General features: G+C 43.4%; 1 long non-coding RNA gene across 1 annotated transcript; it reads left to right on the top strand.

Annotated features, from left to right (window-relative positions):
* The first annotated feature begins 25,120 nt into the window (after positions 1-25,120).
* On the top strand, positions 25,121-34,755 carry LOC106884961. Its single transcript, XR_001411326.1, has 4 exons — positions 25,121-26,291; positions 27,569-27,735; positions 30,816-31,039; positions 33,385-34,755. It is a non-coding gene; the product is annotated as an uncharacterized LOC106884961 (long non-coding RNA).
* The last annotated feature ends 37,334 nt before the right edge of the window (positions 34,756-72,089 follow it).

Here is a 72,089-nt window from a genome sequence, read left to right on the forward strand (position 1 = left end):
ATCGTTTTTGGCCAAGTGGCAAAGTAACTGCCCTGAACTGGCAAACCAAAAGTTGTTTTGGTAATTTTGAGGTGATCTGCCTGTGACACAACCTGGCTGGGATAATCCCAGCAGTCAAACTAGGAGAGCATGACGTGGGATGCGAGTTGATGGATGGAGTCAGCATGGGTCCAAGTGTCTGGAGCCACTCATGCTTCCTGCCCTGGTCCCCACAGACTAGGGCATCCCTGAGGCACGATGAGCTCCTTGGAATCAGGGACAAGAGGATATAAGGCAGAAGTTCACCAGTGGAATACACATGGAGTCAGAGAATCATAGAATCATCAAGGTTGGAAGGGACCTTTCAGATCATCGAGTCCAACCATCAATCCAACACTGACAAAAGCCACCACTGACCCATGTCCCTCAGCACCACGTCTGCCCGGCTTTTAAATCCCTCCAGGGTTGGTGACTCCACCACTTCCCTGGGCAGCCTGTTCCTTAATAACCCAGCTTAATAACGCTGTCAGTGAAGAAATTTTTCCTAATATCCATCCTAAACCTCCCCTGGCGCAACTGGAGGCCATTTCCTCTTGTCCCATCACCTGTTCCTTGGGAGAAGAGACCGACCCCGCTGGCTACACCCTCCTTTCAGGGAGTTGCAGTGAGCGAGAAGGTCTCCCCTCAGCCTCCTTTTCTCCAGACTGAACATTCCCAGCTCCCTCAGCTGCTCCTCACAAGTCCTGTTCTCCAGACCCCCCACCAGTTCCGTTGCCCTTCTCTGGACAGCTTCAGGACCTCAATGTCTCACTCCTTTTTAACTCTTTGCGAACCATTTCCCAACTGACTTGTGTTTGGGGAAGGGACTTGTGCCTTTTGCCTCTGTCCAGAGATGTTCCTTGGTATATTAAGGTCTATGCACTAAGGAAAAGGCATTTTGGTCTACAGCAGCAGTAGGAGTTAAGAACTTTCTCCTCCTTCCTATCCATCTGCCATCTGGATGGGTTAGTTAGGATAACGGGGGTACTTTGCAAAACTCAAATGCAGTGTATGGATGTCAACCTGAATGGGCAGTGCACTGTCAGTCTCAGATGTAGCCAGGGTCACCGGTCAACCCATCAAGCCTGACAGGACTTTGTGGTTGCAGCTGACACATCACTTAACTGGCTTTTCATGAGAACCAGCTGTTATGAGCAGGAACTCTTATGAATCTGCAAAGAACAGGAGAGAAAACACCTTTTCTTGGCAGAAAGCGACCTCTAACTCTTGGAGATGACTTTCCACTGCTGGCTCCTGCCACGTTGGAAGCACCTACCCCTCTTCTGCCTTCATGTGGGTGCCCATGGGAGGGACTGGGCCCTGCTTACAGGTTTCCCTGGAATTGCACCAGTATTGATCCAGTGCTGGTAGAAATCAGAGAGTCTGAACATGGCCTGTGTGCGCTGCCTGCAGAGGTGCATGTGGAGAAAAAGGTCCAAATCCGTGCTTGGTGGGAGCCCTCATGCACAGACAAGGGTTCCACATGGTCATGTCAACCCTAACCGTGAAAAACTGTATGGAGTTATGGAGTAAGCCTAAAGCCTCACCTTCCCCATTGAAATTCCACATTTATTATTGCTTTGGAGTGATGGATTTAACAAGCCACATTTAGAAGCACATTCTTTTCTCACTGTCTCGGCTGCATCCTTCACTTGCTCTCATCTGGTACCTTAATGCTCTCCAAGAGACTCCTGGGGAGCTGGCAAACATTTCTTGTGACAGTGGAGTCAAACCTCCCTCCCTCGCTGGAGAAAGCTTTTAGGAAAGACACAGAGCAGCCTCCTGTACACACAATAAATATGAAATGTCACTTACAGTCCCAAAGGGACAGGAGCTTCACTCCCCTAAGGATTTAAAATGGTGCCCCACATAGGACAACCCAAGGTGAGACACGAGACGAAATCCCACCAGCCTCTCTCCTCTGAGCTATCTGAGCCCCTCTTCCGTCACGTTACAAATTCTCCTTGATTTTCTGCAGCGGGTTCTACAGAAATGTGTGGTTAATCAAATGAATCCGACTGGATTTCTTGCGTGGTTAGGGGAAATAAATATTTACGAAGGTAAAAAAAAAAAATCATAGCTGGCTTGAAGAAACCAGAGACTGCAAGTTGTATTTGCTGGAGGCTGATGGCAGTTTGTTTTCAAATAGCAAAACCTGCCTCAGGCTTGACCACAAAAAGCAATAAAAACTTCATTTTTGAGGGGAGGAAAAGAGAAATAGTATTTTTAAAAGTCTTTCACTGTTGTTTTTTTTCTTTTTCTGAATAATATTTCTTTAAACAGAACAGAAAATGTTGTTTGTTTTTCCCCTTCTCTGATTCAGAACTTATCTTCGAGTGCCTTGTAAACCAATCAGGTCTCCTTGCTAGGAGTAGGTTGGTTACAGGCAGTTGAGCCTGCTGTTAATGTGGGTGAATTAATTGCCAAAATACATAAATACCTCATCTGCTTAAAAAATAAGAGCTTGTAAATCGGGATTCACCACTTCTCTGCATCTCAACCATGTAACCCCCATGGCAGTGGGGTTGGAGCCCAGTGATCTTTGAGGTCCCTTCCAACCCAAACCATTCTATGATTCTGTGATTCTATGATCTCTTACTATTTCAAAACTGCCTCTTAGAGGAAGAAAACAGCCAGAGGTGCCATGTTTCTAGAAAAAAACCCTTGGTCGTGTGATCGTATCAGACACTGAAGGTACCCGGTTCTTGGAGAAGGGACTCTCAGGGGCAACTCTGGAAAAGCAACACAACCATTTGGCAGGAGAGTTGGACTAGATGATCTCCAGAGGTCCCTTCCAGCCCTATACAATTCTGTAATTCTGTGATTTCTCACCCCTTGCACCTGAATTTTTGATGTGGTGCCCAGAGCTGCCCCATTCCCACCATCCCACCATCAGAGGTGGATGAAGTTTGAAGAAGGGATCTGTCAGAAGGGATGAAGTTTATCCTTTCCAGCCCTTTTTGCAGCTGGTGAACAGGAGTCAAACTGTGATGAGAAGCACTTTTTTTTATTGCCAGGGAGAAGAGTCCATCTGTGTGGGCAGGACACTGAGCAGCAAATTAGAGTTATTCTGAAATTTCTTTCTGACTCATTTTATTTTGAAATGGAAGAAAAAAAAAAGCGGTTTCTGGAGGTTTTGCAAATCAGAAGAGTATGGGGGAACCTGGTATTCCCTCGGTAGGTGTCATTTCAGCGTTCAGCATTTAAAAATAGCAAAAGCTGGTACAAAACTAAGTGTGCATCAGGCTGAACGTGTGCCCACTCAGGGGCTGGAGTCTGGGTCACTTTGTCACTTTGTCTGGGTCTGGAAGGTCTCAGATCCATTCCAAAACAGCAAAATAAAGCTGAATGTGGTCTATGCTTGGAAAGTGTGCTGGTGTTTCATCAGCACATCAGAAAAACAGTTTGTAGAAGGACTATACCCCATCTTTAACAAGGAATAGGGTTTTATTATTGGTTAAAAAAAAGGGATTTTTTCGTGTGCAATGGGGGCTGGTGCGTGCCAAGGGGTCCAGTGGGGTGCTGGCAGAGGAAGAGTGAAAATCAAATGGTAGTCTTGCTGAAATAAAGGAGAACTTCATTCCTGGTTTCCTGTAGGGAAGAGGTTCATCCAGTCTGTTGAGGGACCTGCCTGCATCGGGGCCCAACCACGCATCGACCATTCCCACCTCCTCCGTTTGGCAGTAATGAAATATTCAGAGCTTTACAAGCAGGTCAATAAAATGATCCCAGGGAAGTTTCAGCCTCTGAGTCCATGCATGAGCGGTTCATTCACCAGTCGTCTGGTTTTGTTTTCCTTCCACCCTACGTCGAAGCAGGGATGGAATAATCAATTTATTATGAAGTTTGTGCTGTCCAATATTCTCGGTAATTTGGTTTGCCAGGTGGAAGCATCCAAGTCATTAATCATCTGTTTTGTACTTGGTACTCTTTTAATATTTAACAACAGAAGAATGCATTTGTTTGTTTTTCCAATGTCAGGGACAAACAAGCTGTGATATCAATTCAATCTAGACAAGAAAGATGAAAACATCTTTTAAAACAGTACTTTAAAAAGGAGTCTGTTTCTTAAGACGTGGAAGAGCCACAAGGTAGCTGGAATAAATCAAGTCAGGCTGAAGCTTCAGAAACGAGAAGAGCGAGCAAGAGAACAGCACTTTTCACTTTGCAGTGCTAATGTCCACAGCAGCTTTCTCTGTATTTCTTCAGAATTGCATCGAGATGCAATTGCCTACTTGGGTTGGAGCAGGAGCTTTGCACCAGCCCTGGCTGCACAAAATAGTGGCTCTGGGGAGAAGGTCCATGGTTGTCTAAGTAGCTAGTGGCTACATCCCTCCATGGGGTGTCCTGGGAGGTGAAACACCCAACAGCAACACTTCCTTCCACCCGGAGAAGAGGCATCAGGTGAGGAATTCAAATCTGTGCACTGCCCTACACCCACCACATGTCCTCCAGCAAGCTGCTAAGCCCCTTACAGCCCGCACAGAGTCCTCTTCCTTGGCAGAGAAAAAGGGCACAATCATCTCCTTGATTAGCCAGTGAAATCCCCCTCTTCACTTACAAGAAGCAGCCAGGATGCAGGAAGGTCTTGAGGAGCTGTTTTGATCTTCCTGCCCTTTCTTTATTCAAGGAAGAAACCTCAAAAATCTCAGTAAAGCATGCAAGATCAGACCAAATAATGTTGGCCCATCAAAAAATACTGCTGCATAAATAGCTGATGCTCTCAATGATCAGTCCTTCTGCCCTGCAGAGCTAGAATCTCCGTGGGCATATTTGTGGACACCGAGTTTGGTCCTTCAAGGCATGTGGTTGAGTGTTTTGTGTTGCATCTGGGCCTTCACTGTAGTTCATCTGAGGACAGCCGGTGCACAGATTTGAAATGAAACCACAGCTCATGTTTAATTAGCTCAGCTCCAGACTTCATTATGGATTTGAAATTCAAGCCAAGCCCATCAAGAAGTGTTTGAGGGAACATAGGCTGATGTATAGGCTAGCAGTAAAATTAGTAACACCTTCCAAATCCGATAGCAAACCTGGGGAGGCATGAAGGACACTGCCAGGTTTTACTGCTCATTAGTGCCTGCATGGAAATGGTCCTGTTGTCTCACAGTCCTTCAGATGCTGTCTGGGCACTGGGTGGAGGACGTGTGCCATCATGCAAGGAGCGGGTCCTGCAGGTGCCAAAATGCTGTCCCCTCAGCTGACACTGGGATAGACACACTGGATTGGTAACAGGGATGGGATGAAACCAAGCTTCTGCAATGCCCAACCCAGCAGCTGCTGCAAATCGTGCTGCCCAGAGAGGATGGGTGCATGTGCCAGGCTGGCCCAGACAATAAATCAAGTTATAACATATATTTGAGAGTTCAAGGCCAGGTTGAGTGGGGCTTTGAGCAACCTGGTCTGGTGGGATTGAGTGTTCAAGGCCAGGTTGAATGGGGCTTGGAGCAACCTGCTCTGGTGGGAGGTGTCCCTGCCCATGATAGGGGGTTGGAACTAGATGGTCTTTAAAGTCCCTTCCAACCCAAACCGTTCTATGATTCTATAATTCTATGATACTTGCCACTATACACATGTAGAAAGGTAGCACTGGCTGCTGACATTCTGGTTTTGTGGAAATAATTTTAATTGGTGATTATTTTTTTTCCCTTTGTGTCTTCTGTGGGGACACTGACCTGGGGGAGCCCAGCGGCCGGGTAAGGGCCATTCTGCCACAAGAGCTCTTCTGGGAAGAACGTGTCTCATGGGGGAGAGCAGCTCATCTCTCCAAAGGAGACATTTTTTCTGTCCCGGGGGAAGGGAGAGAAACGTAATAAAAATGTGAGAATACACTTAACGTGATAGGTTGTACTGCAGGGAGCACGTCCAGAAAACAAGTAGGCAGACTACCCCTGGTAGCGTTAAATGAGGCAAGAAACAGGGGCATTTAATGTTCTTCTCTTCAAATTAAAATCCCCAGGAAGAACAATGATAATTCCTTAATTCATCATTAAACTATACTAAATATTCCCAGTCCTTCTATTTTGTTCTATATCTAGCAGATTTTTTTGTCATATTAGCAGCTGCATGAGTTATTATATACTATTTGGAAGCCTTGATTTAAAAACCTCTGTGTAATTAGTCCCCGAAAATTCCATTTTTTCGCCATCATTTGTATAGATGGAGTAAATGACTCATCTTAGTTCCTGTAAAAATATTCACTGTGGGTTCTGTCCCCACATTTAGAAACCTTGGCCAGTACAAAAGGCAATAAAAGACAGGAGGAGCATGGAAAACATTTCAAAATAAAACCCACTTTGAGAAAAAACAGATTAAGTTGCCCATGGATATTACCCTCAATTCCTGTATTTTGAACAGTTGATTAAGATACAGACAAATGAATTGAACTTGTCGAGCTACTGTGTAAATCTCTCAGATTTATGTAGAAACATAGATTTGCCCATTCTCCCTGTTAGGAGAAAAGCTTCTTCTAATGAAATAGGCCACCTGCTGCCACAACACTAATCCTCTCCGTGGGTTTTGACCTGTAAAGATGGGGCAACTGCATCAAAAACTGCCACTGAAAATGGTATTTATACCTTTCCTTGCCCATCCATGCTGCTGGCTCTCCTCGGTGCAGGGAATGATGATGCTGTGGATGAAATACACGTGACAAAAAAAAGTTATTTCTATCCCAACGAAATGAAATATATGTTTTCTGATATATCCCCAGATGTGCTGGAGGCACCATGGGGGTGAGAGCGGAGTGGGAGAAGAACAAGGTTCGAGAGCCTCTGTCAGTCCCCTGGTCTTGGACAACTTGGCGAAAAACCCTAACATAGAATGGATATTAGGAAAAAATTTTTCACTGAAAGGGTTCTCAGCCATTGGAATGGGCTGCCCAGGGAGGGGGTTGAGGCACCATCCCTGGAGGTGTTCAAAAGACGGGTTGATGTAGTGCTGGGAGGTATGGTTTAGTGATGATGTTCCTTGTTTGTTGTGTGGGTGTCTATTTTTGTCAGTTAGGTTGATGGTTGGACAAGATGATCTTTAAGGTCCCTTCCAACCTAGAAGATTCTGTTCTGATTGTTTAGTCATAGAATTGCCTTGGTTGGAAGAGACCTTTCATATGATGAAGACCTAACACTGACAAAAACCACCACTAAACCATGTCCCTCATCAACATGTCTACTCATCTTTTAAATACCTCCAGCAATGGTTACTCCACCACTTCCCTGGGCAAGAGATTGCTCTCCATCCAGGACAGGGGACACCAGTTCCCCTCTACTCCAGGGTACCTGGGGTCAGAAGGGAGTTTCAGGGTGACAGGGGTCCTCGCAGCATCCAGCTGATGGGCACAGCTGCATGAGAGGTCCCTACCGAGAGAACCCTGGGGACCTGCTCATTTTAGTCATCTAGATCTGGGACAGATTTATTGTACCCAAGAGCACCAAAGCCCTTGGGACTATGGCTGAATGAGGGATGAGAAATTTCAGTTCATTTTGTTTGGAACTTCCTACAAGAGAGAGAAATATGGAAAAAGTTCAGAAATTTCCAAAACTCTGGAAATTGCAAAGCGCCACAGTTGGAAATGACCATCCAATACCATCAAATGCCATCTTCACCACCTTCCCCCTTGTTTCAATTATACCTCCCAGAGCTGGAGAACAGATTATGCTTCCCATATCACATACACTTCCTTCATTTCAGTGGGAAACGAACTACCAGTTACCCTGTCACTATCTGCACATCCCATTATGGTAACGAACAGAAGTCATCAAATTATAATACTCTTAATCACACTAAATAATGCCTCGCGCTACAAGTTGCCCCATTAAAATCAATGGCCTATTTGTAGAGCGGAGGATATCTCAGTGTGAGTAATGACATTAAAATCCCTCCCTGGCTGGGAATAAAATTTAAAACTCCCCGGTGTCTCCCAATCTACCTAACAAACAACAGGGGAAAGGTATTGACTGTTAATGTATCCATGTATATGATGTGTGTTTGTAAAATAGAGTGGTGACTCAAATTCAGCAGATGAGGAGTGTTTAATAAGAAGGGACTCTTGCCTGTGTCAGTCTTATTGATTGGGGGCACAACGGTGTCTACCGCTGACAAAGTAAATTATTTGCTGGGCCAGGGCAGTGAGAAGAAAGCTCATGCAGCCTGCCCAATTTCAACTGGTTTTTAAATTTTCCTTGAGGGGGGAGAGGGAAAATGCAACACTACTGGGCGGTCTCAGGGACGAGGAAACAGAGTAATGGTAGATCCCAGGGATAAGGCACTTACCTTCTGTACAAACAAAAAAAGAAATAACCAAGAGCTCAGCTTGAAACCCAGTGTTTTGGCAAAGCATGCCCGGGACACCTGTGTGGTTTGGGAAGGGCTGACTATGGTCAAGCCAAGCCCAGATGTTGTCCCCAGCCAAGAGAGAAAGATCAGGCTATTTCTTTCACAGAGTTACAGAATCTTCATGGTTGGAAGGGACCTTTGAGATCATCGAATCCAACCATAAAAAACCAAACCAAAACAAAACCAAAAAAACCCACCCAACACAAAACACTCCACACAACACACAAACCAAACACAAAACAAAACTCCCAACCCAACAATCTCAGGCACTAGAGCATGCCCTGAAGACCCAAGTCTACACGTTTCTTAAACACCGCCAGGGATGGTGACTCCACCACCTCCCTGGGCAGGCTGGTCCAGTGCCTGACCACTCTCTCAGGAAAGTAATTATTCCTAATATCTAATCTAAACCTCCCCTGCCCCAACTTCAGACCATTTCCTCTGCTCCTGTCATTATTCCCTTGGGAGAAGAGGCCAACACCCACCTCTCTACACCCTCCCTCCTTTCAGGGAGTTGTAGAGGGCAATGAGGTCTCCCCTCAGCCTTCTCTTCTCCAAACTAAACATGCCCAGTTCCCTCAGCCTCTCCTCATATGGCTTGTTCTCTAGACCCCTCACCCCTTCTTCATTAAGAACTGCCAGGAAAGCCGGCCTCGTTTGACACACACATATAGACACATGCACAGACCCATTTCCCACCCTGCTCAAGAACAAGAGAGACATGAGAGCAGCTCATGAGGACTAAAGAACTGCGAATGCCAAGTCCTAGGAAAACTTCAGGGGCAATCTTCCAAACTCCAGCGTTTTTTGTTTTGTGTTTTTGTTTGGTTTGTGGGGTTTTTTGACTTTTAAATTGGATTGGACCACAAATGGTGGCAAAGTTCAAGGAAATAACAACTTGAAGAGGAGGGATTTCCTCTTCATCCTGTGCAGGCAACACCTACCTCCATGCAGGTTCTCAGGGTCTCCAGTATCATGGGGGATGCTCAGCACCATCACAGGCCACCAGAAGGCTGCAAGGTGGTAGGAAAGAAATGGTGCCAAATGACAGTAATGCCTTTTCATTATCCTGAAAGCTTAGGAAACTAATTCAAAAACCAAAGAGGGTTAAACAGGATTAAGAAGCATTCTTCTCTTCCCAAAGCAGCTAAGAATAATCAAATTGTTATTCAAAACAGGGAGTGGATAGTGTTTAATACATCAAGCATGCTCTTCACAAGGGTTTCTTACCTCCCACATGCACTAATCTCTTGGCTATGAGGCTCACTGGCACTTCTCTTCGAGAGCATCCAGGGTGGGACATGGGAGACCTCGGTCCTCTGGGAGGAGTCCTGTCAGCAGCATGGCAAAGGAGGAAGGGAATATGGGAATGTAGCACCCATGGGGCAGCAGCAAATTTACTCCAGTGTGCAGGAATCATAGAATGGTTTGGGTTGGAAGGGACTTTAAAGATCCTCCAGTTCCAACCCCCTTCCCTGGGCAGGGACACCTCCCACCAGACCAGGTTGCTCAAAGCCCTGTCCAGCCTGGCCTTGAACCCCTCCAGGAAATAAGGATATTCACTGTGTTTTGCTGTCCTGAGGAACTTTTTGCCTGTTTAGTTCTATCTGTGTATGAGATGCACCTCACAGACCCATCTGCTCTGTCACGTTTTGGGGAAGCTTCGAGGAGAGGAAATAGCCGTTTCCAAACGTGCTCTCCCTTTCCAGAAAAAATCAGCTCTCAAGTCAGCCCATAAAACAAGCCACAAATCTCAGTCTCAGCTGCCACGCTCAGGATACCTCACCCCTGTCACTGCCTTGATTTTAAAGTAATACTGAAAAAATATGGAGGCAGATGCCTTTGCAGTGCATCAGGCCCCACACGACGGGCTGACAGTTAAAGAGGGAGTGGATAAAAGTCCCTCTGAAAAACAAGTTGGTGTTTCCTCCTCTTTCTTTCCTGTCTACATTTTTCACTGAAGGACTTGCTGTTGTGGCCTGAAGCATCTACAAGGTATTTGGACGAATAAACACCGAAAAACAGGTTGCAAGGTATATGTCTTCACGAAGTCTAATGCTAAATAAGTCCCCACAGGGTGCCTGCTCATCTCCTGAACACAGGTAGACAATGTTGCTGGTGGTGACTGGGACCTCGTTTTTCAAAATACCTTGGGTCCCACCAATAGTGTCTGCCCAAATATGTGCTTTAAAACATGTACCAACTTTTAGGGGTACAAAAGAAAATGAGTCTCCCCAGATCTGGGTCATATACCAAAGGCAGGAATGGGAAAAATGATCAAACATCAGCTCCCCAAATTCCTTCATTGTCATCTTCATCCATTAACCTCCCAGCAGCATGAACTCCAAGAAGCTCCATGAAACGAGCTTTACTGCACAACACTGTCCACTCATTTGGCACAGAGAGGTATAAACCTGGATCTTCAGGGCTGTCCAGCAACTCATGGGCCAGGTGAGTCTTTCCAAGGAATCCCACTCCCATTTGATGACTCAAACAAACATTTAGCCCTGACTATGCTGTTCCAGCAGCTGCAAGGCATCTTTAAGTTCAAAACAGAGGTTTGGGGGTTTATTGTAGGGAAGTGATTGAACATTACTATAGAAATAAGAAGACGAAGGTCATCATTGGACTTTATCCGATTTTTTTTTTTAAGGAGGAGTGAGTTTGGCCTGGCAGTATTGGTTCCTTTCCTATTGAAGCACAATCTCATCACGCCCTTTCACAGCTTTGCAGAAACAGGTAGCCACAGAAAACTTTAATTCTGAAGATGGTGATTTTCCCTAATAAATTGCTTATACTGCCATAAACTGACACACTGATCTCTGCAGGGCATTTTTCTGGGGAAAAAAAAAAGGAACCAAGACAACCAATGAGATACCAGGCAGAGTCTGATTGTGGATGCCAACTTCTTTGGCGCCAGGCACTGTTAAACTGGAAGTGACTGAAAAAATATCCCCCAAAATTTCTTGGCATTAGCTGTACAAGCATGTAAATGATGTTTCTTGTTAAAAATTCATAGTGAGAAAATATTTATGTTTGGGTTTGATCATTCACAGTGTGGAGCCCCTGAGTTCTTGCTTTCAGTCTCAAACCCTTTAACAGAGTCAAGTTCTCACTCAATAAAACATGAGTTTTATTAGTGAGATAATGAGCACAAATTGAAATATTCCAACCTGAAAGGCACACAGAGTTATTATCTCCCTCCTCCTCCTCCCCCATGCTCATCTCACTCTCCAGAACACCATTTATGGTGGGTGAGGACAGCTCTGATCAGTGACTCACATGTCTTGATGGTCCCCACCATGTTGCTCTGCTCCTTGGCCAAGGCAGACCCTTGGCTGTGGGGCAGGCCTGGGTCTCCCCAAGACCTCCACTTTGGGTCTCCAAAACCAGCTCATTTTCTAGACACATAAAGCCAGTAATGGTGCAGCCTCCTTGCTCTTCCAAAGGGGGAAAATGTAACTCATCATTCCCAACACAAGTCTTGTCTCCTGGGGTGCTGGGGGTTCACTAGCTCTGCAACACATGCTACCACAAAAGCTGTGTGGCCACGGAGCCTTTTGGCACATCCTTATGCTTTTTGTTGAAAACAGCAAATAATGAGACAGATTTTAGTCAATGGACATGCACTAATTGACATCATGTGTGTTGTAATTGGTAGAGGGGAAAGTATATGGTTATTAACATTCAAAGAAAAAAAAAAAGAGGCCTAGATTTTTCTGGCCTTTTCTAAACGATAAAGCTCTCCTCCTCTTTGAACCTGACAAAGATGAGCTGCAGGACTGGAGAAGCAGCACTTTGTGAGAGATAAAAAAAATCGCAGCCCTAAGTGCTAACCTGGTGATTTTTCATTTGAATCCATGCACTATCAGTGGAGCTCAACCCTCACGCAAGCGGGTTTGGATTATAAATAGGGCTCAACAGGAGTTTTCAAAAGCATCTTTTTCTCCGTGGAGAGTGTCTGCCAAAACCAGAGCCTTTTCCAGGAACATATGAGTTTTGACAAGTTCCAGGTGTGAAGCGAGGACAGGCGGTAGCCTGGCAGCTGACACACTCACCCGATAGATGGGAAACGCATTTTTCAAGTTTCTGCTTGACCTGATTCCAACTGAAAACTTGGACTTGACTTGCTCTTGTCACAGGGAGACCCAGCTGCCGCCTGCTCTGGTGCGAGTCCCACACCCTGTAAAAGGCTTTAACATCTCCACTGGTTGTTTCGCTGAAGAATAGGAAAGGTTTTGTGACATTGAACACCTCACAACCCTAAGACCCCCTTTCTTCCCCACTCCTTCCCCTCCAAAACACTGATGGTGACCATTTTCCTGCACCTCTCGCCAACAATATTACCTCTGGCTTCAGGAGACACATAGACTATTCCCTTTCCTCTCGCCAACAATATCACCTCTGGCTTCAGGAGACACATAGACTATTTGAAACCAAAACATCTAGGATAGTTTTCGTTTCAACCTCATTTCAAGGATACAAAAGTCAACATAATATCCACAGGCGCTTCTTCCCTAACTCATCCTAGGCTCCAAAGATAATCTTCTTATGAATTCAGGGTCAGGCAGAGGCTGGAAAACAGCTGGCCAAAAAAATAGTAATAAAATATTCTTAACTTTCTGCAGAAATTTTTAAAGAGCTGCATATGACTGATATTTCTGATGTGTCACTTAGGATAGCCCAAGTGACACAAAAAAGAGGGTTTTTAGGTGTTGGTTTTTTTTTTTTTTTTTTTTTTATAAAAAAGAGGGTTTTTAGGTGGTTTTGGGTTTTTTTTGTGATGTGCAGTTGTTTCTCACTCATGTAGGATGGATGTTATCAATGTCTGGAAGTGCCTTTATAATCCTTACCCTTAAGGAGAAGGCAAATTGGTGAATGAATTTGTTTCTTTCCTTGTTTTACAGGGAACGGCTTCAAAAGAAAACACACCCAGCACTTTCACATGGAATTTAGGTCAGGCAAGCAAAGGGACTCATCAGATGGTGGGTTTCTCTGTCTGACATCAGAGAAATTGCACAGGGTTTTGAACTTGATCATGTTAGACCTTTGCTATTTGGGGGAACAAAGGAAAAGCCTTATTATTTTCTGCTGCATGTACCTTCCCCTGTCCCCATTGGTGTCACTCATGTAAAATAGAAAAAATTGCATCTTTCTGCCACCAGATGTCAAGGAAGTCAGGGGTAGGAATGGGAATGTGACAAAGAGGTTGTGTTTCAAGATGCCACTTGTCCTTTTTAGGTCTTTTGTATTCATGTTGCTGTGGCACGAGAGTTGTGTGGGTGCTGCTCGCTCCCAGGGGGAGAGGATCCTTCTCAAGCTGTGGTGGTGGAGGGAGCATGGAGAAAAGCAGTGAACATCCCTCACACTTACATTCCTGGAGGATGTGTTGCAGCCTGGGTTTTTTTCAACTTCCAGCATCTTTAGCACCACTTTTTTTGGTAAAGATGCCCCCCACAGTCTTCCAGACAGAGAAGATCACAGCTCACCTCGCCTTGGGGTTTGCTCTCTGACACAGCTTAACAGTTCCCCCTTGAGGAGGAAATTCACTTTGCTCCTCAAAATGTTGCTCACCTGTTGACGAGCTTCCCTTGGGGAGAAACCTGGGAGTTTCTGTAATGTGAAGAGCAGCAGTTGTGGCCCCTCAGGGCTGGCTGGAGGGTGATTGCACGCTCAGAGCAACGTAAACACCTGCACATGCCCATCCAAACACTTCTGCAACGTGGACACGGATAGGGGTGCCTGCACAGGGATGCTGCACTGTCCCATGGCCCCTCACCCTGCTTAGCTGGGGACTTCTTTAGAAAATAAACCACCACTGCAATTCCATCTATTACCGCAAGAAACCATCAAAGTGTGAGCAAAATCTGATGATCAGAGGCATTAAATCAGTTGCCAGACCTAAAACAGCCACCAGGATGGCCGTGCCTCTCTGGGAAACAAGTACCATTTGGGATTGTCCATATAATCATTGGGATGAGACTTGAGATTGTCCTGATGGTCACCTCCAGCACTGAAACGTGGTGGGACAGAGCCTGTGCACGCTGAAGACTTCAGAGTGGAGATCCACCCTCTTGCAGCTCTTGCTGGTGGCACAGAGAGTTGGTGCTGAGAGCAGCACTGGTGGGTTATCACCACATTGAGTTCACCTGGATGAGAAGACAACTGTGGTATTAACACAAGCAACCCACTGTTTTCATGCAGCTGAGCTGTTTTAGAGGCAGAAGGAGATGGATTACACCTGGACAATGCTCTGCAGTGTATACAAGACACCCAGCCAACGTCCCTCTTCTTCCAGATCCTTCACCCTTGCAGTGAGTTTGGCAGAAACACCCCACGAGGTAGGTGCAAAGGGGGAAAACCCAGGAGTTTGTATTTTAGGGAAAAGTTGTTTTCCCTCGAGAGTTTTTGTAGCTAAACTGTATTGTTCAGTAAAGATCAAAATGTTTTATGGGAACATGTCAGTTCTGACACCATTTTCTAAAGAAAGGAATTGAAATGAATCATTTCAGCTCCCTCATTTTGATAAAGCTAAAATGTGTCAATAATAGTGAAATGTTTTGATAATCTCCAAAACACTTCTTGGGATAAAACTAAAAATGTTTTGACTCTCCTAGTGAGGATAAATGCAGATATTATTCTTGCGTGACTTTTGCCTATTTGTTTTTATCATCCTCCAACGTGCTTTTCTCTCTTTCTTATCCTCGCACCAGTGAATTCCAAAGATCACTCGAGAAACCCAAATGTATATCAAAATACCCTAAAAAAAACCAGAATGAGTTTTGCAGTAGTTACCTTATCCTCGCACCAGTGAATTCCACAGATCACTCGAGAAACCCAAATGTGTATCAAAATACCCTAAAAAAACCAGAATGAGTTTTGCAGTAGTTAACTGTGTACTGCCTTTTGCTGACTGTGAATCCTCCAGCATCCCAGAGTTCACACCGTGTAGAGAACATGAACCAAGGGTTTTGAGCAGTCAAAAAAATTTGGACTTTTCGGAGGCCAACCCTCAATATGGTCAATACAGAACATGTACATGGGTTAGCAGTGTTAATTCATTATGAACTAAAAGGAAATGAAACAGTGCTGTCCCTGTATATAACTGGCAAAAGAATTCTTTCCTTCCCTATTTCATTTTCTCCCTCCCTGTCCAACAGATGTGCATGGGGTCAGCCATTTCTTGTCTCCAAAATTTAATCTGCAAAAGGCTCAATAAAATATTAAAATGGATGTTTTTTTCCTTTCTTTACCTCCTGGCTGCTGTATCAGGGTCCCTGCCTATGTATCTATACAGACTCGGCAAAGCCAGTAGGATATTTTTCAGTAACTGAATCAAATCTAAGCTGCTGCTGTTCTAGAAATACATGTTTAATGAAATTCTATTCTTTTTCCTCCTTATATTCAGATTGTAGAAGCAATTTTCATTCACTGTTTTCTAGCAAATGTCCTGCTGTTTGCCATCTATCCAGGAAAGTGGTCTGGTTTTGAGCTGCAGTGGTCCCTAGGTGGTACCCAGCTTCTCTCTTCTCTTTGGCGAGGGAGCTGAAGGGTTGTCAGTGGTAACAAGGGCATAGAAAGATGATTGTCTTTAGGTTTAATTTAGAGAGCAATTTTAAAGAAAATCCCCTAATTTAAGCATAGTTTTGAATCAGTAAAGCCATTACTTTCAATACGTGCATAGCTTGAGTTTGGATGCTACCAAAATATACACATGTGTATGCACAGAAATCCCTGTTCATAAAAAAAGAACAAGCTGTGAAGCACTTAAATGTAAACCTGCTTTTAAAAAAGTGTTATAATAACTATATCATATGCTTAAGTGATGACGAATTCACATCTTGGCTTAGCACTGGGCACTTGGCTGAATGGGTTGAAAATCTTGAATCATTTGTAAAAACAAAATATTGGTCGAGGTTCTTCTGGTCTTGAGCGCACAAATGCCTTTGAACCTTCTGCCTCAGCAGCCAACACCTTGGCAGTGTCTGAGTGTGCAACATCACAAGCTCAAAATTCCATGTACCTTTCAAGCTTCTAAAAGCTGTAGAGAAACCTGGTGGAAAAAGGGTCACGGAAGAGGGGAGATTGAGATGAGATATGGGGAAGAACTTCTTTGCTGTGAGGGTGGTGAAAGCCTGGCCCAGGTTGGCCAGAGAAGCTGTGGCTGCCCCCTCCCTGGAGGGGTTCAAGGCCAGGTTGGAGGGGGCTTGGAGCAACCTGGGCTGGTGGGAGGTGTCCCTGCCCAGGGCAGGGGGTGGCACTGGATGGTCTTTAAGGTCCCTTCCCACCCAAACCTGTGGTTCTATGATTCCACGATCAGGTTGTTTCTCTTGCTGTTTTCTGACCAGGCCGCAGCGGATGTAGGGTGAGATTTTCATCCTTGTTTTCCCCCCAGTGAATGGAAATTAGCTGGTTGCAGCAGTTTTTTTCCTGCTGTTTCAGCTGGGAGAAAGTCGGGCATACTTTACTGAGCTGGCGCTGATAGGTGCCATAGGAAAAAGGCAATAGGCTGGCTAATTTATCGTGGCATTTGTTTCATGATCACGCCGCTGGTTTTCAGATGTTTTACAAAAGAATTTGTGCTCAGATAAATAAGTGATTTGCTGGTGCCTGGATTTCTTTCCCCTTGAGCTCATTGGTAAAGAGGGATTGTTTGCACGAGTGTGGCTTTAATTAATATTTTGTAACATGCTGAGATGCAATTGCGTATCACTGGTTGTAAAGACGCTGGCTCCTAAAGAAGGAATGCAAAAGCCATCACCGTAGGACTTTTTTTTAAACAACTTCTCTAATTAAGAAACCCGCTGAGCAAAGCGTACAAACACATGATTAAGTCCATCTGTATTCAGCCAGGCACATAAGCGCGCGCATAAAGTTTGGCACGTGCTTTACTCAAGAGGAATTGTCTGATGAATTGGGACCTAAAAGAAAGCAGAGGAGATACACTGTGCTCTCCTCTTAATGATGCGGTATTTTATATTCTAGTAACCAGCTATTTTTTTTTTCCCCTTTCTTTTTCCCTTGAAAATGACTTGGCGTAATATTTCTTGGCACTTTTTTATTTTTTTGTGTGTCAAACCTCAGTTTTGAATATTGAACAAGTGGGTGAAGGGAAGGAGCTGCACGTTTCAAACCGCCCTGAGCTCTGAGAAGCCGGAGCTCCTGACAAGGATGACAAAGAGGCTGCCGGGAGCATCTCATATGTTTCCATCTAATATGAGATTTCACATTTGGCATCAAAGTGGGCATTTTGCAAGGAAAAGCATCCCAGTGACAACGCAACGTCCTTCACGAGCTAAGTCAATTTTAATTTTTTAAGCCATTATTATTATTAGGCAGCAAAATGCGTGGTGCATAAATCTCATCCATTACCAATGGCTTTTGTTTCATGAATAATCAAGTCAATTCAATTCAGGAACGGGCAAAACAAGATAAGGCTGTGAATGTCCTTTGCAAACAGCCTCATGCACCGTGGGTACAAACCCATCGAGGCACACACTGACCCCACCAGACCCACACTGATTGTCACCCTCAGAGGATCTGTCCCGACAGTGCAAAATCCACTTGACGTCGCAGGGGGACACACTGGGGGATCCTCCTGGAAGTGAAAAGGCTTTTCTCTGCCATGGTTTTTCTCTGCCATGGTTTTTCTCTGCCATGGTTTTTCTCTGCCATGGTTTTTCTCTGCCATGGTTTTTCTCTGCCATGGTTTTTCTTTGCCTGTTTTCGAGGTACGTGGTTCTCCAGCCCATGTTGATGGAGATGTGTTGCCTATTTTCGAGGTACATGGTTCTCCAGCCCATGTTGATGGAGATGTGATCCCCACCACCAGTGCTGGGTTTAGGCTCTGTGGATGCTGTGCTGTGGGGCAAAGCTCCCAGGACTGCACCGAACCCGCTGGCACCATGACCTCCCCACCACCACCTGACATTTGCATTTTATATTCCCCATTTCCTTTTGGACAACCCAATTTCCATAAGCCTGAGCGATTATTTCGCTTTTGAGAAATTAAACCATCACCCTTCCCAGTTTTAATTCCTATAATTTATTTTTATGAGGTGATGCTGAAAAGGGCAAAAATAATGAATATTTTGAAAGATGTGGAAGCCAGAACTGTGCTTTCCCTGAAAGCTGTGAAGGACGTGCCTGTGAGAGATGCAGGAATAATCATTGTTTTTTTTTTTTAAATAAAACATAAGCACTCAAACCTGTTGCTAGTAGCACTGCAAATCTTAATGACCGTACTTTAAAATTAAAGCTCCTAGGTAACTACATCGGCTTTTTCCCTTCCCATGAAGAAGGTCTGGTTGGATAGAGGCAACTGTCCCATTTAGAAAACTACAACTGCCTTCCCATCATGAGACAGTGATGAGAAGAGACTACTAAAGGAGAGCAACTGCCTTTCCTGGAAAAAGCTGTCCATTATTAAACAATTTTTTAAAGTGGTGAAATGCACTTTAGAGAGCAGATGGGTGAAGGGAAAGTCTGTAGCTCCTCGTGATAGTCCCTCCTTCTCAACCCAAGCACTGCCTTCAATGGCTGTAGGAAACACTGCTCACAAATTAAATAAATATCATAATACCAAATATGCTGTGCAAGGCGGGGAGAAAGAAGAAGGGGCAGGATGGTCTTCGTGTGCATGACTGGGGGAATAGGAATGCGGGAAACAATATTCACTCTGTACATGGCATTTCTGAGCCCGTTACTGTAACAGCGGGTCCAGTTTTGGCATCTGCGCTCTGAAAAGAGATTGATAAATTGAAATGTCTGCACAGAGCCGCTATCAGAGGGTTCTTTACAGAGAGACACTAAATGCATTCACTCGCTGAAAAAAAAGAAAGTTAGGAGTTAGCTTGAGCGCAGTGTATAAAGGATCCATGAAAGGGCAGAAACATTCCTCTTCCTGAGCAGCTCTTTAATTCAGGACTCAGAATCCAATGAGTATATATAAAAGGCAGCAGAGCTGCACTGGTAGAAAAGGTACTAGTTATTCTATATTTTTTCTTTCTTTCTTTTTTTTTTTTTTTTTTTGAATGAGGAATTTGGAATAACTCAGAAAGAGATGTAATCAAATCTTTGCAGCCTCCAAACTCTCCAGACGCCCAGCAGAGAAGTCCGTAATGGTCACTGCAGCAACTTCTCCACCTGTCCTGGTGGTCCCTCCCAGATCCAACCTTTATGAACCCGGAAATCCTCCTGGCACTTGTAGGCTGGCATGTGAAGATGCTAACATGAGCTGATTTTCTGGTTTATAATTTATGCTATGAATATTTTATGAACCAGCTTGATGGCTGGGATAGAGAGACAGAAAGAAGTGAAAGAACCCACTTCATTCAGGGTAAGCTCCTTCAGACAAATGTAAGGCAATTTGAAAGCCTCAACACCAGATGTGACTGTGGATTTGACTTAAGGGCTCAAGTCCCAAAATCACAATGAAGAGATAAAGCTGACAGCGCAGAGAAACAAACTCTGCCCAAAAAGAGACATGAGATGCCGTGATCCCTACCAGCCTGTTGCCACCAACATTCTCCTCCTTTGAATTGGAGTCAACTGCTGACCCATCAGTTGGAGCATGGGCTGAAGGATGTTTCTAATGATCCTTTTGGAATTGGGCTCAAATCCACTGCCCTGAAACAGCTCCAGAAAATGAAGGGAATCGCTTAAATTCCCAAGGGCTACTCTGGTTTGGGGAAATCATCTCCGCAGTTGTAGAGCTTTTTTTTTAACATGGTCTATGTGGCAAACAGTTTCCTGCTTCTCTCTGATGTAATTCTGCCAAGACATATTTCAGAGTGTTGATTGGTGCCAGTTTTTGCTTTATTTTTGGAAAATGTTCTTCACACCTGGGTCTTGAAAGACCCACAGACCCGGAGCAGCGTGAGCTGAGCTGCCTCACACAAGGTGAGAATTGAAATGGCTCAATTAATGTCGTGAACATTGTGAGGAGGAGGAGGAGGAAAAGAAAGCCAACAGGTTACCAGTGGCCACTTTCAAGATGCCTTTTAAAGTTCTTAAGTAAAAAGAAGCCCCTCGTACCAGCCTGCTGCCACCAACATTCTCCTCCTTTGGATTGGAGTCAACTGCTGACCCATCAGTTGGAGCATGGGCTGAAGGATGTTTCTAATGATCCTTTTGGAATTGGGCTCAAATCCACTGCCCTGAAACAGCTCCAGAAAATGAAGGGAATCACTTAAATTCCCAAGGGCTACTCTGGTTTGGGGAAATCATCTCCGCAGTTGTAGAGCTTTTTTTTTAACATGGTCTATGTGGCAAACAGTTTCCTGCTTCTCTCTGATGTAATTGAGCATGGGCTGAAGGATGTTTCTAATGATCCTTTTGGAATTGGGCTCAAATCCACTGCCCTGAAACAGCTCCAGAAAATGAAGGGAATCACTTAAATTCCCAAGGGCTACTCTGGTTTGGGGAAATCAACTCTGCAAGTTGTAGGGCTTTTTTTTTTAACATGGTCTATGTGGGAAACAGTTTCCTGCTTCTCTCTGATGTAATTCTGCCAAGACATATTTCAGAGTGTTGATTGGTGCCAGTTTTTGCTTTATTTTTGGAAAATGTTCTTCACACCTGGGTCTTGAAAGACCCACAGACCCGGAGCAGCGTGAGCTGAGCTGCCTCACACAAGGTGAGAATTGAAATGGCTCAATTAATGTCGTGAACATTGTGAGGAGGAGGAGGAAAAGAAAGCCAACAGGTTACCAGTGGCCACTTTCAAGATGCCTTTTAAAGTTCTTAAGTAAAAAGAAGCCCCAAACCCACAACATTGACAACACAGAGGGCTTTATTTGCGCTTACTTGAAGGTCATTAATTCCCCTGGGTTCTTCTATGTCCCTGAACATTAAAACCCTTTGTATTTTTAGATGGATGTAGTGGGGCTTTGGAACTGCTCTCCAAAATTAGATCCATCATTTTCCCGAATCTTATTTCTAGTTGCAAATTAGCAGTTTTCAAAGACTGGACAATGTTGTGCCTAATGAAAAAGAAAATCAAACATAGCAAAATGCATGACAAAGTTTTTAAAATTCAAATTACTGTTTTTTTAGTACAAGAATGACATGGACCTATTAGAGCAGGTCCAGAGGAGGGCTATGAAAAGGGTATGAAAATGGTCAGAGGGCCAGAGCACCTCTCCTGTGTAGAAAGGCTGAGAGAATTGGCATTGTTCCACCTGGAGAAGAGAAGGCTACAGGGAGACCTTATTGAAGCCTTTCAATATATAAAGGAAGACTCTTTAGCAAGGCTTGTAGTAAAAGGATATTGGGCAACAGTTTTAAATTGAAAGACGTTAGATTTAGACAGAATATAAGGAAGAAATTTCTTACAATGAGGGTTGTGAGACCCTGGGACAGGTTGCCCAAAGAAATTGTGGATGTTCCATCATTGGAAATGCTCTAAGTCGGGTGGGAAAGGGTTTTGAGCAGCCTGATCTAGTGAAGAGATAAATGGTGTCTTCCTGAATCTCAGCTCAAAGAAGGAAGTAAAGCTCAGTAGTAAAAAGAAGCAAATCTTAACAATATGATTGAGAACACTCCCCCAAGCTTTAAAGGTGTAGTTCTTGTGCAGGAAATGTGTGAGAAAAAAAAAAATTAAATAAAATCTAGAAAACAAATTAAAAGGTCACTGAGAAACAGGGAGGAATATTAGGGTGAAAGGCTTGTTCTCACTTGCAGGGACAACATGTTCAGTGCTTGACACAGTTTGCTGCATAACAAGGCCAGCAGCAAAGAAACGTCCTTCTCAATCACAGCAGAGGCTGAAGGTGCCTGGCAAAGTCTGTGTCAAAACGTTACTTGGGATTGTCAGACAGGGCAGGGCTTTTTGCTTTACGTGCAAACTTTTTATATAGCACGAGGAGAATGCAAAAAATCATAGCACTGGCTGGGCATTCCTTGATTATAAGGAGATCAGGGTTTATCTACATGTGGAAATGTGTGTGGGTCCTTTGGGCTCTTGGCAGCATTACTCAGTGACAGGCAAAAGGCAAGAAATTTCTCTTTGAAAAAAGTATCCCACTTTTTCAATTAAAATTCTCAAAATGTTGTTGGTAATTCTGTCAACTCCGCTTTTAATCTTAGAGCTGAGCACCAGTTCTCTTTTCAATAGTAATTTCAAGAATGATTCTTTACATTTACTCTAGGAGCTTCTCTCCCATCACGGCACATTCCAGTATCATAGTCTCTCTCGTCCTGGCAATAAGCCAATACAGCATATTTTGCAGCTTTTCCATCTCATTTCCTTAACTTTGCATCAGTTTTTTTCATAGGAGCTGGGAACAAAAACCTCAGTCATCTTCCATCAAAATTCCACTCAAGAATACAATGGAAATTCAGCTACCAGGCACTGCATCATGTCCATACACTGGCATTAAGCTAGTTCTGAAGATGATGTACTGTGTATTGTGTAAGCTTCCCAAAATATATGTCAAGCTGTTTCTAAATTTCCTTGGGGATCCTTCTGTTATCACTAGGTCATTCATTAGGTTGTAAGGAAAAGACTTGTATAACAAAATTGGACATAAAGAATAAGTGCTGAAAGTTGCAACATCTATTAATGCTTTTGCTGAAAACTTTGTAGAAAGAGGTCTTTTTCTTTCTTTTTTTTTTTTTTTTCTTTTTGCAAAGCAAGAGAAGTTGTTCAGATGGAAGGAATGCTACTAAAATAGACTTTGGGAAATGCAGACTGATTAATGGACCAAGGCGCAAAATCCTTGGGTCAATACAGAGACCACTCAAGAAGAGGGCCACAAATGGAATTCTAGACAAGATGGAAAATCAAATGAGAAATTTCAAGAACAGTGTCTATGAAAAAAAGTAGCTGATAAATCACATTGTCTGTTTTTTAATCTGACCATATTTCTGTTAGTCAGTTCATTTCTATTAAAGGCATGGACCTCAGGGTAAATCAGAAGCAGCTCCATCCATCTCACTAGAGTAACATCATTGTAAAATTGGTCTGAAATTTGAATCATATTCAATATCTGCTGGGTAAGCATTAATCAGTTCTTACCACTATCTTTTTTGTGCAAAACAACACCTCATCTGCCATTTCTGGTAACACCATTGCTAAGGGACACTTCAGTTTTGCTTTGCTAAGCCTCTAACAGAAATTCAGAAAAAGGTACTGGCAAAGGCAGGACAGAAAAAGTCTGGGTGATGAAAGGGGCAGAACATCCCTCGAGAAATGTCCCTATTCAGGTTTTTGAAATATCACTCTAAATAAATTATGATGTCAGAGTAGACAATAAGGCAGAGTGAGTAGAGGTGGCAAGAGGTTTGATCTCTTTTTTTCCCCAAACATTATTAATAATTTTAAAAGAGGAGTAAACAGCCCTTTCACTGCTTGGAAATACCATATCATCGCTGCTAACGTTGGGGAGGCTTCAGAGCTCCCACAGCAAATAATGTGAGTGTATAACTAGTTTATCAAAAGTTATAGCTCAGCTTTAATACACTGCTTGCTATAACTAGGGTTAGAGCTGTAAAAGCACCGAGGTATGGGCACACATAGGGAGGCATAATCACTTTTACAGACTAGTTTAAACTTATTCTCCTGAATTTGTTGTTTGAAGCCTAACTCCAATACTCTTCTAAAGTTCAGTTGACACCTTTAGCTCTACCTTCTTTTAACACCTGGGTGCCTAAATAACTTTTGTGGGTAGATTCACTGATCTGCAATGCTTGGCAACTGTTGAATTTTTACTTCTACTCTGCCATCACTCATGACTTTGAACCAGCACTGTAGAGAGGTTGGTGCTGGTCTCTTCTCACAGGTCATTAACAATAGAACGAGAGGGAATGGCTTCAAGCTCCAACAGGGGAGGTTTAGATTGAACATTAGGAAGGAATTTTTCACCCAAAGAGTGGTTGGGCATTGGAACAGGCTGCCCAGGGAGGGGGTGGAGTCCCCATCCCTGGCTGTGTTTAAGGGCCGTTTAGATGCGGTACTGAGGGACATGGTGTAGGGGAGGACTTTGTAGAGTAGGGGAGATGGTTGGACTCCCGTGACTTTGAACATCCAGCCGTAACCCAGACTGAGAGTCCAACCACCAAGCAAAGCTCATTGCTTTCCAAACCCCCAGTCTGGGGAGCCTTCGCTTCCCCCCGGGCTGCTGTCTGCAGAGACACCTTCCCAGCAGCACCATCCTCTCGTTGAGTCGCCTTCATGGAGATTGAAAGATTGTTTTAGCTGTAACTCAGACTGAGAGTCCAACCACCAAGCAAAGCTCATTGCTTTCCAAACCCCCAGTCTGGGGAGCCTTCGCTTCCCCCCGGGCTGCTGTCTGCAGAGACACCTTCCCAGCAGCACCATCCTCTCGTTGAGTCGCCTTCATGGAGATTGAAAGATTGTTTTTGTCCCCAGAACTGACAACTCTGACCTGCAGGGAGCGGTGACAGGATTAGCAGGTGACTTCCCAGAGACCTTTGGTTTCCGATAATTTCTGTGTCTGCCCATGCTATTAGATTTAGAAGGTAAAGCAATTCTCAAGGAGGTTTAATTCTATTTAATGAATAAAAGATCTGATTTCGTAGTGAATGAGGCCATTCATAGCAAGTTACTAGATTAAAATAGAAGATAATATGGCTTAAGCAAAGGCACGCACTTCGGCTTCCACTAGCATTTCCAAGAAAGATCTTTATTTTTTCTGCTCCTTCATGTAGATTATAAATAAATACTGAAGGGCTGAAGAGCTGTCAGGAAAGGCAATGGGAGTTTGCAAAGACAGTGACTTTTTGGCTAATCTTGTATCAAATCAGTGGCTCACAAGCTAATTTGATTTGATTCTTGATAAAGTTCCAGGAGGTGAAACTCTCCTGTTCACAGTTCAACTCTATCCCTTACGGAGCAATGGCTCCTGCCCAAGAACAATACACCTGTATCACCAATGAAACAAAAGCACTGACAGGTGAGTCAAGTTACATGGACCCAAACTCAATTTTGTTTAACATAATAGAAATTAGATGAAAAATATGTTAATTCCTGTTGCTAAGAGGATCTTCTCTTGTTTAATCTCATCGCTCCTGGTTCTACCGTAAGGCACCAATGAAATAGCCCTTCTGGTAACACTCAAGTGACACCAGCAGCCCGTTATCCCTTCCCTGTAGGAGAATTTAATTCAAACTATGCAACTTAAGCTATACCAATCATTTTCATTTCATCCAGTGACATGATCTTGGCTTTTGTTGCTTGTCTCTTGATTCTTGTCCTCTGTTGCACTCATACTTAGCATCTTTCAGGTGGTATGCCATGCAGCGATGGCAACCAGATGCTTTGGGCCATGACACCAGAGCTGCATTGAAGAGGAGGGTTCCTGTCCTGCTCCAAGTTACACTGGAGCAATTGTAATTGTTTTGCCCCAACACCACATTGAAAACTTGCATTTAAGAAGCACGTGGAGAAGAATGACCATGTTAAACCAAATTATTAACACTTAATTCACTACCTGCTCTGTGGCAGTGGTCAATATTGAGGCCATGATTGTCATCTTTGGGTAACCTACCTGGTGTCTGGGTGTGTAACCACACAGCTCTGCCAGCTTCACAAAGTCTCCCTCCCCTTGTGTAATATTGTTCTTATCGTGATGAAGATGTGGGTGCTCCAGATTTTCACAGGCTGCCTATTCTCATTTAGTATGTGTCTTGTTTTCAGCAGCATGTCTTTCTGTGGCAATGATCTCATGCAGTTGAGAAGGTCCAGAAGGGAGAACGCTAACATCTACTGCCTCAGTTGCCCACAGCTCTTCTCAGATCCCCAGCCAAACCAGAATCAACCTTGAGGGAGCTTCAGGAAATGTGAAATTGGATTTTTGACCTCACCCAGCTGTGCAGAGTCACTAACAACCTCTGTGTGTGGAGGTGGCCCACAGCCTTCATAGTCAGGCTACTGCTCCTTCATCTGGTCATCTCTTAATGCTTTTCATGGTTCTAAGGTATTGCTTGCCTACAACAAGCTGATTGGACCTTATCAACTAATGTTCTGTGTGCTTTTATCTCTGGCCTTCTATTTTTATTTCAGTCAACACAGACACAAGGCAATTATCCCAACAATGCATTTTGATTATGGGTATAGCCTTCAGGCAGCATCTCTTCAGCCCTCAGGTCACTTGGCTGCAAGGCTCCTACAGAAATGCTCCTTTCCAGTTTCATCCCCACCATTTCTCATCTCTCTCTGCAAAGTTCCTCAAATTATTGACGAGGGATAAATAAAAGGTTTTGTGTAAAAGGAAGATAACATTCTGCATAAAGTCAATTCCAATATTCTTCCTTACGTGCAGAACTAAATAAGAATATGCTTAAGCTTTTTGTTGTCCAACAGATCAAGTCTAATTCTCTTAACGCACTGTTTTGCTATAATTTGTATCAGATGAGCAAGACCAGCCTAGGGCACCAGACAGCTCTCGGCCTGTCCAGGCGAGGGAAGGAGGAATATCCAATGTTATTCTTCATTTCCTGCCCATAGAACCATTTTATCTCAACAAGAGCTCAAAATTATTTTCATTTAATCAGATTTCCAAAACACATTTTTTATGTATTTCTTCCCTTGTTTGATTTCTTTATTTCTGCATTAAGAGTACAGTGATTTTAATACTATCCAGTGTCTCACGACTGATGCAAGATTGGTGAAATGCATATTATTCATCTGCCATGCTGGGGTGGCTCTCAGCTCCTATGTATTAATAAGTTTACATATATTTAAGGTATTGTTCTGCTTCCTGGTCAATGTTATAAAAGCAGCAGAATATTCTACCAGAAAATGAGGAAATATTTTGTGCCCTGGACTTTTCCCTTTTGTAAATCCCCTTTGCAGACACACTTAAAATATCTGTCATTTATTCAAAAAGCTGGACTGTTTTTAAGAAGAGCTCTGTGCCTGATACGCTGCATTTACAGCTGGAAAAAAATTAGACCAAATAATTTTCCTCCATTAACTTATTCCTACTGCCTGATACGCTGCATTTACAGGTCATTTAAAGCTGGAAAAAAATTAGAGCAAATAATTTTCCTCCATTAACTTATTCCTATATGTTTTTGCAACTCCTGTTACAATTTATACCGTGTAAATCAGAACACAACATGCACCACACAATGAGATAAATGGATTACCTGTATTATATGGGATTGGCTTTCATTTCAAGCTGGTATCCCTACAGCTGAAATAAGGGATGTTTTCTGTTTCATAATGTAAATATTTGTTGATTTATTCAAGGAATACAAAGAAGTCCTGCTGGCTTGAGTTATCCTGTTCATTTCCACCTCTTCTGCTGTTAAAAAGATCCTCAGCTGGTCCAGGCTTGACTCATTTATGGACTAGGACCATTTATCAGGATGGTGGGAGTACTTCATAACTACTCCACCAATGATGGAAAGGATGAGGTCAGTCCTCTCAGGTAGTTAAAAGTGGTAGTTATGAGTATCAAACTCATCAAAAGAGTTACAAAGCTGTGTTTTGGTGCTCAGCACTGAAAACGATGGAGCTGAATTCTCTTCTTTCAGAAATGTCTACCACTTCTTATTCACAATGAAGTCTGCAGCAAAGATTTTTACTCAAAAAAATCAAGTTAAAACTATGAAAATAAACTAAATACAAAACCTTGCCAATTGTGTTTCAGGATACAAATTTAGCCCAGAGCCTCACGGACTTCTTTCTTCTTCAATGTCCCTGGATTTTTCCCAAGGGAAGGAACAGGGATGCAGTATTTTTTTCCCAAATAGAGAAAGTGGGGACACTGCAGCTGGGTAGGAACCCTCCAGACCCACAACTCTGGTGGAACAGTGCAGCACCACGGGGAGAGAGCAGCAAATTACTTGGGGATGAGAAACCCCTTGGGGTGCTCTGAAGGAGAACAGTCAGGAAGCAGCTGCCTGATGATGGGGAGCAGGTTACACACAGCGGTAAGAGTAGTGTGTTTGCTGCATTTAACTGGGGGGAGGTACATTTCCAACAGTCCCAAATCCACTTGGCTTTTTCATATGCTGACAAAATTCTAAAAAAACCACAGGAAGCCAAGCAAAAAGTTCCTGTGAATTCTGTAAGTCCTCACCCCATTTTCTAAATCTGACCCTGATGCCCTTGGAGGAAAAATTTGAGTGTGTGAGTTGTGGGAGTAATTTCCCATTTCTATCCATCCACTTAGATTTTCTGCATCTGAAAAATCTGCATTTCTACATCTCCCTGCACTGAACAGACCAGACCATGTGTGGGTTTTTTCCTTTTAGACTGAACCATGTGATAACTCAAGAGATAAACGCAGAAGTGCGGGTTCCTTTCACAAATTGCTCACAAATGATGAGTAGACCATTATGGGAAATCTATTAGGGTGATATGTAACAGAGATAATTTATCATTAATAATTCATCTGAAAAAAAATAAAAATGGGTATGTCTAATTTTTGTATGGTGTAAGTAGTTGGGTAACTGAACCCAGTTACCCAACTTTTTAATTCTACCCCATCCAGGGGAGCTAATAATGTGCAAGTGTTGCCGTATAAACACATTTTCAGGAATTTCCTGAGTTGTTGAGAAAATAAGCTCAGCTATCAGACTTAAATGTGTTCGACTTCTGTCTCAAAAAATGTTAGTTTATTTACTTTCTGCATTTCGCAGAGCTGGAACTCAGCTCTGTTATGCCCAGAGTCAGCATCGTGTCCCATGCAATGTCCTTTGGACCTCCTTGCCTGCAGGTGACATAGGAAAGACTTTCAGGGCCTTTTCACTGTGCAGTTTTTTCTTGCTCAGCAGGCAGACCTGCTCTGCACCATGAAGATGTCCAAGTATCAAATAAAATAATAAAAAAAAAAGCCCCAAAACCTAGCATTAAAAAAAAAAAAAAAAAAAAAAACAACCAAAAAAAGATTATGAACTGATAAAATGGGTACATCTGCTGGGTTCTAAAAAGAAATTTATTGCCTTAGGAAAAGTCACTCAGGTTTCGAAGGACATTGAGATCATTTATTGCTTCTTGCCTCTAAGTAAAACATGTTTTATAGTGTCTTCCTCTTTCCACCTATTACTTCTTAGTGGGAACTGGGAGTCAGCTGATATTTACAGGTATTAACTATTTCATGAAAGCAATGGTTCTTGATCCCTCCCTTTGAAATCTGATGGGATTCACTGTAACTTAAGTAGAAACATGGACAAACAAGATCAGAAGAGACAGTTGACCTCCAAAAACATTGTGATAGAAGAACCTATTTTATTCAATGCCGCAAACCAAAATGATTTTCTGAAAAGGAACAATACTGAGATTTAGGAGATGTGTTTATGTTCCTGGGTCTGCCATAGCTCCCTGTGACCCAGGTCAAGACATAAAGTCGGTGCTCCTTGTGTTATAAGACAGGTAATGACCTGTGTAGATCATTAAGACAGGTAACGACCTGCTCAGTCCTCTGCAACACCTCTCCTTACCCAGCATGGATTCAGGACATTTTCTTACTTTCCCTTGCACAGTTCATATAATTCAGCAGATCCCTGGCGTCAGATGTTGGCCACGGGGCTCCCACCATTGACTTTATGGAGATGATATGCAGAGTTTTTTAGTAGCTGAAGGATGCAGTGGAGGCCAAAAAGCATTAGTGGGTGGAAAAAGTTTTGGCAGATGTGCTGATGTTGCATTTACTGGCACCAGTCAGGATCCAGCCTCCAGCACAGACATTCTCCCACCTGCTGGGTCCAGGGAGCTGGAAAACTCATGCTGTCCTGACCTTACCCTAAAAACTTGTTACTGGCCAGGTCATGAACAGGATACTGGGGTAGATCGGGCTCTGGTCCAACCCCAAATTACCTTAGGTTCCCTCTCATCCTACCATGGGGCTGTTGGAGGAACATGCCTATTTATTGCTTGTTTAGTGAGAGTTCTCCCAAAGATGGAGGAGAGCACATGGAGATCCCCTGGCCAAGGGATCTTCAGATTCCTTAGTACTCTGGCAGAGGCAGTTGTGACACTGGCCATCCAAGGAGCGACGTTGTGTTCCTCTTAGCTGATGTCTTGGGCTGCTAATTGTGTACTGACCAATGCAGCCTTTGAGCAGGAAGCCTTTTCAGCAGAATAAGGTCAATTAAAACTGTGTGCTCTAAGCTGGGAGGACAAATCGCCATTAGTTCTAGATGTCCATTTCTGTGATGTCAGAAGAGCATGGAGCATAACTTGTAGCCTGTGGCTTTTACGAGGACTTTTTAAAAAGGGGACTTCCATGTAGGAAGTAAAAATCTGAAAGTTTCAATGTTTTGGGGAAAAAAAAACCTGGAAGGGAAAAAAAAAATAAATTAATTGAATATTTATAATGGCTCCAGCTGCAGATTGAAATCACTGCCCTAAATGAAGTTCAAGGGCAAGTAGGAAGGAAGATTTAAGGGGCATTATTGCTGTCAGTAATACGTGAGTGGTCAAAGAGCAGCTATGGGTTGAGAGAGATTCACATCAGAGAGGGGCTCATTATTTGTGTCTTGTGTTGCAGCTTTTCAGATGCTTTCGAACATCTACCTGTTCTCACAGGGTGCTGCCTACTCCCTGCTGCACGCAGGGCTTGGAGAACTCCATTGAAATTCATGTCTTTCTTGAGGCTGTTCTACTGAACTCTTGAAGAAATGAACCCAATATCAATTATGCTTTTCATCCTCACACACACAACAATATCACAGTGCTTTGGTAGCACTAAGATCTGGATTTTACAGGGATCTGGTAGGTTAAAGAATTGCTCACAGACTATTATTTTTTCTTAATGACTCGATTTTTCTTCGGTGGTTTTGAGTGAAAATATGCAATGAATATTTCAAAGCAAGCCATAGGATGCTGCAGCCTGATGGAGCATCCTTTTACATCACTCTTCTTCATAGAGATTGTAGCACTTTGGTTGGTAAAAGTTAATTGTTAGGTGTACTCCTCATACCAGTTGGGTGAATTATTGTAGCAAGCTGCCATTTGTTTCCAGGGTTTATTTCTCATGATAAATGTAAATTACTGTTTAGATTGATGACACCACCCTGGCACCCTCTTCTTCAATGTCAACCTTAGGGCAGCCCTGGGAATATTGCTGCTGGTTACTGGGGCATTTCCAAACGTTCAGATGTTTTGAGAATGACACTAATCAGAACTGCAGCTTTCTTCCATCAGGGTCTCTTTCATTTTTCAAGAGGTGGCCAAGAAACATGCAGCATGATTGCTTTCACCCTAACGATGCTATCTATTAAAATTCTTTATCTTTCCATTTTGTGAGTACTACTTTTTTTTTTTTTCTCCTGACAATGTTCATACAATAAAATGTGAGTCTGCAGTGGGACTTCAGACCTTTTTAAAATGGTCTGTTCCTGTGTCAGGACTTGTAATTGGGGGGAAATACTTTGCTCTGTACCTAAACTGTAGAAGCCACATGTATGTCTGGGTTCCCACGTCTGCATGTACTTCTTTGTCCCATGCTGACCCACAGAAGGCTCGGCTGTCCACCTTGCCTTTCCCACTTTGCACACAATTTCTGAGTGAAAGCAAAGACAGGACTTCCACTGGCCATGGACTGATCATTCTAGGGTCTTAAAAACAGCATTGCAAAGCTCAGAATGGTGCTGTCACAGATGAAAGGCTCTGTGGCAGCTACACTAGAAACCTACCAGTCAAATAAATTCACATTTGGGTCATTGATTTGACTGATTTGGGATTTAAAAAAAAATCAAACAGTGGGCACTCTTCCACACAGCCCAATGAAGATGTGCCTCACCCTTTATAAGAGGGAAAGATGACCCTGCTCTAGCAGGGGTTGGACTAGGTGATCTCCTAAGGTCCCTTTCATCCCCTATAATTCTGTGATTCTGTGAAGGTGTACTACCCCCTTAGCTTGGAGAAGGTTTGCAAATCCCTTAACATACATAAAAGAAATAAGACGACTATGAAAGCCTCCAAGGACAAAGACTAATCTGTGAAGATACACAGGTTTGGAGAGAGGGCAATGCCAGGAAACACCTCAAGACTTTTTCCAAACTCTGAGCAGGGCTGGAGAGAAAACAAATAGACATCTGATCCCAACACAAACAACGGAAGGGTTGGATCCTGACTGTGCTTGCAACCCTAATTATGGTGTTTTTTCTAATATTTTGCTTGGCAGCATTTAAATGCCTTTTTTTGGGGATGGAGTCAGCCTTTGTCACACTGCTCAGAAGGTCTGAGCTGTGCCACAGCCGGGGAGAGGGAGCAACTCCCACCATGCACGGGCAGAGCCGAATCTGGGCCGCAGTTATTTCATATAGAAATGCGTGGCATTAATCAGCTGGTATTTAATTAATAGAAAAGATCTGTCCGATTAAATTTCAATTAAGCCCTCGTTTGAAGCAGCGACGTTGCGGATGTTGTTGGACAACCTTGCTGACCACACAGATGGCAGGCAATGAAAACATTAGCCAAATATTTTTACCATGACTGGTTGAACAAAATAAAGTACATCCATTATAATGAGCCCTGTTGTAGCACAACCCTCTGTAGTACAGCAAGCAGAGAAATTACTACCATAACAGATTGCTGCTCACTCTAACATATGCTGACTCTCCAACTTATTCTGTATTTCAGTGCACAAACAAGGATATACAGATGAATTAAGTTCTTTGATCTGTAATGAGTGCCATGAATCCACAGGTTCCCAAAGAACAGCGTGGAGAATCCAGTAGTTATTATATTATTCAAATAATGTGATTTTTTTTCTCCCTCCCTTCTCTGTCTTTCTGGATCCTTATTAAAATACCTTTCCAGAGGAAAGTTATTAAAGAGCTTATTTGGCTAATTCATCAATAAGAAAACAGCAGCCAAAAAAAAGTCCCCCTCAGTACTTAGGCACACAGACATTCATTGCAGTGACAAAGCTTGAACATAATTACTTAGCTGTGTGATGTGATGACTTTATTATACAAATCTGAATTAATCTGACTTTGAAATGACAAATTTCACAGCAGTTTATTAGGATATGACTGCTAAATGACTGATATGACAACGACATGTGTAGTAATCATAACCTCCTAATACAGCTGTTCTTTTTTATCCCCCAGATGTAGCCCTCATCATGATGCTTCAGTGGATTCCAGGAATCTAAAAAAATTTTACTGTATTGTCTGATTATAAAAAAAAAAAAGCTGTTAGCAAGTTTAACACAGTAGACCCACTACACTCTACTGTGAAACTTCACTGGTGGGCATTGATGTTCAAAGTATTGCTACGAGGCTTTACAGTATAATTAAACAATAACGTTAATAAAATAAGACCCTGACCCAGCAGCAGCCTTTACCACTGGTAGGTAAATGAAGGGCAACGCCATTTACTCTTGAAGTGAGCTAAGAGCATTGCTGAAGTATGTTGTGATATGGCCTGGAGGCCTCAGCCAACTTGAGAAGCCCCTACTGCTCTGTCCAAACTCTCTGTGTGCTGAAGAACTGTTGTAAAGCCAGAGCAAAGCCTGAAGGCAGAACGAGAGCAGGAGAATTCATGGTCCTCAGCCTCCTTGGAGCTGTCACCTTCTTGCTCTGAATGGTCCCAATTCAAGGATGTCTTTGGAGACATTCAAAACCCTCCTGGATGCTATCCTGTGCAACCTGCTCTGGGTGACCCTGGTCTGGCAGGGGGTTGGACTGCATGATCTCCAGAGTTCCCTTTCAACCCTGACTGGTCTGTGATTCTGTGATAAGTCAGCTGACATGTTCTTCTGGACATCAGTGGGTGACAGCTTTGGAGGTGGTCCTTCCTGAGAGGGTGGAGATATCACCCCTACCCTGTTCTTTGTCTCCCCTGTTCTTTGCCCTGGAGAGGGGGTAAAAAGGAGAAGAGCTAGGATAGCACAAGCATGAAAATCCCTAGGTTTGATCTAACCCAGATCTTTTCAGACTGATCTATCTGAAAAGGCCTAGTCCTAGTTGGACCAGTCCTCTCAAAGGCAACATCCCTTCCAGTCTCCCATTGTTAAAAACATCTTCTGCAAATTGGAAAGAATAATCTTGTGGCTCCAAAAGAGCTCGTCTACCACTCACTGACAGAGAAGCTGCCATCTGTCCTGCCCATTCCTGCTGCCATCGCTGACTCCTCCTCCACCCTGGATATCTCAAGCACCACATTTTGGATGTCATGCCATGTTGGGGTGCACCTCGTATGGAGCATCCACTGAAGCAGCCCTTTGGGCATCACCAGGGCTTTGCAATTACAGCAGAAGAAATCTTCTGTGCAGAGCAGACACAAAACCTCTAATTATACCAGGACTACTTCAGGGGAATTAGTTCTATATTTAGTTGAAATTTTCATTGCTGCTGTACCTGTAAAAGAGTGTTAGTATCCTCATTATTCAATTAGACAGATACACTGGCAATAAAATATTCATTTTTTGCAGCAGAAGCTGAATGATATTTCCTTGAATACCTGCAGACATATTCCCTAATTGTTGCCTCATATATCTTAACTGTATTATTTCTGATTCGCAAGTGTAAATAAATGTACTGCTTGGGATGATCATATTTCACACCAATTTATTTGAATGACATTAATGAGTTCTCTCTACCAGCGAGACCTTGCTTTGAGAGCTAGGCTGTGTTTTGCTGCCCATAATTTAACAGAAGACAGTTTCCTACCATCATATATTAAAAATAAATAAATAAATAAAAATCAGCCAGGGTAATGCCTGAAAGGCTTTAATTTTGTTAGTTATTTGCATTCCTCAGTTATGAGCCTGTGACATCATTAACAACAAAATTTTATTGAAATGTTGGAGATTTGGAAGTGATATTGATATATTTGAAGGTTACAGTTGCTAACAAGCCCCACTTTGTTGTTGGAAGGATTCCACAGTTATGGCAAGTTTAAGATTGAAATCCTGGAAGCCACAAATGATGACATTTGTCCAGTTTCAAAAAAAAGAACGTATGTTGAAAGGAGGAAGAGACGTGTACACATTTCATTTACTATACATGGTATTTCTAAAATATTGCTTAATTGTTGCCCAAAGACTTCAGCCAGATTCACACTTACAGTACCTGGGCAGCCTATTCCAAGGTTTGACAACCCTTTCCATGAATAAATTTTTCCCAATATCCATCCTAAACCTCCCCTGGTGCAACTTGAGGCCATTTCCTCTTGTCCTATCACCTGTTCCTTGGGAGAAGACACGCAACACCCCCTGGCTACACCCTCCTTTCAGGGAGTTGGAGAGAGCAAGAAGGTCTCCCCTCAGCCTCCTTCTCTCCAGGCTGAACACCCCCAGCTCCCTCAGCCTCTCCTCACAAGACTTGTGCTCCAGACCCCTCACCAGCTCCATTGCCCTTCTCTGGACACTCTCCAGCCTCACAATGTCTTTCCTGTCCTGAGGGGCCCAAAATTGGACACAGCCCTCGAGGTGGGGCCTCACCAGTGCCCAGTACAGGGGAACAATCACTGCCCCAGTCCTGCTGGCCACACTGTTCCTTATACAGGCCAGGATGCTGTTGGCCTTCTTGGCCACCTGGGCACACTGCTGGCTCACATTCAGCCAGCAGTCGACTGACACCCCCCAGGGCCTTTTCTGGCAGGCAGCTCTCCAGTCACTCTTCCCCAGGCCTGTGGGGTTCATGGGGCTGGTGTGACTCAAGTGCAGGACCCGGCGCCTGGCCTTGTTCAACCTCAAAGCATTGGCCTAGGCCCATTTTTGAGGGCCAGGGCCTCAAAGACCTCTGAGGAAGGGAGTCTAAGACAGGGGGGATTAATTGCCCTCTGAAAGAGACTTTTTCTCCACTTTGTGGTTGGTCATTTAGCCTAAACCCCTGACTGCTAAAATCTTGGATGTTAAGGTAGCACAAGATCACTCTGCTTTTTCTGCCTTCTGCACTACCCTGTCTCAAAGGGTGTGATGGTAAGTACATTAAAGACTGGAAAGTACCCATATTTTACACTTATCAGTGTCTATATCTGCCACTGAGAGAGAGATTGGTTCTAAGGGGTGGGTTATGTCAAAGCCAGCATTTAACCCTGCCTAGCCACCTCATATCCACCGAGATCATAGAATGGTTTGGGCTGGAAAGGACCTTCAGGATCATAGAGTTCCAACATCCTGCCACGTGCAGGGACACCTCCCACCAGACCAGGTTGCTCCAAGCCCCCTCCATCCTGGCCTTGAACCCCTCCAGGGATGGGGCAGCCACAGCTTCTCTGGGCAACCTGGGCCGGTGCCTCACCACCCTCACAGTTAACAATTTCCTCCCCAGATCTCATCTCGGTCTCCCCTCTTTCAGTGTCAAACCAACAATTCTTCCCCAGATCTCATCTCAATCTCCCCTCTTTCAGTGTCAAACCCTTCCCCCTCATCCTATGGCTCCCCTCCCTGATCAAGAGTCCCCTCCCCAGCTTTCCTGGAGCCCCTTGAGGGACTGGAAGAGGCTCTAAGGTCTCCGCAGAGCCTTCTCTTCTCCAGGCTGAACCCCCCCAACTCTCTCAGCCTGTCTTCATAGAAGAGGTATAAATCCAAAAGCAGACTAGACCTCCCTTGATGGACCTGCAAGGTTGTTCCTCTGACGTTGTTTCTCAGTGGCATTTCCGCAGGGCGTCTGCATCAACATTCGGTGCCACCAGCCTGCCTGCTGAAGCATAGTATATTCTCCACTTTATATTCAAGGCAGCTGAGCGATTCTCCTTCCTTTGAGTGGCACGCTGCCACCCATACATTACGGAGAGAGCAAAACTCCAAGGAAGCATTGAAGCTAACCATACATTACATGCATGATGGGCTTACCAGATGTCATTTCTTACATTGTTATGGTTTCATAAACTACACTGACATTGTCATTATGCTCAGAAATTTGATCCCACTCTGCTGTTCTTAAAATGGATGATTCTGAAGGTTGTTGCATTAACAAATAAGAGTTTGCAGGAAGGAGGATTTGCAACAGGGGCTTGTGAATGACTGGGTTATAACATTTCCTGGAAAATGGCATGACAATTGATTCATTGCTGGAGACAGTAGCAAAAAAGGCAATGCTAATTCAAAGGTTAGAAGATCCATAAAGCTTTAAAAACAGATTTATTACAGTAGGTGGACTTATTTTGCTCAGAAACTGGAATTGCAGCTGTCTCCCCTGTATTTATGAGACATTTAATTAATCAGTCATAATAAATATATTAAAAACTAAATCCTTCATATTAAGCTCTGCATTAGTCTTGGTGCCTTCTCCATTGTGGCTTGTTTGTGATAGCAGACCAATTCGTTTCAGATACATGAAGAGGGATGAATCCTCTCTGGCAGAGCTTGTGGCCAAGAGCACCCAGAACTTGGGGGAAAGGGAAAAAAGAAACAAGGGGATTATCCTTAAAGTAAAGGGAAATGCTGTTCTTGTTGCCTTACAGTGTGGAAAGGGGAGCTCTGGATGGGGAGAGTTGGGCAGGTGAGACCACAAGGAGTGGTAACTTGGGGTTGGTCCTCACCAGGAATAGTGAGAGTGAAGCAGGAAGTATGAAGACTCTTTGCTAAGTGGTGTTTACTGGCACCACAGCCAATCATAGAATCATTGAGGTTGGAAGAGACCCTTGGGATCATTGAGTCCAACCATCTACCCTACTCTACAAAGTCCTCCCCTACACCATGTCCCTTAGCACTGCATCTAAACTGCCCTTAAAATGGCAGCTGGAAATTAAGCCTCGCTCCAGTTTGACATCACAGAAACCTCTGTCAACCCCCTGACCTCCATGGAGACTAGAGCTACTCAGCATCACTAAAACCAGACCGGGATGGGATGCCTGGAGGCAGTGGGCAAACTCGGAACAGCCACCAGTTTCTCAACAGCCTCCTCTTTAAACAAAGCAGTGATTTCTGCAGGCCCTTCCCCATTTACACAATCAGGGAATTTAGCCTTGTGCCCTTCCAGGATGACAAGTACTGGGTATTTTGGGTTCTTTATTCTTATTTTTTTCCTTGACTGGTTTCCTGCCTCCCTCATCTCACAGTGAACACACAGAGGACCGTGACAAGAAGAGCAGAGACAATAGAGGACCCCAACAGCATACATTATTAACCACGTCTGCATTCTTTAGTGTCCTTGCTGCTAAAATTAACACAGCCCGCGTGGCTCCCTGCCAAACCCAGCAAAGCGCGTGTCATAAACAATACAGGTGGGCGCAACGGCCAACCATTTGTCTGCTCCTGTAAATGTCCCATCACGTCCTTCCCAGCTTAATAATGCCCCAGCTAACTAAACTGAGTGATAGTTTTCACAGGCTAATAATGACTCATTTGTCACAAAGTCTGACTTTCATTTGCAATAGCATCGTAAATTTTCTGCGGTATATGGCATGCTTGAAAAGCAAATCCTTTTTTTTTTTTTTTTCCCCCCCCTTTTTTCCATAGTTTCATTTAGGCTTTCCCCCCCCCCCCCAGGTGTCCAGACTTTGAAAAACCTTTCTTTTTTTTGAAAAATTTAGAATTTTTTTTCAAAGAAAAAATTTAAAATATTTGAAAAATCATCCTACCTTAAGACAAGCACAGAAAAATCTCTGTTGTCTAATCAAGATGGACAGGATAAGCCCAGTAAACTCTTTATTTTGGAAATAATACAGACTTGGGTCTCTTAGGCAAGCTGGAACACAAGAAGATACCAAAGTACCAAAATAGGTAGTAAAAAAAAAAAGGACTTACATCCCACTTTTTCACTCCTTTCCATCCCGCTTTGCTCCTGAGGTTTTACTGGGGAAAAGCAGCTTCATGTTTGTTTTCTGTTGACTCCCAGCCTTCACCTCTGAACTTGATCACCCCCTTAATAAACCAGGTGATGTTTCCTTCCTCCCACTCAGCTGTTTCCTCTGTAGAGGCCACCACTCGTTGCTCCTCCAGGGCTTGTCCCAGGACATATATCACTACTTTGCTCTGCCTTCAGGTCTCCATATGACTCTTAAGGGACACCTCTCTCCTCATAGGACCTGTCCCCAGTTAGAAATGGAGGAGGATCCAGTAATGTTTTTAGGTTCAGCTGAATGTCCTACTGTGTCCAGCCTCCATGGTGGAACAATAGCACATCCTGGCATCCCCTTTTCCCACATATCCCAGTTTAAATGTGAAGGAAAACTGGGTTCCTAAGCCAGCTGGGAGACAGGTCTTCTCCCAGCTTGTCCCATCACTGGGTGATGCACAGTACAGGACCTCCAACATGTTGGAGGCCTGTTGATTTTGGCAAGTGTCCCACCTGGCCAAGAAGGAGGTGCAGGTAGTGAGGGTTCATGAACCCTGTAAACCAATACTACTAAATTCCACGTGTGTATGTGCACCAAACACAGAGGAGTGTCCCATAAATCATATAATGAAAAACTGCAGGAGGTTCATGGATACTTGTGCATGAAACAGAAAATGTTATCAGGAAATAACATAGAATCATAGAATCATAGAATGGTTTGGGTTGGAAGGGACCTTAAAGATCATCTATTTCCAACCCCCCTGCCATGGGCAGGGATACCTCCCACTAGACCAGGTTGCTCAAATAGCCATCCAGCCTGGCCTTGAACACCTCCAGTGATGGGGCATATAGAATCATAGAATGGTTTGGGTTGGAAGGGACTTTAAAGATCATGGAGGGACATGTTCTTCTTGTGCCTCCTAGATGTGAGTCCCATGCTCAGATTTTCTTTTCCTAATTCACAGGTGCTGATGCTTCTTTATGAAAGGAAAAGGTGCTAAAGGTAATCTGCCAGCCTGGCCTGACATGCAATTCCCAGCCATTGAGCTCTGCCTGTTCTCTTCATCCAGGATGAAAGATAGAGAGGGATGTGGAAGATCAAACCTGGACGAGCAGGGAGGAGTCGTTCCATGGAGCATCTTCAGAAGAAGCCTGCTGCAAAAACCCACATGCTCCTGGAGCTCTCAGGGCTTGAATTACTGCACTCATTTCAGGCTCAGCAAACCATGCTTAATCCACCTACACCTTCCAGCTCTGGGAGAGCTGAGGGCTCCCTGGGCAGGCAAAGGACATCTGAGGTAGGAGATAATGCTGATTGATGTAGTTAAAGGATTCTGGATGGACTTCAGGGGCAGAGAAACAGTCCCTGGTCTTTGCTGTGGGGCAGGGCACTATCAGCTGGAAGACTCGATCTGCCACCTGGTAAATACCAGTATTTGCATTAAATTAGCGGGATGAATATTGATTTCAGTCAATCGAGAATATGATTTAAAGGTTTTACCGTACCATGGCATATCCTGCAGTCTATGCCTAATACAAGGAACAACAAATCACATACAACTGCATTATATTTAGGTACATGATCTCCGAATTATCCTAAGAAAACAGAATATTCCACAAGTGCATCCAAGCATTTATTTCTATTGTAGCAGAGCATCAGGGAATTTCAAGAAGGTGAAAATTATGCAGGATGGCACTCCTTTAAATGGCAACACACCTTGACTGTTCCCAAAATAAACCTTATGGTAACAAAGGACTTAGCGGGTTTTTAAGCCACAGAAGCTTAACAGGTGCAAATGGATAAAGTTTCCCTGAAGTCTGAGTTGTCCCTGAGCTCATTCCAGTAGAGGATCTAGACAATATTTTATCAAAGACTAGAGAATACTCATTAGCTTTAATTGTGCTGTATATTCCACTCCTTAACATCCACCGCTTTTCCAAAAATTAAAAAAAATATAAATAAAAAAGATTTATGAAACTCTTAGACCGAGAACAGGGGTCTGGAGAGCAACTCTTCATCTTAGTTTTCTGAAGATGGGGAAGAGGCTCAGCTTGGCTCTTTGCAATGCAGCTTACATGGGAAAGCACAAGGGATGCTCTCATTTCATTTGCTGTATCTCACTTGCAGAACAGTCCTCAGGGAAGCAGGGAGGAAGAAAATATTCAGTGTTAAAAAAAAAACCAAAAGAAATAAAAAGATGACAACAGGACTCTCTGTTGCAAGGAATGAAGGAGAAAGGGAAAGGCTGGGATCTAAAATGATGTGCTGCACATTATTCAATTTTTTGGGCTTGGTTAAATTTTCACTAAGGATAATAACTTGATACCTGTATCTCTGGAGCTGGCAGCAAAGGGGCTACGCTGGGCATGGGAAGGAGTTGTAAACTTTTACTGTAATCTTATAGAAGGGATGGTGTTTCCCGGTGTCACAAAGTTATGCCACGATTCTATACAAACTACATGTAAAACCCTATATGATAAATTATTGACCAAGATGAAATGGGAGTTGCAGCTGATAAAGCTCCACACTCTGTTTCCAGATCACTGTCACCTTGCAAAGGATTTCAGCCCTCATATAACTTTGAACTCCTAGGACTACATCCGTCTCTTGAGTTTCTCAAGTAATTTCAGCAAAATTACACTAAATTTGACATTGGCCCATCTTATCTTCTAAATATTCTTCTCTGGAAGATTAGCAGGACCCTGGCTTTATCCTCCTGTCATGAGAAAGCTCCAGTTCTGTCTTGTCCAGTAATTGCTGGAAATAATTTTCTGGCAGCTGCCCTCTTTCCTTTTGATCTCTTTGTCTGATCATCCCATTAGTCATTTTCTTCTTCTGTAACATGAATGTCCAGTTCAATTTCATTCCTATGCAGCTGATACCTAACTTTATATCTTATTCCGTACCATATTGCCCTTCAGAGCTCTCTATGAACTTCCATGGCCCTCTACCATTAGTAACTGAATATCTCTGAAATTTTAAAAATTCTTCTCCTTTGTGCTGTGGAAGTGAGATGACCCTCTCTTTCCACTGAAGTGCTTTCCACACATGATTTGCACTTGTTCTGAACAAGGGGCTTTGTCTCTTGCAGCAAAAGCTAACTATATGCAATCTGGGATGAGTTAATCATTGTGGAATAAAGATTTGTCAGGTCAGCAGGTGTAGCCTTTGCTGTGATTAGAAATCGCCTGAGCTGGATTTCCAAGAAAGTTTTAATTTAATTCATTCCTGTTTATTACTTGGTGACTGAGTGTGTCCAGAAATCTGGTATTTACGAGCACAGGATGAGGGTGATTTGTTGGCTTGGAAGCTTGGGAGACTACAAGCAGGAACATAGAAAAGGCAACATTTTAATCCTTAGGAAAAAACATGACTCCACAGTGGGGTGAAATAATTACCTGCCCTGTAAGCTCTGAAGGAAATTAACCCTGCGAGTGCCCTTACTGAAATCTGAGTGGAAAGAGAAAAGAAGAATGAAATTACCTTACATTAATCCATCTGGACAGGAAAAATCCACTGTCAACCAGTACACTTGGATGGGATTTCCTATGTCTTCAGATCACCTAAATAGAGCCCAGTACTGGTGTGTGTCTCGAGTGAGTTGTGTCCAGTCTCAGGTCTCTGCTGATGGTTGTGTTATTCTTTTCTCCCCTGAAAAGAGCCCTTTCTCATATATAACATTTACTAGTCCACGCTAGTCAGAATATTTATTTTACCATCATGTGATACACTTGTGATCAGCTTTGGCTTATAGCAAAAAACCCCACCCAATTATTTGGTTTTACAGAGCTATCTCTGCCAATAGGGACTTAAATTAATGTTTGGTTTATTCATTTAAAACACAGGTTAGTAAGGAATGTGCAACAGCTCTCAGATTTTGTAGGCACAGGAATATATAATATTCTAAATATTTCCTACTCTGTGATACAAAAGGTAACACAAATGCAAATGTGTTTGAGGGATGTTTGTGCCACAAGCGCTACAGAAATTTTGCATTTGCTCTAAGATTTTTTAAAGGTTCTTGGAGACAATGTTTCTTCTGTTTCCTGATAATACATCCACAGTTTTGCTTAGGAACACTTGAACCTTTCACAGAGTGACAGGCTAATCTCTTGCTGCTTGTCATGTATTTTTAATAAAGCCTGGACAAAGCCACGGCTGCATTGTGTTATTGAAGAAGGCTGGCCAGAATGATTTCACACAAGATATTTAGTAAATCAAGCCTTGGGAAACAGTGGAAAAGGACTGAAGAGCCGAGCGAAGGTTGATTTCCACATCAGAGTGCTAAGCAATGAACAATGATAAGGCAGAGTTTAATTTAGTAATGAACAGCAGTTATCAATAACCTACTGGTTTTACACCAGCGATAACAATATAATTAGATTTGAAATCAAAAGATGGAGATGAAAAAACTCAATTAGGAAGATAAAAAATGTAAATGGTGGAGAGTGCAGTTTACTGGATTAAAGGAAGTATGAAAGGTTAATTGGGAGCAAGAACTGAAGGAAAACTATTAGCAAGAATCTGGAAATGTTCAAAACAGAGCTGGGAAAATTACATGATAAAGCTGGGAACCGCACACCTAGGACAGATAAGGAAATTACATGCAGCCATCCCTCCCTACATAGACTAAGGAAAGGTATAATATAGTTAAAATTCTATTCATGGTGAGTGGAGGGTGGCAAAATGCCACCATGCTGGATGGGGGACCCAATACTGCAAAATAGCTTTGCTGGGGTGGGGGCATGAGGACTTGAAGATTTGGACCCATCATTTTGAAAAAAAAAATACTGAAAATTAATACTACCATTGCCTTCCCCAAAGCTGCCCAATTAAAGAGTTCTTTTCTGAATTGAAACCTTTCACAAGAATACTGAAAAGTATGATTATTATTATCATTATTATTATTTTCCAGTCCATGGGAAATTCATTTCACATAATGTGGGAAAAATCAAGACACAGTTGAGCTGAAGTTTCTGATGAAAAAAGCAAAACATGAAATCAGTCAAAATGGACTTGTCTAGGGGGGAAATCAGTCTTACTGATATTTCCATTTGGCTTAGAAACGACCCTTCATGGAAATGCATATAATGCATGCGGAGATAACAATAAAATAAACTTCCAACCTGGCTGCGAAGCTCTGAATATAGTTAAGGTTTGAATTTGTGGACTGTAGCCTTAGCATATAGTGCAAAATTGGCAAACTTCTTGTTTCATAAGGCTTGGCTAAGTAAAAGAAAAAAGAAGAACAGCTTATAAATATAAGGTGCAGATTCACTTCAGTCATGAAAAGAAATAAAAAAGTAAATGTTCCCTGTAACTCACATTCTCAGAGTTACTTTGCAGGTATTTCTCATGTTAAGATGCACTTTTTAAGCTTAAAACCTCAAATTCATAGAACTGGGCGGAGACAGGTCTTCTCCCAGCTTGTCCCATCACTGGGTGACGCACAGTACAGGACCTCCAACATGGCTTAGGCCTGTTGACTTTGGCAAGTGTCCCACCTGGCCAAGAAGGAGGTGCAGGTAGTGAGGGTTCATGAACCCTGTAAACCAATACTACTAAATTCCACGTGTGTATGTGCACCAAACACAGAGGAGTGTCCCATAAATCATATAATGAAAAACTGCAGGAGGTTCATGGATACTTGTGCATGAAACAGAAAATGTTATCAGGAAATAACATAGAATCATAGAATCATAGAATGGTTTGGGTTGGAAGGGACCTTAAAGATCATCTATTTCCAACCCCCCTGCCATGGGCAGGGATACCTCCCACTAGACCAGGTTGCTCAAATAGCCATCCAGCCTGACAGACACTTGTGCACGAAACAGAAAATGTTATCAGGATGTAACATGGAGGGACATGTTCTTCTTGTGCCTCCTAGATGTGAGTCCTCCTGTGCTCAGATTTTCTTTTCCTAGTTCACAGGTGCTGATGCTTCTTTATGAAAGGAAAAGGTGTTAAAGGTCTGACACACAATTCCCAGCCATTGAGCTCTGCCTGTTCTCATGCTCAGATTTTCTTTTCCTAATTCACAGGTGCTGATGCTTCTTTATGAAAGGAAAAGGTGCTAAAGGTAATCTGCCAGCCTGGCCTGACATGCAATTCCCAGCCATTGAGCTCTGCCTGTTCTCTTCATCCAGGATGAAAGGTAGAGAGGGATGTTGAAGATCAGACCTGGACGAGCAGGGAGGAGTCGTTCCACGGAGCATCTTCAGAAGAGTTAGGAAGCCATTTCCAGCCTGCTGCAAAAACACACGTGCTCCTGGAGGTCTCAGGGCTTGAATTACTGCACTCATTTCAGGCTCAGCAAACCATGCTTAATCCACCTACACCTTCCAGCTCTGGGAGAGCTGAGGGCTCCCTGGGCAGGCAAAGGACATCTGAGGTAGGAGATAATGCTGATTGATGTAGTTAAAGGATTCTGGATGGACTTCAGGGGCAGAGAAACAGTCCCTGGTCTTTGCTGTGGGGCAGGGCACTATCAGTTGGAAGACTCCATCTGCCACCTGGTAAATACCAGTATTTGCATTAAATTAGTGGGATGAATATTGATTTCAGTCAATCGAGAATATGATTTAAAGGTTTTACCATACCATGGCATATCCTGATTGATTTCAGTCCATCAAGGGCAGGATTTAAAGGTTTTACCGTACCATGGCATATCCTGCAGTCTATGCCTAATACAAGGAACAACAAATCACATACAACTGCATTATATTTAGGTACATGATCTCCGAATTATCCTAAGAAAACAGAATATTCCACAAGTGCATCCAAGCATTTATTTCTATTGTAGCAGAGCATCAGGGAATTTCAAGAAGGTGAAAATTATGCAGGATGGCACTCCTTTAAATGGCAACACACCTTGACTGTTCCCAAAATAAACCTTATGGTAACAAAGGACTTAGCGGGTTTTTAAGCCACAGAAGCTTAACAGGTGCAAATGGATAAAGTTTCCCTGAAGTCTGAGTTGTCCCTGAGCTCATTCCAGTAGAGGATCTAGACAATATTTTATCAAAGACTAGAGAATACTCATTAGCTTTAATTGTGCTGTATATTCCACTCCTTAACATCCACCGCTTTTCCAAAAATTAAAAAAAATATAAATAAAAAAGATTTATGAAACTCTTAGACCGAGAACAGGGGTCTGGAGAGCAACTCTTCATCTTAGTTTTCTGAAGATGGGGAAGAGGCTCAGCTTGGCTCTTTGCAATGCAGCTTACATGGGAAAGCACAAGGGATGCTCTCATTTCATTTGCTGTATCTCACTTGCAGAACAGTCCTCAGGGAAGCAGGGAGGAAGAAAATATTCAGTGTTAAAAAAAAAACCAAAAGAAATAAAAAGATGACAACAGGACTCTCTGTTGCAAGGAATGAAGGAGAAAGGGAAAGGCTGGGATCTAAAATGATGTGCTGCACATTATTCAATTTTTTGGGCTTGGTTAAATTTTCACTAAGGATAATAACTTGATACCTGTATCTCTGGAGCTGGCAGCAAAGGGGCTACGCTGGGCATGGGAAGGAGTTGTAAACTTTTACTGTAATCTTATAGAAGGGATGGTGTTTCCCGGTGTCACAAAGTTATGCCACGATTCTATACAAACTACATGTAAAACCCTATATGATAAATTATTGACCAAGATGAAATGGGAGTTGCAGCTGATAAAGCTCCACACTCTGTTTCCAGATCACTGTCACCTTGCAAAGGATTTCAGCCCTCATATAACTTTGAACTCCTAGGACTACATCCGTCTCTTGAGTTTCTCAAGTAATTTCAGCAAAATTACACTAAATTTGACATTGGCCCATCTTATCTTCTAAATATTCTTCTCTGGAAGATTAGCAGGACCCTGGCTTTATCCTCCTGTCATGAGAAAGCTCCAGTTCTGTCTTGTCCAGTAATTGCTGGAAATAATTTTCTGGCAGCTGCCCTCTTTCCTTTTGATCTCTTTGTCTGATCATCCCATTAGTCATTTTCTTCTTCTGTAACATGAATGTCCAGTTCAATTTCATTCCTATGCAGCTGATACCTAACTTTATATCTTATTCCGTACCATATTGCCCTTCAGAGCTCTCTATGAACTTCCATGGCCCTCTACCATTAGTAACTGAATATCTCTGAAATTTTAAAAATTCTTCTCCTTTGTGCTGTGGAAGTGAGATGACCCTCTCTTTCCACTGAAGTGCTTTCCACACATGATTTGCACTTGTTCTGAACAAGGGGCTTTGTCTCTTGCAGCAAAAGCTAACTATATGCAATCTGGGATGAGTTAATCATTGTGGAATAAAGATTTGTCAGGTCAGCAGGTGTAGCCTTTGCTGTGATTAGAAATCGCCTGAGCTGGATTTCCAAGAAAGTTTTAATTTAATTCATTCCTGTTTATTACTTGGTGACTGAGTGTGTCCAGAAATCTGGTATTTACGAGCACAGGATGAGGGTGATTTGTTGGCTTGGAAGCTTGGGAGACTACAAGCAGGAACATAGAAAAGGCAACATTTTAATCCTTAGGAAAAAACATGACTCCACAGTGGGGTGAAATAATTACCTGCCCTGTAAGCTCTGAAGGAAATTAACCCTGCGAGTGCCCTTACTGAAATCTGAGTGGAAAGAGAAAAGAAGAATGAAATTACCTTACATTAATCCATCTGGACAGGAAAAATCCACTGTCAACCAGTACACTTGGATGGGATTTCCTATGTCTTCAGATCACCTAAATAGAGCCCAGTACTGGTGTGTGTCTCGAGTGAGTTGTGTCCAGTCTCAGGTCTCTGCTGATGGTTGTGTTATTCTTTTCTCCCCTGAAAAGAGCCCTTTCTCATATATAACATTTACTAGTCCACGCTAGTCAGAATATTTATTTTACCATCATGTGATACACTTGTGATCAGCTTTGGCTTATAGCAAAAAACCCCACCCAATTATTTGGTTTTACAGAGCTATCTCTGCCAATAGGGACTTAAATTAATGTTTGGTTTATTCATTTAAAACACAGGTTAGTAAGGAATGTGCAACAGCTCTCAGATTTTGTAGGCACAGGAATATATAATATTCTAAATATTTCCTACTCTGTGATACAAAAGGTAACACAAATGCAAATGTGTTTGAGGGATGTTTGTGCCACAAGCGCTACAGAAATTTTGCATTTGCTCTAAGATTTTTTAAAGGTTCTTGGAGACAATGTTTCTTCTGTTTCCTGATAATACATCCACAGTTTTGCTTAGGAACACTTGAACCTTTCACAGAGTGACAGGCTAATCTCTTGCTGCTTGTCATGTATTTTTAATAAAGCCTGGACAAAGCCACGGCTGCATTGTGTTATTGAAGAAGGCTGGCCAGAATGATTTCACACAAGATATTTAGTAAATCAAGCCTTGGGAAACAGTGGAAAAGGACTGAAGAGCCGAGCGAAGGTTGATTTCCACATCAGAGTGCTAAGCAATGAACAATGATAAGGCAGAGTTTAATTTAGTAATGAACAGCAGTTATCAATAACCTACTGGTTTTACACCAGCGATAACAATATAATTAGATTTGAAATCAAAAGATGGAGATGAAAAAACTCAATTAGGAAGATAAAAAATGTAAATGGTGGAGAGTGCAGTTTACTGGATTAAAGGAAGTATGAAAGGTTAATTGGGAGCAAGAACTGAAGGAAAACTATTAGCAAGAATCTGGAAATGTTCAAAACAGAGCTGGGAAAATTACATGATAAAGCTGGGAACCGCACACCTAGGACAGATAAGGAAATTACATGCAGCCATCCCTCCCTACATAGACTAAGGAAAGGTATAATATAGTTAAAATTCTATTCATGGTGAGTGGAGGGTGGCAAAATGCCACCATGCTGGATGGGGGACCCAATACTGCAAAATAGCTTTGCTGGGGTGGGGGCATGAGGACTTGAAGATTTGGACCCATCATTTTGAAAAAAAAAATACTGAAAATTAATACTACCATTGCCTTCCCCAAAGCTGCCCAATTAAAGAGTTCTTTTCTGAATTGAAACCTTTCACAAGAATACTGAAAAGTATGATTATTATTATCATTATTATTATTTTCCAGTCCATGGGAAATTCATTTCACATAATGTGGGAAAAATCAAGACACAGTTGAGCTGAAGTTTCTGATGAAAAAAGCAAAACATGAAATCAGTCAAAATGGACTTGTCTAGGGGGGAAATCAGTCTTACTGATATTTCCATTTGGCTTAGAAACGACCCTTCATGGAAATGCATATAATGCATGCGGAGATAACAATAAAATAAACTTCCAACCTGGCTGCGAAGCTCTGAATATAGTTAAGGTTTGAATTTGTGGACTGTAGCCTTAGCATATAGTGCAAAATTGGCAAACTTCTTGTTTCATAAGGCTTGGCTAAGTAAAAGAAAAAAGAAGAACAGCTTATAAATATAAGGTGCAGATTCACTTCAGTCATGAAAAGAAATAAAAAAGTAAATGTTCCCTGTAACTCACATTCTCAGAGTTACTTTGCAGGTATTTCTCATGTTAAGATGCACTTTTTAAGCTTAAAACCTCAAATTCATAGAACTGGGCTCAATGTTCACATAAAAGAAGTGTTTCTGATGACAGGAATTTATAATAGATGCCTCAAAGGAGAGCTAGAGCCTGAAATAAACAGATGAGGAATAATCCACTAAGCAAATGAGGTTTTACCTTTATAGCTGGGGATTGCTTTGAGTGGTAAAACGTGAATTTTCATCTCTTCAACGGCATTTCTATTATGACTAATTGCAGACACTCTGGATATTCCTAATATTCATCCCAGCCACTAATTCTAGGTCTTGCCATGTTCTTAATTCATTGACTCGCTGAAGTGGCGAGTTCCATGGGGAAATCACTGTTTTGCATATAAAAACATTTTTCTTTTTAATGTCTTTGAATGTCTTTATGCCCCGGTGTTGACATGGGAGAGGCAGAATTTCCCAAGCTACCTTCTCCAGGCCATTTGTTACCTGCCAAATGCTGATATCTCCACATCATGTGTCTCTTTTCCCAGGTAATCCGTCCTCACCTTTTCAGCCTCTGCTCACCAAATCTGGTCTTTTCAAGCCAGAATCTTTTTTTACCTCCTCTCCTTCAATTTTTGCTGTTTTTTTCATTTTTCCTCTGTGATGAGCTGGGCCAGGCACTTCCAGGTGAGTTTATCCAAGGTAAAGCTCATAAGATTTTTGATACTTTGCCTGGTCAACCCTTCTGACCATGACACATGTCAACCTATATCTGCTTTATGGACCACAGACCAGCATCAACCAGAGTTTTCTGTTATACTTCTGGGCAGGTTTGTAAAGCTCAAAAGATTTTTGATACTTTGCCTGTAACCCTTCTGACCATGACACATTTCAACCTATATCTGCTTTATGGATCACAGACCAGCATCAAACAGAGTTTTCTGTTATACTTCTGGGCAGGTTACTCTATTTTTTTTTACTTCTCAAATAATATACATACAGAGGCTAATTTTGAAGTGCTCTCTGAACAAGTGGAATGTGATTTCCCTGATTCTGTGTCAAAAGAAAGAATTGTAGTAATTTTCCAAAGGAGTTGCCCATATTTTTACACCATATCTTGTAGGCTTTCTCTTTGCATGAGTAAATTTTTTATTTTGCAAAGTTTTGTCTTAGGATATTTCAGGCAAAACTGTGCCAGACTTTGACTCCGTTATTTTTTTGCACTGGTGTTCAGATTCCCCTTTTTCGAACTTAGAGGGCCATGATGAAACTGGAGATTAAAATCAAGAGACCTGTCTCTCTAGAGCCACAGCAGTTCTCAGAGCTTCTCTCATGGAGCAGGAGACACCAAACTGAGTACTAGAAGCAGGATAAAGCACATAATTAAATCAGAAAAGACTGTTTTGAAGGAAAAATGTGAGAGCAGGAATAGCAAAATGTTTTGCAGATAAGAGCATGATACTTCTTTGCAGGGATGTAAAATATTTGAAAACATCATTGTTCATCTATCTCTACACTTGACAAAGAGACATACGAAGGACCAAACCTACCGATTTGGCTGATTTTCCTCTTGATCCACTGGATCAACCATCCCAAGCTTCACGTGTCCTTAGATAAGGAGTATCCACCCTAAATGGCAGTAACTTTGGTACCCCAGATGTACCAGGGAGAGGTGACCTCTCCTTTTCCAGGCTGATTCCTTCCAGGGATGTGGCAGCTGAAATGATTTCTCCTTTGAATTACAGTGAGGTCAATGCAAATTTGTGTTTAGTTTGTAAAACCTCAGTCTTGTTTCTTATGCAAATATTGCAAATACACTTAAAGAGGAGAAAATACCAATGATATCATTATAGATGAATACACTCAGATTCAATAGGTGCAAACCCCAGCATGTGATGCAACAGGCAATTCTTCATTATTTACTTGGACCTGTTGGCTATTTACATTTAATTTGTCCTTTCCCGGTAGACAGTAATTAACCCAAGCAGCCTTGCCAACCAAGTAGAGAGGACTTTGTACCAGTGCAGAGCAAATTAAACTTTGATGCGACGATGATGACTGCCAGCTACTTAAAGGTGAATCATAAAGGCTTTAAAAACCCTGCTTGCAAGATTCTCAAATGTGAACAGAAGCCTTTGGCTTTAAATGGTAATTAGCACTGTAGCTAAACCAGATTTGAAATTAAAATGAGGACCCACACACTTTCCTGGAAGTTGATCTTCACTTCTCTGGCCAAGATGACTATTTCATCATAAACCTGCTGGAGTTTGAAATAACTGTTTGTTCCCAACCCAGCATTTTCCATGCCTGGGGAGTAAACCCTTTGGCCTTTTGGGACCAGCTGCTCACTTCGTCTGAGCATCAGCCTGTGGTGGACAGTGATTCCCTACTCTGTGCTGAGGGGCTCTGCACAACTGGGTCCTGTCTGGTGAATTTTCATGGGCAACCCAAGAGCCGTCTTCCTCTGGCACCATTGCACAGCCAAGCACCCTCAACACCCCTGCGTAAACCTAAAAAAAATGTATGCCATCAGAGTAAAATACACATTGTGCAGAAATGACAGATTCCTGGCCTCCTGAATCTACCCTTTAGATCACAGAATCACAGAATCGTAGTGGTTGGAAGGGACCTCAGAGATCATCACCTAAACACACAACAACAACCACCAAACCAAAAACCATCACCCACCCACACAGCACCCCACCACAAACCAGTAATCTTGGGCACTAGAGTATGCCCTGAAGAGCCACGTCTACACGTTTCTTAAATACCTCCAGGGATGGTGACTCCACCACCTCCCTGGGCAGCCCATTCCAATGCTGGATAACCCTTTCAGTAAAGAAATGTTTCCTAATATCCAACCTGAACTTCCCCTGGCACAACTTGAAGCCATTACCCCTTGTCCTATCATCTGTAACTTGGGAGAAGAGACCAACCCCTGTCTCTCTACAGCCTCCTTTCAGGTACTTGTACAGAGCAATAAGGTCTCCCCTCAGTCTCCTCTTCTCCAGGCTGAACAACCCCAGTTCCCTCAGCCTCTCCTCATAAGACTTGTGCTCTAGACCCCTCACCAGCTTCGTTGCCCTCCTCTGGACCCGCTCCAGCACCTCAATGTCCCTCTTGTGGTGGGGGGCCCAAAACTGGACACAGTACTCGAGGTGGGGTCTCACCAGTGCCCAGTACAGGGGGACAATCACCTCTCGGGCTCTACTCACCACGCTGTTCCTGATACAGGCCAGGACGCTGTTGGCCTTCCTGGCCACCTGGGCACACTGCTGGCTCATGTTCAGCCGACAGTCGACCAACACCCCCAGGTCCTTTTCTGCCAGGCAGCTCTCCAGATCTCCAGATACCCTCAAAGGCTGGATTGCTGATGTGTATGAGGCTCCAGACACAGCAAAGGAAGCCATCAGTATTCATGGAGGTGCCACAAATAAGAGTTCTCCATGTGGATACTATACTTATTTTGACTCTTCTGGGGGGGCAGAGCTGCAATAAAGCCCAGATGCTGCTCTCCTGGGTGGAAACCTAATCCGCTCTTGCAGCCTGACTTGGCTTAGCCAAGCAGGTGATCTAAATAGATGTCATTACTAACAAGGTTATGTATGAAGCGACAGCTCGCACACTCAGCGAGTCTTCCACCAATCCCACTGCCTTTGCTGTGCAACCAACAGATCCTTCAGAGTTTCATGAGTGATAGCTGAGTGGGGCAGAGCAGACAGCACAGTCAGCTGGGAGACACTTGCTTCATCTCCAGTGCGCGTTGTAATTTCCTTTGGGCCTCGCAGTCTTTAATATTATCTGTGATGATAATCGCATCGGAGGATATTTTTAGTATTCCTTTGTTACTCTGATAGCATTAGGACTGCGCTGCTTTTTCTCGTTCACCGCTTCCCCTCCGAAACTTTAGGCTGAAAGCAGTTTGGAATTAATATTGGGCTTATTCCTTGAAACTTTCACTGAGATTGTGCCAGGTTCTCTTCAAGTAGTTGTTCTTTCCAATGAATTTCTCACTCAATGATCCATTCCAACAAGTATTTCTACATGCACTGGGCTGTGGTCTGGGCCATGGACACTAAACACTAGAGCTCCAGCCCTAAGTGGAGAAGCAATGATGTCCCATGGTGGAGTTTCAGACCCAAAGGGAACTCATTGACCAAAGGGGCTGTCATGGCAGAATTGAGAACAGAAGGAAAAGTGGAACCAGAGTCCTCAATTAAAAAGAAGTCAGCATTAGGCACAGTAGTCTTCAAAAGTTTAATGTGCAGATGAATGCAAAGCTGGCCACAACATCTGTCTATGCTGGTGCTCTCCAGAGCAATGGGTAGGTGAGGTTGGGCTGGACCAAAAGCTTTTGAACTCTCTTTGCAAGGGCAGCGCTGCTGACATGACCCTTGATTTTAAAAGTCAGAACCTAGGGTTCTGGGCCAAAAAGAGTAGCAATAAGGTAAGCAAAAGGCATATGAGTCTGTTGGAAAAACAGTTCTTTGCCAGTAACAGCCAAGCAGAGCCAGTCACTGGAGAGAGATTAGAAACTCCCAAATCCTGCAGAAATCTCCAGGAGGTCCTCAATGACATCACATCTGTGTTTGTTTGACCTGATCCTCAACCCCATCCCAACCCAGATCCTGTGACGTTAAGCAATGGGTCCAAGGTATGGACAGGTTGATGGAACCTTTGCTGTATGCCAACGTTGCTTGCACATCTATTCCAAGTGTTTTAGATGGACCCATTTGCATTTTTCCCGGTGTACTTTGAAAGGGAGACTTTCTGCAGAAGGTAATCCTCAGACTGTTTCCCAAAACAGACTTTAAATCTGACTAAATCTGACAAGTGAAATATACCGAGAGTTATATACCATAAATATCAGCGACTTACAATATGTGCTCCGGGCTGGCTGGGCTCCAAGAACATTTGAAAAAGATTAAGGAATACAAAAGAATTAATAACGTTATGGGACATAACAGCTTACTCCTGCCTTGAAGCTGAGGTTTGACACATATCACTAGGGTTTGGGTTTTTGTTTCCTTGTTCTTTGCAGTTCTTGACAGTCAGTTCCTGGGTGCTGCAGTGCCCAGCTGTAGTCATTGAATCATAGAATGGTCTAGGTTGGAAGGGACCTTAAAGACCATCCAGTTCCAACCTTCTGCCATGAGCAGGGACACCTCCCACTAGACCAGGTTGCTTAAAGTCCCATTACAAACTCGGGATTGCCTTTTCATGGCTCATTTACCTATCAGCTTTTGGAAAGTGTCTGGGGTCATCTTCTCTGCAGCTCCAACACTGTGGAACAAGACTTTTTGTCCCCTCGTTACTCTCTGAAGTCATAGCACACACACGTCAGAGGTTTAGTGAAGGGAGAAGCAAACACTTGTTCCCAGCTAATGAGAGCAGAGCTCGTTAGTAGGTAGGATGGTGTCTGGAGACACCTGTCTCCAAGCAGGTGTGATCTTTTCTCAGCATTGAGAATTTTGAGGAAGCTGCTCCCAAAGGGCATAATTTTAGAGATCTGCGAGGAAAAAACACCCCTGCACCAGGTTAACTTCACATATTCTTTACGCATTGTAGTATTCATCATATTTGGGGATCAAAGTGCAATGTTACAACCAAAGAGAAAGCTTCTTCCACTTCTTCACCAAGCAAGGTGTTACTCAGTGTGCTTGCACCCACGCTTGAAGGGGGAATCTCACCCAGATTTGATCTCTGTGTGCCAACAGCCTCATACCAAGAAGGCAGAGTGTCTTTAAGCATTAAAAACCCATTAATTGACATATTCAAGTTGCAATCAAGGCAAAACCTTGTTCAGCAGGAGCCAGATTGCAACCATGAAGAGGGTTCATGGAGTTTATTCAACACCCACGAGTACCTCGGTCTGCTGTTTAAATCCTGCGTGTTGCAGCTAGAGACCCAGGCATTAAAAAATAAAATAAAAAATAAAACTCTCTCACATTATCAGCTTCCCTGAGCTAATGTCTCCTTTCACGCTGCTCTGCCTTACGATGTCTGCTCTGAGGTCAGTATTTTAGTGCTCATCACTGTAGTCTGGCGATATCCTCAATTATCCTTCACTTTCACACTAATGGTCTTTGGAACTGGCTCTTAGGAGACAAAACATCTATTTAAATACATTCTTTTTGTCTGTGGCTTTCGGAAACAAAAGCTTCTTTGCAGTTTTAGTGACCTGCCTCCTCCCCACCCCCCCATTTGAACAAAGTTACACATTTTTTTTTCCTTCAGGAATTCATGACGACAGTAATTCTTGGTTTTAAATACACATTTCCTTACAGGTGAAGATAATCTAAGATGTCTATCTGAGGTCTGCAGGTTGAAATTACCTGCAAACAAGCAATAAATGAGAACTGAATTTATCTCAGGATATCTAAAGACTGTCATCTCCCATACACATGACTTTTGTACCATCTGCAGTGTTGCTTTTGCTTGGGACAAGTGTTGCACTTTTAATTACCATTTGTTCCCTTTTGTCTTCATCTTTTCCAGGATGTATAGTAATTTGACTAACAAATTAATTTCTATACACCTCAAAACTCTTGCCCTTGCTTTCTGTAATTAAAGCATCTTACAAAAAATGAATTGGGATATTACTTCCTAATTTTGATCTTATTTTCACTTTCATTTGAACAACTTGACACACTGAAGCAATAACCACTTTATCACAGCTTCTTTGATTAGAGATTGAACAGCATTTTCTCATTTTGAAAGTATTAGTTCGATTGTTTCTCCTTGCTTTATTTGAAAATAGAGCACAAGCATAAAATAGGAAATATAAATGTTTTATTAACTATCCATTCGAATAGGAACAACATTTGCTATTCATAGCAATATTCATAAAATGACTTATCCTAATTCTTCAATCATCCCCTATGCAAATGCTTGGAAAATGAATGAGCTAATTAAAGTAGATGTTAGTGGAACAAGGACATTGGGGCTCTCTTTGAACAAGGGAGAATATGGAGCTCATTAAAGCTCTGCATTTCAATCATGGCCGGGGGAGATGCCTACTCCTTTAGGACGCCTACAGCTCCTATTCCTAAGGTATCTTCTCCACATGGATCATGTGGGCATCAGGAGCACGTCAGCAGCACCTGCAATAGCTAGATAGCCCCTGGGCTGCCTACCTGAAAAGAAGAGAGGTTTGATCCCACCAAATTCAGTTACTAATCATTTTACAGCCAGTCTCACAGTCCAAACTCAAGGTAGCACTAGCAGCACTGAGAAAAACCTCAGGTAATGAGTGAAAGAGAAGGACATTTAAAAGGCAGGAGGACAGAAGCCTCTCTAGGCTTGTTCTAGAAATTTCTGGAGGCAATCAGAGCCATGGGAGGAAAAGCATGACTGCTGATGGTTCAGCATAAATACTTCCCAGCTTTCGTTCTACTTCATAAAGACAAACACAGGTAGAGGAGGGTGACGTGTCACCCATACCCATGCCCAGCACCACCAGCCTGTTCCCCCCCCTCAACGCCAGCCTGACACAGGCTGCAAGCACAGCTGGAGACTCCTCAAAAAGACCCAAAGAGAAATAGAAATCCAGCTTAGTTCCACCATCAGAAATCCCTATAGATGACATCTCATCAGCAGCCTTTACAGAATCACAGAATGGTTTGGGTTGGAAGGGACCTTAAAGATCATCATCTTGTTCCACCCCCCTGCCCTGGGCAGGGACACCTCCCGCCAGACCAGGTTGCTCCAAGCCCCCTCCAACCTGCCCTTCAACCCCTCCAGGGATGGGGCAGCCACAGCTTCTCTGGGCAACCTGGGCCAGGCTCTCACCACCCTCACACCAAAGAAGTTCTTCCCCAGATCTCATCTCCATCTCCCCTCTTTCAGTGTCAAACCCTTCCCCCTCATCCTATGGCTCCCCTCCCTGATCCAGAGTCCCTCCCCATCTCTCCTGGAGCCCCTTGAGGGACTGGAAGGGGCTCAAAGGTCTCCCTGGCGCCTTCTCTTCTCCAGGCTGAACCCCCCCAACTCTCTCAGCCTGTCCTCCCAGCAGAGGGGCTCCAGACCTTGGAGCATCTCCGTGGCCTCCTCTGGCCCCACTCCAATAGGTCCATGTCCTTCTGAGGTTGGGCACTACAGAGCTGGAGGCAGCACTGCAGGTTTGGTGTCACCAGAGCAGAGAGGCAGAATCTTCAAGCTGAATCAAGAGACAGCTAAAGTAAATTTCCAGAACAAAAATAACATTTTCCAGTGTATCCCTGTAGTTCAGCTATTCTGCTTAGCAGGAATAGCTGCTCCCATTGAGAAGGTGCATCACCCATTCCTACAAGCCTGAAAAATGGGCTCCCTCAAAGCCAGGTAACAGGCTTTATAGCTTCTTGAACCCCACCTCCTGTGTGTTTTGGCCAACAGCTGATGAGAGGATGGTTTTAATACAAGTTGCTAATTAACTCTTTGTGAAGGCAGCTTTTTTTATTTCCTGTTGTGGCTGATGATACTACAAATACATTTTTAAATTCAGTGCAAGATTGTCCTCAAAGAGTCATATTGTCAGCCTCCGTTCTCTCTTTAGTTGGTGGAGAGAAAACATGTTTAAAGTGCTCTTCAACTTTTACTGTCTACATCAGGATGAGAAGCATTTTGTGATGGGATTTCTCATTCAGCTGATTTTAATGGAAATCTAGATTATAAGGTGTGATATATGTATATTTGATATGGTTTATGCCCATATATAGGCACCTGCTTTTGATCAGACCAATCCCACATCTTATGCTTGATACTGGTACTTTGATACTATAAATCTTTTGAAAATTGTCCTCAATATGAACACACCTTACGATTGTATCAAGAGACATTTAGAGTTTCAGGCTTCTCTGAAAACTGAACATAAAGAAACTTGTAACTGACCTAAACCCACGATAACTTTGGTAGAACTCACCTACCCTGCACACACCACTAAAACAAACTAAGAAAAGTACATATTTCTTTCCAGGCTACAGATCACAAAAAAGAAAAGTCAATAGGTAATGGAAACTGGAAAAATAGACACTAATGCAGCCCTAAGTTATAAAACCATGAAGGCAACTCAAAGAGAAAGAGTGACCACCCTCATTAGCTGCAGCCTGGGCATTGCATTTGGGAATTCATCAAAGTGCCCGGGAAGCGCAGCCTGGAGAGGAGGAATCCCAGCATCTTTCTGAAAGATCACTCAGCTCCTGCACAGGGATGCTGTCATAGCAAAGAGGAAGGAGTGGGTTGAATGATAAAATATTCAAAATGCCATGGATAATTGAATAGTTAATATGCTCATTTATTCAAATTCTGTAAGCCTCAAAATAGCATTTTCAAGTGTTTTCATTTTTTCTTCATCAGTCTCGTGAAGGCTCCTTCTTGGGCTCAAATACATGCTAAATTGCAAGTATTTAAGGGAAATGAGTGGGTTGCTGAGCCTGTGACCCCACATCCCTGCCCGTGTGGAGTCCCCATTGCAGCCTTCTCCAACCTGCTGCTCTCCTCCAAAGGTCCATGTGGCTTGGTGCTCCGGTCTGAGGGTCAAAGGGATTCACTGCACATAGCTTTTCAGAGGGAAATTCTTCTGCCAGTGATGAGAACAGACTTCCCAAACTTTATTTCCCTTCTATCTATACATATAAAATCCCCACTTGCCCATGAAGATAAAGTAACTGTGCCTTGATGTAGCACTTCCCTGTGCAGATGCTCCTTAAGCGTGCACTTACCAGACTGCTCCTCACCAGTGGGCACATTTCCTTAGTCTAACATGCCCATTAATGGCAATATAAAGCACAAATGGAATATATTTAACACCTCGTCATAGAGAATTATTATCTTAAGGTATGCTCTCTTGTTTTACTTAAATCCTTCTGCTGAATTGAACGGCAAAAAGCTCGGATCTGCAAGGTCTTCAGCCTTGTGGAGCAGCCTGGGAAAGTGCTCTGCAGGAGATGAATACGCATCATGTCCCATGCCCGTGTCTCCATTTAATCGTTGCCTGCTTCCTGAGGGTCTAACCCACTGGAAAAAGGAAATTGTGCTCTAAAACAGAGGCCCCTGTGCCTTTCCAGTCTGGAGTTACAGTTGGACCCTTTCACCCATCTCCTCTGGGATAGCACCACCCAGGGGTGATGGTGAACACTGTCCTATCAGCAATCAAGTGTCTGGGTTTGAACAGACAAAAATTAGGCAAAACATCTTAATTCCTACAGACAACACCATGTGCTTGAGGACCATGCATTCCCTCCCCCTAAAAAAACCATAATGTTGGTGTAAAGCTAGAGATTTAACAAAAATGACACACGTATACTCTTTTAACTGCCTTGTTCCTCCTGTGACGAACACAGTTTCTATTTGAAGACTTTTCTCTGTCCAAAATCAGAGGCTCAGGCAATAATGTGACTCCAAAAGCTGGATCTTTGAGGAAGACAAACACCCCCCTCTTTCCAGGAGACTCTCAGGAACTCGTGAACACAAGCGAGGCTGAAGGGCTAAGTGCCAGTGACTATTCATGGAGAGGTTTAATAGCATTTGGGGACGTAGCAGGCTGAGAGCTGTGAGATTCTCCTGGCACAAATTCAAACTGGATTTAAGGGCTTATACCAGACACAGCTGGGGAACGATCCCAGCCTGGGTTCTTCACGCAGGGAAGAATTTCAACTCTAAAGCCAAATCAGAATCACAGAATCACAGAATCTTCTAGGTTGGAAGGGACCTTAAAGATCATCTTGTCCAACTATCAACCTAACTGACAAAAATAGACACCCACACAACAAACAAGGAGCATCATCACTAAACCAGACCTCCCAGCACTACATCAACCCGTCTTTTGAACACCTCCAGGGATGGGGCCTCAACCACCTCCCTGGGCAGCCCATTCCAATGGCTGAGAACCCTTTCAGTGAAAAAATTTTTCCTAATATCCAGCCTGAACCTCCCCTGGTGCAACTTGAGGCCATTTCCTCTTGTCCTGTCGCCTGTGACTTGGGAGAAGAGACCGACCCCCATCTCTCTACACCCTCCTTTCAGGTAGTTGGAGAGAGCAATAAGGTCTCCCCTCAGCCTCCTCTTCTCCAGGCTGAATAACCCCAGCTCCCTCAGCCTCTCCTCATAAGACTTATTCTCCAGACCCCTCACCATCTTTGTCGCCCTTCTCTGGACCCGCTCCAGCACCTCAATGTCTTTTTTATGGTAGGGGGCCCAAAACTGGACACAGTACTCAAGGTGAGGCCTCACCAGTGCCCAGGACAGGGGGACAATCACCTCTCGGGCCCTACTCACCACATTGTTCCTGATACAGGCCAGGATGCTGTTGGCTTTCTTGGCCACCTGGGCACACTGCTTCCAAAGTTTCAGTCAACTGCAAATCTGAGTAATATTAATGTCTTCAAATGCTCTGGTGCAAAGGGAAAGAAACATTCTCTGCTGCGTGTCTGTTAGAGATTTCCTTCTACCCTGAGGGCTTAAAGATATGTAGAGGCCATAGAGGAGGATGGATGTGCTCCAGCAGAAGGCAAGCCCAGCAGAAGGCTACTGACTCTGTTCCTCTCTCTCTTTCTCTTGCATCGATCGCCCAGGACCGCCAACTACAGCTTAATGCCCTAGTTAAGAGGTAAAGAGCATTGACTCTGCCGGCAGCGGTGCTCTCCTGGGCTTTGAATTCCTGGAATAATTCTGCACAAGAGAATTTTGCTGTGTATAAATATTTACCTGTCTATTCTTCTGCCTGGCAGGTGAAAATTAAACCGGCAGCCTGGGTGTATACCACAGCTCTCCAGGGTCTTTTACTGTTCCTACAAGGATTGTCTGTGAAAAAAGTGGCTTGTGTAAAGATGTTTTACCCATGGCATGGAGAAAGGACAGGTTAACCAGCCAAAGAACAAGCCTCTGGGAATTGTGCCTGGCTCATCTGCTCGCCCCTGTGGCCACTAGTGCCATGAATTGGTTGCAACCCACCTCTGCTTGGGGGGCACCAGGGATGCCCATGGCACAGAATCTCCACCCACACCCAGAGTCACCTCCAGGCGTTGAAGAAAGGTCCCTCCAGGCATTGAGGAAAGATCCCCCCAGGCACAGGCTTCATGAAGGAAAGGTATTTCCAGCCTCTGGCACAACTCAATAGCATCTCACGTGGGAGAAGCCTGCGAGGAGATCAGATCAGATCTTAGGCACTCAAATATGTGAATACAAGCAAAAAGTTCTCTTGCTTCAGCTTCCCTACAATTCTGTGTGTTTGCTTGAGAGACACCAAACGCAATGGGCAAAGGCTCTACCATTTGCTCAGGGTAAGAGCAAGTCCACCCAACAACAGGAGCACCCACAGCCAAACTGCAGGCCTCTCTCCAACTCCCTGAAAGGAGGGTGTAGAGAGGTGGGGGTCGGTCTCTTTTCTCAAGTCACAGGCGACAGGACGAGAGGAAATGGCCTCAAGTTGCACCAGGGGAGGTTCAGGCTGGATATTAGGAAAAATTTTTTCACAGAAAGGGTTCTCAGCCATTGGAATGGGCTGCCCAGGGAGGTGGTTGAGGCCCCATCCCTGGAGGTGTTCAAAAGACGGGTTGATGTAGTGCTGGGAGGTCTGGTTTAGTGATGATGCTCCTTGTTTGTTGTGTGGGTGTCTATTTTTGTCAGTTAGGTTGACGGTTGGACAAGATGATCTTTAAGGTCCCTTCCAACCTAGAAGATTCTGTGATTCTGTGACTTTTGAAGACAAATTTTTGGTCTCCTGGAAAAGGGTCTTAATCCCTGTCCTGCTGCACCTTCCACCTCCCCAGTGGGTGCCCGAGGAACGATGCTCAGCGCACACCCAGCTGGTGAAGCCCTTCAGAATCTCCCTCACTGCAGGCAAATGGGAACGATTTGTAGAGAGAAATTTATATCTGGCAGGGATGGATTTTTTCTCATCACGAGCCATTGGTGTATTAAGGGGGAAGAACTCTTCTCCCGTGTAATGAATTATGCCGAAAGGATAGCTCAGAAACCCTACAAATAATCAAAATAGTTAATCGTAGAAATGACAAACTGAGCTGCATTCTCATGTCCAGGATTCATGTTCACGTTTTGCATGGCTGGAGCTACTTGCTGAATTCAGCTGGAATTGGCAAATAGCTTTGGCCACTCCATGATTGCGTTCTTCTTGGAGATTAAATGATAAATGAGGAAATAAGAAATATCCGGCTGAGGTAAGGAGGTGAGGTTTTTTGCTCCGGACCCACGGCTCTGCAGGGCAGTCAGTCTGCTGCCAGGCAGGCTCCAGGGGCTGATGGATATCAGGGACTGCACGTTTCAGCCTCTTTTTATTTTTATTTTTATTACCATGGTTTTTCATGTATTGTAATTCCTGTTATTTAGTCCTTGCAGGGAGCAGAGAGCAGAGAGGTTGTTAACAGGAGCAGCTTCCTGAAGCTTTTTGCTTGAGTCATGGAAAAAAATGCCTTAAACAAAATCAAACTATGAGCCTGCTGCGATTTTCAGTGCCGATTTCTAAGAAAAGATTACCAAACCCGCAGGCAGAGGAAACTGCACCTTCTTTGCCCCAAAAAGCCCGGGCTCAGGCACCCCTGGGATACATGGTCCCATAGAAGGACCTTTGGTTCACTCTCCACCCACCCAATACCAAGGAAGATTCGTGTCCTGGATGTTTCATGGGACAAAGATAACAGCATGCTCTGAACAAAATAAATTCTGGAAGCAGGGCTTTAGACTTTTATGGCTGCTATTGAGTATGGGGTTTTTCCTATGTATCCCCTCTGATTCACCAGTCCTGCCTGGATGACAGACCCAGATATCTCCAAATATTGTACGACAAAAACGTTTAGTTATCTCTGTTATAATCTTTATTTTTGTCTATACATAACTGGAAATAACTTTACCAGTCCTCAATATCGTCAAACTGATTCCCTTCCAGTGAAGCTTTGCAGTGAAAAATATGTTCCTGAGGCTGAGATGTTCAGAGACACTTCTGGCACTGAAGTATGCAAATCCCACCAAATTTCTCCTAATCTCAAATTTCTCCTAATCCCATCAGGCTTGATTGGAAGCGTCTCACTCCACCCCCACTGTGATTCTCATGGTAACACCCAACGTGGTGCCTTTGAATCCATTGGCCAAACACAAACAATTCTTAAAAGAAGCAGTACACATATCAAGGATGATCTATATCTGCATATTTGCACAAAATATAGAGATTAGGCAGGAAGACCTGTGTCAATAACCACACTGGGAAAACAGAGGCAGAAATGTTACAAATTGTTGGAAACTGTGTGATTTCTTACCTGGGAACAATCTACAGAGGAAGGAGACACATATGAACTGGCAGATTGGTATCAGCCTGCTTCAGGATGATTTTTTGTACCATTAGGGCTGTCACAGGGAATACAGGATCTTGGATCTATATTTGGTTGGAAAAGTTGGACAGGAAACAGCGATTACAAATCTTCATGCTCATGGATGGATGATGACTACGTGATGACCATAATGACTACTATTGTTATTAGTGATCATGGTCCTATTTTGCAATTGTTCCTCTAAGAACGGTAGAAAAACACAGCTCTTGTATTTCTTACGACCTTGACATACAACTCAAGACAGTAAGAAATGGTGGGAAAGGGAAAGAAGGTCATTAACTATGTTAATAAATTGAGAATAGAGGTAAAGTGTCCTCCAAAGCCTGAGGTACTACAATGCTTCCTTTTGACTTCCATGGCACTTTTTTTCAGAGCTTTGTGTCCCTGGGTGGATCCAAGTACACTTCTGAGTACTCTGAATAATAATAGCTAATAATAGCCAGATTGAAAAGCTATGAAAAGGGGGGAAAGCTGTTCATTGTGCTCATTCTCATCAGGTATTATTAGGATATGCCATTGATAATACAAGAAAAGATCTTCAGCTGCAGAAGAGATGAAACAAATCTGGATGTGGAATGGAAAAGCATAACACCAAATGCTTACAGGGTGCTGGAGCCTCATACAACACCACAGTAGGTAACACCTGGAAATTGGCTCTGCTACAAACCTACAGAAGGCAGCAGCGGTGCCACCTCCAGCAGGCTGAGGGAGGCCTGGGGTCACTCATGCCTCAGCCTTGCTAAGACCTTCATTAGCATTTACTTTCCAGGTTATTGAAGAAAAAAAATAGCTGTGGCAGGACTCAGAGCTTAGAAATAGGCACTTCTGGAGCCTTTCCAGCCATCCCCAGTGAAAACTGTTTCCCGTAGCTGTGGTTGTGGTGATCTTCGTTTAGCATAAGAGGAAGGTGATGCTCTGAGGTCACAACAGCAGTCACTGTTCAACAGTGTCAAGCTGCTGACCATTGAATGTGTAGTGATACAACGAGGGGGAACGATTTTAAACTGAAAGAAGGGAGAATTGGATGAGATTTTAGGAAGAAACTCTTGACCGTGAGGGTGGTGAGAGCCTGGCCCAGGTTGCCCAGAGAAGCTGTGGCTGCCCCATCCCTGGAGGGGTTCAAGGCCAGGTTGGAGGGGGCTTGGAGCAACCTGGTGTGGTGGGAGGTGTCCCTGCCCAGGGCAGGGGAGGGAACTAGATGATTTCTAAGATCCCTCCTGAAAGGAAGCTGTAGAGAGACAGGGGTCGGTCTCTTCTTCCAAGTTACAGATGATAGGACAAGGGGTAATGGCTTCAAGTTGTGCCAGGGGAAGTTCATGTTGGATATTAGGAAACATTTCTTTACTGAAAGGGTTATCCAGCATTGGAATGGACTGCCCAGGGAGGTGGTGGGGTCACCATCCCTGGAGGTATTTAAGAAACGTGTAGACATGGCTCTTCAGGGCATGCTCTAGTGCCCAAGATTACTGGTTTGTGGTGGGGTGCTGTGTGGGTGGGTGATGGTTTTTGGTTTGGTGGTTGTTGTTGTGTGTTTAGGTGGTGGGTGGTGGTTTGTGGTTTCTGTGGGTTTTTTTGGGGTTTTTTTTGTTTTTTTTTTTTTGTTGGTTGGACTCGATGATCTCTGAGGTCCCTTCCAACCACTACGATTCTGTGATTCTGTGATTCTGTGGATGATCTTTAATGTCCCTTCCAACCCAAACCATTCTGTAATTACATGCATGGAAGCACCATAATGTACCCAGTCTTACAAAAAAAAGATGGTTATTACACTTTCCATGAGACTGACAACCAGGACTGTGCAAAGCAGGGATTTACAGCCTGTGAGAGCTCACATCTCCTTCCAAAACACAGATAAAAGCCTGACATTTCCTCAAACCCCATGATTTTATGCGGATCCTGGGAACTTACCCTTCAAGATAGCTGTGCTTCATGCTGCTGAGCCAATCTTGATGTCTTTGGAGAAGGACAGAAATAACACTCCCACTGTCCCGTGAAGAGAGCTGGGGAGGAAATGTCAGCCAACGGCATATGGGGGGGTACGGAGCGTGCAGGCCCTGCAGCCGCCTGGGGACCAGACGGGCCTGGGCATCTGCTTACAAAGATGAGGCCAGGCAGAAATGAACCCTGGCAGATGGCTGGATGGGGTGCTCCATCCTCTCCTTGCCCAGTGGCCTTTGCCAGCCATGCTGAAGCACAGAGCAGAGTTGTCTGGGAGACTTAGAAATGAAGGAGCTCTGGACTAGGCACGCACTGCTCCTGCCACGGGCAAAATGGGTCAATTATTTAGCATTCACTAAGTTCTAAGGCTGAGCACAAATGTGTGTGCTACAGCCTTGTTTAGCTCACAGGAAATTGTTTTCTTGAGCGACACAGTGAAGGTCGTGGTTTATCAATCATGTACAAGGTAGAGATGATACAGTCGGTTGTAGCAGCTTCCTCCTATAAAACACATTCCAAGGGAAAATGATTGGTTTTGCCATGTTCTGTGGGAAAAGTGATAGACTAAGATCACTCTGCTCCTTTGAATTGTGCTTTTAGCTCCTCGCTGTCGTTCCAAGTTTATTTCACACTTTCTGTGCCTGGGTCCCCTCTACACAAAGCAGCATGTGGCAAATATTTTAAAATATTTATCCCTGTTTTCTTCTGCCCTTATTTTCAAAATCTTCCTCCTAGTGTCTTGCCCAGCAGTGATCTAAGTGACTGTGCAAAAACTCTCCTGCCTAAAATAGCACAGCAAGGAAACACCTTGGGAGCAGCCAGGAACTGAGACGCTGAAAATACGCAGCTTAACAAGAAAAGTCTCCTCAAATAACTAATTCAAACATAAAAGAATAAAATAAGAAAAAGAAATCAGAGTGATCCATGTTCAAGAAGGGACCCACCTGAGAAATCTGTGTGGTGGTGGAAAACTGGGAGGGTTATGGAAATGACAGAGAAATCTAAAGCTCTGTTTTCATTCATAACACTTCATTCACACAAGAGCCAAGAGGTTATTTTCTGGATCTTTGCTTTAAGGAGTTTTTTCTTTGTTTTTCATATATTCTTGTGTGCAGAGAAAAGAAATAACAATGTCAAGAAGGTGATGAACATATTCTAGTGTGCTACATGCATCCCATCAGGTTCTTATCTCTTGCAGATAGTTCTTAAGGAGAAGAACATGTAGATTTTCTGGCTTTCGCAAATTTCTTTTCCAGATCTGACCATAATTTGAACATGGTCAGTAAGGGATGTTTATATGCACAGGACAGATGATATCAAATTGTGCTCTGGTGTTTATCAGGAGGACAAGCCACATCACAGTTGTAGCACAAACACCAAACCTGTGTAGGCAGTTATATGGCTTCCTCCTTGTGAGAACTTCACCACTGTGGATGGATTCTTATCTCACAGTAATAGCCCAAGACACATCCCTGTGTATTGACACCAGTCTACAAATGTAAAAAAGAAAAACCACACAAACCAGAAAATGTTCTAATTGTCTGACTTCATGACTAATACAGCTATTGAGTCCTCCTTGCTTTATTTCCTACTTGAATACAGTGTGTTATTCAGTAAAGGCAGCGGTCTCAATTTAGAAATTTAACATTGATAGGGAATCCAACAAAACTATTGTGAAATTGTTCCAGGATTAACTCTATCACGGCTTAAAAGTTGTGCCATATTTCTAAATCTGCCTTATTCATTTTCTAGTTATTGGAATAAACAGAAAAACCCTTCCACAGAAATTGAACAAATACCCAACATGAAAAGGGATGTCACACATTTTTTGTTCCTCAATGTCCAAGAATTTAGTAGGCTGGATTGAGTCACCCAATGTTTGTTTTTACATTTTTTTTTAAACAGTCATTGCAATGGCTACACATTAGCACCCTGTTCTCTTTGTAATTTGCTGCTCTCCTACTTAATGTCATCTGCAGTCTTAATCGGTGAGAATTTTTGGTTATTGTTTCAAATATTAGCATAGTTAAGATGCAATATTAGAGATATCAGTTAGATTATATCTTCCTGACAGCTAGAAAGATGTTAATTCACATAGTAACTGTCGGGCCAACCACGTATCGCCCTAGTCATTGATCTGAAGGTCAGGTGGTACCAAATGCTTTATGGAGATCTAAGGATACATCGATATAAGCAGCGGTATGAACACAGTCAGCTCAGATATTTCCAGCCACGGAAGCTATAAAGCCTTTCAAATAGGCTGACTCCACATTCAGGCCACTATCCTCTCAATTTTTAATAGTCTGGCTACTGCTAAAATACTGTTGGAAGGGAAAATATCTAACCACGACATGATAGAGGATAGGATTAGCTAGTATTGGTTGGGTGGGTTGTTTTTTTCGCTGGGGTTATTCAGCCTGGAGAAGAGGAGGCTGAGGGGAGACCTTATTGCTCTCTACAACTCCCTGAAAGGAGGGTGTAGAGAGGTGGGGGTCGGTCTCTTTTCTCAAGTCACAGGCGACAGGACAAGAGGAAATGGCCTCAAGTTGCGCCAGGGGAGGTTCAGGCTGGATATTAGGAAAAATTTTTTCACTGAAAGGGTTATCAGGCATTGGAATGGGCTGCCCAGGGAGGTGGTTGAGGCACCATCCCTGGAGGTGTTCAAAAGACGGGCTGATGAAGTGCTGGGAGGTATGGTTTAGTGATGATGCTCCTTGTTTGTTGTGTGGGTGTCTATTTTTGTCAGTTAGGTTGACGGTTGGACAAGATGATCTTTAAGGTCCCTTCCAACCTAGAAGATTCTGTGATTAATGAAAAATCACCTACAACTGCTGCTGTCTGAGGGCTGGCAGGGGATGGGACTGTAGGTGAGCAAAGTGTGCACGGTCACAAGGGCAGTCCATCCATACGCAGACAATTTAAATTTGATATCCCAAATGATGAGCCTGCCTGTCTGTACACCCACGCTAACATCCTTGACAAGTCAACTCGCTGAAAAAAAAAGGACAACCTGAATTTTCAAAACACTTAAGAGTTCTCAGGCCAGTGGAAGTCAGGATACTTCCTATACCTAAATTCTTAAAGCAAACCTTAAATTTCAGAATTATCCCCGCATATCAAACTCACATCCATCAGGTAATTCTGGTGATTCTGGATGCAAACAAGGACTCAGTGTGCACGTGATGTCTCCATGTCTTTGTTTTCTTCAGCCCTGTGCCACCACAGGTCAAAGATTTGAAAGTTACCCCTATAAACCTCTCCAAACCTCACGAGAGGAGAAGAGAGATGTCAAAGCTGATGCCAAAGCACAGCCCAAAAACCCATAACCACGATGATCCCAGAGCTGATTCTCAGATAACACCAGTCAAATTGCAGATTTTAGACACTGCTGGTGCAGCCCTCTCCCAGGAGATGTTTGGGCAAAGTTATTATGTCTCCGTGGTAAATGAATGACTCCCGTACGCTCCAGAGTCCTCCTCCTGAGATGTTGTGTCCCCTCTGTGAGACCAAGCAGGTTTTGGTTGCACCACGGAGGAGTGTGAAGTTTTAGGCATTTCTGAGACTGCTTCATAAGGTTTTTTTCCTCGTGTTTTCAAACTGACCAACGTAAACCCTCTATTCTCAGTCATACATGTATCCAGTGGCGTTTTCTTAGTAGGAGGTATCTTCTGCCTGTAATAACAGTTGAAAGGCAGCTTTTTTCATCCCTCCTCAGTCATTGTAGCACAGCTCATGTGGGTATGCAATATTCCCAGCATGGAGACATCGACTGATGCTTTCGAAAAGCAAAAGGACAAGAATTCCTAATTGAAACAGACCCATCGAGTCAAAGGAGGTGATGCCACCCACCATGTGATAGAGCTTCCACCGGAGTGAAATGGTTAGAATTGGAGTGAAAAAGGAACCTGAAAAAAGTCTCAGGTGTCTCTCATCTTAATTGTGAACAGCTGAGGCTGGGGGACAGGGACCAGCCTCTCCTGGTTGTCTGCATTGTGCTGAGCACAGCTGGGCACTCGCCTCCAGGTGCTCTTAATATACAAGGAGGAAATAATAATCTCTTTAACAAGGTAGTGTGGAAAAGAAGCCTGTTTTCCTCTAAAAAAACCACAAGAGCCTCCTATCTCTGTTCAGGTTGGAAAACCTGCTTATGGCGGGTTTGGGTTGTTTTGTGGTTTTTTGTTTTTTTTTTTAAACAGCCTAGTTTAATCCTTACTAAAAATTCTCTCCAAAAAGTTGAATGTATTAATTTCCTTCCCACCCTGCCAGATATGACATCTATCCCTTGGCAGGTCTGAAAGCCTCAGGCAGCTCTAATGAGGGGTACATTTGAGTTTCACGCAACGAGAGAGGCATTATGTTGTGGTCCATTTCAAGACGGACTTGTTTTCAAGCTTTCTAAAACAGAATTAATCAATAATTACAGCCATCATCAGCATATGAGACCCCTGGGGTTTTATTGCTCGGTACCACGTTGCTCTGTGACCTAGAGCAATATGCAGTAGTTTTGTCTGTTGGAAAATAAATCATATTACATTTTTTCATGCACATATAGCTAAGGCTTATCTTCCTTAGTCATGAAGGAACAGAAATTTCTTCTGGAATTGCCTCTTTCATCTACATTTAGTAATCTTAATATTTGAGACACAAAATGATTTCCAAGCCATGTTTGCCAGTTGGGTTTAATCCTTTGAGTTTTTAATTTTGAAAACTATATGACTATGTTAATTTGCAGAAGTGAGATTAAAATAAAAACATCTTTGTGTTTGTACTCTAAATGCAGAGATTTCCATGCCTGAGTATCTGAATGAATAAATGCGTGTTCATTTGAATTTCTGATCAGGAAATTTTCCACAATGGGGGAAAGTCTTCTCTCTGATTAACTTTCTTAAATAAGTTCAAGTGTATGTTCAGGAGAAGAAGTGAAAAGTCATAAAGCTGCATTTCCAGCCCTTGGGGGAAGAAGAAGGGAAAGTAGTTGTTCCTGCCACAGAGAGCACCTTCAGGCTGAAAGAGAATTGGAAGAGCTGCAAGAGGCGACGGAGTCGAAAGTGAGTGACAGGTTTAAATGCTGTATCTGTTTCAAATATAGAGACAATTAATATGTAATGAAGGCCATTAGCAGTGGATGCCTATCTCATTCCCTTGCCAGAGATGAAGCTTGGTACTACCTACACTCAAACACAATGTAGGAGCTTTATTGGACTCCTCATGGTCATTGCCAAGGAGAAGTGTTACCCGGATCAATAAATGAGTGATAATAACAGTGAAAGAGTGAGATGGCATTGGACTTAGGCTCCTGTTCCTGCAAAAAATTAAGTAGTTAAGCCTACTAGGAAGAAATTCTTTTTTCTAAGGGTGGTGAGGCACTGGAAGAGAGAAGCTGTGGATGGCCCATCATCCTTGAAAGGGTTCAAGGCCAGGTTTGGATGGGGCTTTGAAAATTCTCTTTTGTGAGGGTGGTGAGAGCCTGGCCCAGGTTGCCCAGAGAAGCTGTGGCTGCCCCATCCCTGGAGGGGTTCAAGGCCAGGTTTGGATGGGGCTTTGAGCAACCTGGTCTGGTGGGAGGTGTCCCTGCCCAGGGCGACGAGTGGGAATGAGATGATCTTTAAGGTTCCTTCCAGGTAGGAATGAGATGATCTTTAAGGTTCCATCCAACCCAAACCATTCTATGATTCTACAACATGGGTTTGGTCTATTCCAGCATGTCCAGAAACATGGCCAGGACAGGGACCCAAAACGGCCACAGAAAGGATTAATGGTGTCTTTCTCTGTCACAGCTGCCACAATGACCCATGGAGAGCAGAGCACTGGTCATGTTTGCTTCTTTGCAGCACCACTACTCCTAAATAGTGGAGATATCAGAACAAAAAAAAATAATATTTAAAAGCTGCTACTCCAGGTGGCTTCTTGATAGCTCAGCCAAGCATGCTGAGGTCTCCTACCTTTTCAAAAACCCCATCACGTGCTTCTTTTCTGTTTGATGACTTGTGCATTCTCCATAGATTTAGATCCCAAATTAAAGATGAGCCCTGGGGATGAGCCACCCCGTCCAAACCCTCCCTGGCCTGTCCCAAGCGAAACCTCAGCCCCAAGGGCCAGGGGTGACACCCATGAGGAGGAATCAATGTTGGAGCATCTTTGGGACTGAGGGGTCACTGTCCAGGGGTGTGGAACATGTGAGGGGATGCAGGGAAGGGCATTTTGGGATTGCACAGGACTGGTTATGGGATGTTCAGGAAGGAACATCCCATTATGGGATGTTCAAGGGTAGAAGAAGGGACAGATTTAGGTGATTTGGGGAGGAACAAATGTGGGGAAACAGAGGCAGGAGGGGATAGAAAGGGCCAATTGCAT

Source organism: Calidris pugnax, unplaced genomic scaffold (assembly GCF_001431845.1).
Source record: "Calidris pugnax isolate Ruff unplaced genomic scaffold, ASM143184v1 scaffold10, whole genome shotgun sequence".
NCBI classification, from domain to species: Eukaryota; Metazoa; Chordata; class Aves; order Charadriiformes; family Scolopacidae; genus Calidris; species Calidris pugnax.